Source organism: Phoenix dactylifera, chromosome 1 (genome assembly GCF_009389715.1).
Source record: "Phoenix dactylifera cultivar Barhee BC4 chromosome 1, palm_55x_up_171113_PBpolish2nd_filt_p, whole genome shotgun sequence".
Taxonomy (NCBI): Eukaryota; Viridiplantae; Streptophyta; class Magnoliopsida; order Arecales; family Arecaceae; genus Phoenix; species Phoenix dactylifera.
This window is the reverse complement of record NC_052392.1, coordinates 29,610,771-29,682,859: the sequence shown is the minus strand read 5'-3', so window position 1 is coordinate 29,682,859 and position 72,089 is coordinate 29,610,771. Positions and strand designations below refer to the sequence as shown.

At 41.9% G+C, this 72,089-nt stretch overlaps 2 protein-coding genes across 4 annotated transcripts in view; both read right to left on the bottom strand.

Moving 5' to 3' along the window:
* The window catches only part of LOC103709848 (putative clathrin assembly protein At5g35200), a 14,743-nt gene extending 7,165 nt beyond the window's left edge, over nucleotides 1-7,578 (bottom strand). For 2 of the 3 annotated variants that reach the window (XM_039131402.1, XM_039131405.1), the window contains exons 1-4: nucleotides 7,399-7,578; nucleotides 4,917-5,057; nucleotides 4,747-4,816; nucleotides 4,381-4,478 (exon numbers count right to left, since the gene is read on the bottom strand). In XM_039131402.1, coding sequence (XP_038987330.1) covers nucleotides 4,381-4,478; nucleotides 4,747-4,816; nucleotides 4,917-5,018 — 270 coding nt within the window. In that variant the 5' untranslated portion in view covers nucleotides 5,019-5,057; nucleotides 7,399-7,578. The remainder of the gene's footprint in view (nucleotides 1-4,380; nucleotides 4,479-4,746; nucleotides 4,817-4,916; nucleotides 5,058-7,398) is intronic. The other variant, XM_039131415.1, reaches the window with a different exon arrangement.
* A 17,100-nt stretch (nucleotides 7,579-24,678) lies between these two features.
* On the bottom strand, nucleotides 24,679-41,764 carry LOC103707182 (AFG1-like ATPase). The gene is given in 16 exon segments (XM_039129898.1): nucleotides 24,679-25,015; nucleotides 25,331-25,524; nucleotides 28,760-28,848; nucleotides 28,983-29,073; nucleotides 29,158-29,184; nucleotides 29,186-29,287; nucleotides 29,391-29,447; nucleotides 29,542-29,634; nucleotides 29,777-29,842; nucleotides 29,952-30,038; nucleotides 30,196-30,265; nucleotides 31,310-31,323; nucleotides 31,325-31,432; nucleotides 31,582-31,683; nucleotides 31,783-31,861; nucleotides 41,598-41,764. Coding segments are annotated over 16 exon segments (1,452 nt in total). The 3' UTR covers nucleotides 24,679-24,909.
* Nucleotides 41,765-72,089: the final 30,325 nt, after the last annotated feature.

Sequence of the window (72,089 nt, the reverse complement as noted above, 5' to 3'; positions counted from 1 at the left end):
GGATTAAAAAAAAGAATATGTGGAAAGTTATTGCTTCCTGTTCCACTTTAGCTATATTCCTGCAAATGTTGTAGATAATACATATTACTGGTATGTTGTCAGCTCCATCCAGAGAGCCGGTCAAGATGTAGATCTTCATGGACCAAAGGACATATATAATGAGATGCTTAATAGTAACAACAAGCTAGAGAGATGGATAATCTCCTACAAGAGAGTGGGATACCAATGGTGTGACTTTGAAGTGTGAAGGTTAGACAGGACCCGCAGGCAAAGTATCATTAATTTCTTGACATATTGTGATAAGAAGATATTTTTTCATATGTTAGTTGATGCTTCTAACTAGGTGAGCGGCGTCCAGTATATCCTTAGCTTGATGAAGCAAATAATTGATCAAATAGGGGAGTAGCATGTCGTATAGGTGGTTATGGATAATGGACCATGGTACAAGACTGACGAGGATATTTTGATGATCAGGAGATCCCATATTTTTAATACTTCATGTGCTGCCCACTACATAGACTTGATGCTTATGGATATTGACAAGATTCAGAGGGTGAAGCAAATGGTAGAGAAAGCCTAGGCCATCACAAAATTCATATATAACCACACATGGGTTTTGTCTTTGATGAGGATGTACACCAAGGGTGAGATACTAAGGCTAGCAGTCACCCATTTTGCCACACACTATATTGCATTCAATAACCTTATCGAAAAAAAGGCAGATGTGCGTCAGATGTTTGCGAGTGCCAAGTGGTGGAGAATAGATATGCCCTTAATGGCATGAAGGCAGTCGCATGGAGCGTTTAGTGACAAGCCAATAAATCTGAAAGCAAGCCGAGAGAATAGTTCAGACAATTGCACCAGTATATCAAGTGCTCCATGCTATGGATAGTGAGAGATATCCTCAGACAAACCTCTTATATCATTTGATGATGGTTATCAATGCTGAGATCAAGCAGGCAGATCCTAAGCATGTTGAAGAATACACTGACATCATTGACAAAGTTAGCAGGCAGATCCTAAGCATGCGGAAGAATACACTGACATCATTGACAAAGGTGGGATTACTAGATGGATAGGGAGTTGCATCAAGCAGGTAATCCAAGAGCAACCCTCAATGCTTCTTTATCCTTATAAAATAAATTCCAAATGCCATATCATGTTTGTTAATTAAATAAGTTACATGTCTTAGTAGCTTACCACCTTAACCCAAATTTCTAGTACAATGTCTCCAGAATGGACATGCATGAGGAATCGTTGACCATCCTACGCAAGGTCATTTATAAGATGGGGCCCGATTTAATAATTGCTGGGAGATGTTTGGAGGAGGTTTTAATGGGATAGGGGATCAATACTTTATCAATTCAAGAAGATCATTGACATCATATGTCTCGTGTGTTTCATAAACTAAAGCTTTTAGAGAGGTCGTCCATAGTTTTAGTGAGATGGCAACTATGGCAAGCAAAGACAATATAAATCCATGTAGTTTTGGACACCGACTATAACTGAAATAATATTGTATAATAAATAATGCAATTTACTTGATTGTATTTGCAACTGAATAGTAATTCCACTTTGGGTTGTTATCGAAAAATCTCAAGAGGTTAGTGATTCAAATCTTCTCACAAGCATTCTCTAGTGGTTGCAAGTGCAGCTAGTCAACCTTTGTGCTAATTCATAGAAACAGAGGAACTGCTTGATGTAAAATTGATTGAATGATTTGGTATACATGCATTATAATCTAAAGCTAAGATTGAAGAACATCCAAGAGGGGATGGAGTTGAAAACCAATTTCACCATGACTTTGTATATGATAATGAGAATCCGATGATTAGTTGGCTTGAGGACTAGCAACCAAAGCTTGATGAGCCAGGATCATCTCCTCGACTACCTAGTTTCATAGCAAGAGAGGTTAGGATGGATGCAGAATAATGGGCAGAGCAATACATGCCACACTCACAGCTAGCTGAGCAACCACAGAGATCCAGGGGAGTCGCTGATCATCGGAGGCTTTAAATTCGGGACATCCACCATCCACCACGAGATATGACAGAGAGATACTAAGAAGAGGTCACCATACTACTAGTCCAGCTATGGAGGTAGGGACAACAAAGATGATAGGCCGAGTCAAGCCACCTGGTAGAGCCAGACAGGCAAAGACATCTAGTAAAAAAAAGCAGTTTCTTAGAGCAGCAAGAAAAGAAAAGGAAAGAGTGCTGCAGATTCTTTGAAAAAAAGTGAATACCGATTCACTCAAATTCTAACACTAATAATCCCTTAGATAGCCTACTGCCTAGATCATCTTGCAATACGACCGATGATAATAATGACAGTTCGAGCGATGATGAATTTGGTGACCTAAGAGATAGCAGTGGACAATGCAAGTGTGCATACAACTTATAGCCCTATGGTTTTAATCGATTGACCAACGAGTCACAATTTACTTATGCCATATAGGATACAAACCACAGCACACAACCTAGAGGTTCGAAATACATCACTGCTATAGATGATATAGCACGTGGAGTAAAGTTCCTAGACATATCTAGATCTGAATTGTATACCGAATCCTATTTCATGCAACTAAAATATAACCCATATGGATATCTCACATCTGAGACATTGTATTCAAGCAGCTAATGCCCTCCACAGTCTCAACTATATTATGGGTAAAAATTATTACCTCAATGTTACCTCAGATGGAATGACCGGTATAGTATCGGACATCGGATCAATATCACGCTGGCTATCCAAAAGGCTCAGATTATCGGATGCAGGGGTGAGCACAGTATCTTAGTTGGAGTCAAATCCCATGTCCTGACTATGATCAGGATCCTAATATCTACAAGCAATATAAACACTCCATAAGGAGCTAGATATCAGTACGTATTTTGTAGCTCAAATCAATTTGATATATATATATATATATATATATATATATATATATATATTCAAGTTCAAAAATATGCATTAAGTATGTTAATGATATTATAATTGCATTTATTAATTGATCATACGGTCTATCAAGATTCGGGACCAATACGATATAAAATAACATCAAAATAGCATTGAAATCATAATTCAAATAACAACAAAAATAAAAATAATCCCACAAAACAAAAATTAAAAACAAAAAATAAAGAAAATGGGTATATCGATACCAAAATCGGTATACTTGAGTGTTTCGAGCATCAGTATGGTATGAACAGGTACCATACCCTACCAGTCATCAATCAGTACGGCACCTGGTACCGATTCACTGGACCTTGCTCAATAGGGATTCCATCAAGAACAACCACTTTTCCTATTTTCACCTATTTCAAATACTCCGATTCTACATGTATACTTAATATTTCTTTCATTAATGAAACTAGTTAGGCATCCTAAATCGTCTACATGACTTTCATTAAGTAGCTTATCAAAAAAACTTCTCCATCTTTCTTGGATCTTGTCCTCCTTAACCAAAACTTTTTAGTCTTCATCTTTGATGTATTAAACCTGAGTCAAATCTCTAGTTTTCCTTTCTTTTGATCTTGCAATTTTGTATGCATCTTTCTACCCATCCTTAGTTTCCAATATGTGATATAACCATTCATACACATTAAGTCTAGCCTCTCATACCGCCTTTTGAACTTTCTTCTTAGCCACCTTATAACTTTCTTACACTTCTCTATACCTATATTTAGGTAGTCTTCGGTCTTAACCATCAACTGAACCTTCTCATTCTACCACCAAGTTTCCTTACCCAATGGCTCTTTTTCCTTTGAAGTCTAATGCAAAGCATGATCCAATTTGTCTACCTATGCAGATGACTCCAATCATCAAAGAGAAAGAATCGGTATCTTCTTTTAAGGAGATGAACCACATATTACATCTTCTCATACAGGTCCAATTTATGGCAGTCTGAATGTCACTATGCTAACTTTTGTAGTTTCAAACTGCTGAAAATACTTTTATCATTGATAACTCCTTAATTTTCCAATGAGAATTTATTAGCAAAAGAGGGTGAAAATTCGCTTGTACCCATCATGCATGCTGCCTTGCAATTTAATTTGATTTCCAGAACACACATTCACGCTTTCCTCTGTTGCTATAATTCACTTATTAAACTCATCAATAAAATACACACCTCTTAGCAACTCTTCTGGTCAGTATATGGGCCTTAATTCATTTCAAACCAGTTAAAAGGTTCATATGAACCATAATCCATCTCAAGTCATGCAAAATGAAGATCATAGCAAATTTTAGATGCGACATATAAAAGTTGCAGATGCCAAGGAGCTAAAAATTACATGGGAATTCATTTGGTATTCTGACACTGAATTCTTTTTAACAGCATGCATACAAAATTATTCAGCAAGATTACAAAACAAAACATACAGCCCAATTGGATGTTTTGGTGAGCCGTTTAGCTAGAGAATTGATGCAATATGCAACATCAGCACGAGGTCTCGAAGCCGATACAGCATCGAAAATAGCTGTAAAAAAAATGTGATACTCATCGTAAGCAGATTTAAGATAGTCTCAGAAGATATCAAACTTAAACGAAGAAGAAGGAGAAGTTGTTTTTCAACTGTTGAAATATTCACAATCAGAATAATTAGTTATACAAAAAAAAAACAGCATCAAGATAAATATTTTCCAACTGTTGAAATATTCACTACTCAGAATAACTAGTTATACAAAAAAAAAACTCTTGTAAGCAATATTGTGCAAAGAATGGGGGTGAAAAGAATTAGGACTAACTGCGCATATGTTTCTCCTTTGGCAACTGTTCCACATGGTTAGTGGCCTTGACAACTGCAATATCCAATTCCTGGTGAAAAGTGTATAAAATAGGTTATTGACTGATTAAAGACCATAATCTAGAAAGATACACATTGATAAACACTGACAAAATATGCAGAACTAACAACCTTGTAATCACTGTTTACTTTTGCCAATCCAACTGTTGTGGAGTCCTTCAATGCTCCGAGGGCTTTTCTTATGCTCTGCTGAGTGCTACCAATTCCAGCCATTATGCTACTCTAAGAGTGTTGGGTAAGTATATATTTTCCCTAAACACCGATCAAATTATTTAGTCACTAACCTGCAAAGAACATGTATTCCATCCAAACAAAATGGACTCGAGCATCCTACCAAGTAAGATGTGTATATTATGTATAGCGGAGGTTTGTCCATATGTTTCATTCTTGTAAGTAATGATTTCTCAGTAATGGTTATATTTTAAAATGTATCGGATTAAAGTTGGCAACTAAATGTAAAATCACATATGACAAAACATTTTATTAGGTAGTAGTTGTACAATGGGATAAAGTTTAGTTTGCACTAAAATATATTTGCATAGCATATAAAGAACATGCTGCTAAGTTGTCTCACACTTATTCAAGAAACTGTTCCTTACTAGTGATAATTGCAACTTTATATAATAATAGCTCCAATTGGCAAGCATATATAGCATATACAGATCATATTCAGCTATTTGGGGTCAGCTTTATGAAGCTTACATGCCACTGTTTCCAGCTCAAGTCATCTGAATGGGTGATCAAAAAGAATATGAAAAAAGAAGGTGGGAATTGCAAATACCTAGAAACAATATGCTCCCAGATATTTCAGCTAAAATATTAAACTTTTGAAACATTGAGACACAACTTCAAAAGTAAAATAGAAACCAATGTACATCAGATTGATAATGTGGGAACAAACAGGATTCCATGTTACAATTTTTCAGTGAAGAGGGTGGACAAAGCTCTCTCAGATTCAAAATCATGTAATAACAGAAAAAAGATAGTGGATATAATTTCAAACCAAAAAAGTCACAAGAGCAAAAAACAAGTTCCAGTCAAGTCCATCACAAAATAATAAGAAAATCCTTGAGCCCTAAAAAGATAGTTTGAACATGGAATCTACTATAAAAGATACAAACGAGGAGAGAAAATCGAGATACAAATTAAAATTTCACTATTCTCAATCTTAGCCGTTTTCAAACATAAATAACCAAATCTTAATGTATTGTAAATTTCTCAAACTCAATAGACAATCAAGGTATGATTATGCTGGATGTTTTCTCATTTATATCATAGTTGTAAGCTTTCTCATCCAAGGTTCACAATCTCGCTACCGGACCTGTACCGATATCTTGCTATTATAATATCAGTGGAGCCGGTATCGGTACGGTACAATACACCTGGTACTAGGCGATGTGCATCGGTATGACAAACCTTGTACACCTAAGAACACCGAATCTAACTTATACACTAAAAGATAATCATCACTAGACTTTGTTCCAACTTCTAGGAACAAATAACAGCAAAACTAGCTATACTATAAAATAGGGTGGCCTAGTATATAAGACTCCCACCACTATGGGGTCTGGAATGGGTCAGACGTATCCCGCATGAGGACAGGTAGTTTTTGTGTTTCGAACCCATAACACCCAACAAAACTAGCTGCACTAAATAGATAAAAAATATATGAACCTGAAATTAATCTCAAAACAAGTTTTTGCATTCATGAAATAGACAAATCTATATAGATCAATGCCTCCAAAAAGGTACCTGCATTGTTTTAATTAAATAGTGAATACTAACTCATATAAACTACTATTACTACTAGTATAGAAAAATGTTAGCAAGAAAAGCGTCTACTTGTATTTAAATCTAAAGATAGCCCCTGGATCAATTTTTTTTTATTTGCAGTACATTTTAGTTAAATATGTATATGGCATTTGATGTATGAAAGTTAAAAAACATCAAGAAGTTATTCTTAACATTTTTTACATAAATTCTCCAGCAAAGAAGCCAACTATCTTTTCTACAAGAATTTCTATTTTTTGAATCATGGGTTCATAATATATAAGACTCATCTGGTCTTATCAATTTTCATTTCATTCTTGATCCACTCAACTATAAGTAAAAAACATGAGGATTTGGGACAAATTAACCCCAAGAAAACAAAAATGCTACAAAAGCATTCGATCAATTCTCTTAAACAACTTACTCAAAAATACTTTCATCAAAGAGCAAAACCAATGCCCGACCAAATAAAAATTCTGCAATGCATGAATAAAAGAAAACAACTTGCCGCACCATCACTTCAAGAAAACAACTTTTGTCAGCTAATAAGAAGCAGACCATCCGCATTAACAATCACGAATAAAAGGGCAACTCAAAAAAGTTCATAACCATCGAAAGGTTCTTCACGAATCGAAATACCAAGAAATCTCAAGATAACAAGAAGATAGCAGACAAAGAATTCTACTAGTACAACCAAGAAATCATCAGAAGTTCCCAAACGAAGCATGCGAGATAGCTCAAACCAATCAAATTCAGATAAAACGTAGGTCTCCGAATCATTTGCATTTCGTACAAGAAACAAGAGGGTTAGGGTTTTACGCACCTCGAGAAAGAAAAAGAGCGGGACGCAGGAAACGGTCCTCCGCCGGGAGTTCGCTTTGGGGAATGGCGAGGTGAAAATCGAACGGAATGGGAGAGAAAGGAGCAGCGAAGGCCGGAAAGAATTCGTGGAGGGCGCCGAGGAGAAGATTCGTTAGGATTGGGGAATGGCGGTGGACAGAGAGCTCAGACGAATAATATCTCCAGTTCTCCACGTATCCCAGCTGGACGTCAATTAAAGCTTAACTCGCAACGGTCATGCCTCCCGACTGCGTATGCCTCAGCTGACCTATTCTTATGCGCGCGCTCGATCGTCGCCAGCGAGAAAATGGACGGTAGATCGGGAATGTCCGTATGCGGACCGTTGGATGTGATAACGTGGGGCACCTGGATGGGGGTACCGGAATAGGGATTTTATGCCGGAGACGTACTTATGGGTGAATGTAGTGAGATGCCGGTGCATCATCACACAAAAAAAAAAAAAAAAAAAAAAAAAAAAAAAAAAAATCCGCAGCTCAAATTAAAGCCATGAAATAAGTAGCAGGCAAATCAAAATTGGAACTAGCGCAATTCGCGAAGTTAGAAGCCTTTTGCACAATTTGCTGTTTTAATTACTTATCTCATTCGTATTGAGTAAGCTGACTAAGTGGGCTACTTAGTGCCCCACAGTAGATTAAAATTTGGGTGAAAAATTTGCCTTCCCCAATATCATGCTAAGAATAGCTAGGATATCTAGAAGAAAACCGGAGATAAGGGGCTTCCCCATTTGCTTCGAAAAAACTGCTTTTGTTGGGCAGTAAGCATTTGCAAGAATAGGATCCCTTATGCGGAGCAACCCATTATATATATTACCACCTATTTCTGTACAAAATTCGTTCTTGAATAAGAGAGGTTCTTGGGACCCCTTAGGGGTTCTAACCAAGGAGCACGAAGATCCCAAAAATGCACAGTTTCTCCTCCAAAGAATAGATCTACTTCACTTTGTTCTTATGAACAGAATTGTTACGTTATTTTCAATGGAACAGAATAAATATTAACTCTTTAAACCAATATATCTCTACCTTCTTGTGTGTATCGCTGCTTGATCCCTTCACCTTTTTTTAGGAGGAAATGATGGAGGGATTTAAGACGAATTTGCTACCCTTTTTTAACATTCTATCCTCAACCTAATTAGGATTTTGTGTTCAATTCTTGTACACAATTAGACGAGTTTTGAAAACATATGCATCCGTGTTCTGCGCACTTGCATGCCACTTAATTAGAAGAGACATCATGATCAAGGATCAAAAGAGAATAAACGTAAAAAATTGGCAATTAAATCAAGAGAGAGGTCACAAATTTTCTAATTTTTATTTCTCGAGAATACATGTGCATCACGATATATTGTGATTTATGAATGGCAGGATGAAACCCAATCTATCCTAATATTTGTCTTTGTTTTTTTTTGGTAAACTGGCGTCTCACTACATAGTATGAGTACGCCTCGAACAGTCACAGTGCAAAACACAGGCTAAGCCTTGCAGAATGGATAGTGCCCTCCCATAAAAAGGCTCCAATATGATGTGCTACAAAGGAGGTGGCCCAGTCAGCCGCACTGTTCGCCTCTCGAAGTATATGTGTGATCCCAAATGAGTCGAGATCCTCGAGAAGGTGGCAAATTTGTCTAAATTTTTAAAGATGCATGTCTCGGTCACAAAACTTTTGGTTGCTAGATAAAAAGGTGTAACTATTAAAATAAATATAGGTATTTTATAACGTTGTTAACAACTAGTAAGGCACTTAAGCTCAAAAGAAATTTAATTATACAACTTGCCATTTCTTTTTTCTTGTATGCCATCAAACCTTCTTACATGGTGAGTTTTAAAGCTCTCAAATTAGTCCATAACTCATTTAACCTCAGTAATGGATGCTACGAGGTTTAAACTTGATACCGAGAAAGCCTTTCATAGCTAGTGCATCCCATGATGAAAAAGGATTAGTGCCATTTAGGATGTGCATGATGGATCTCTCATGTAAAACACCAATTTCTTTATAGCACACGGCTCTGAAATTTTTCCTTCGTATTGGGTTTGGCCGCTAAGTATTTTCCATTTAACATTGAAAATTAAAGCTCTGCATGATATAGGAATCAAGTTCTAACTCTGGAGAGGATGCATTATGCCGAATCCCCAGCTGTAATCCTTTGCATAGAGATTTTGTCTCGGCATCCAAATCATCTCTATCAAGAATCGATTCTGAGTATGCAAACTATATGTATCTCCAGAGCAAATGCCACCAATTCTAGCTTCAAAAGATTCTATATTAAAAAATGATTAAAAAGTGAAAGCTGAACATATATTTCTAGGAAGGAGGAAAAAAAAAACAATTAGAAGGAAGTGTTTCATACTTAGTAGGGATACAAATGAGTCGAGTTGGAGCGGATCATGAGTGATTCCGACCCAATCCGATTTCTTGTTCGGGATCTAATGTTGGACCTAGACCCAGCCCAATAGAAGATTGGATCAGATTGGATCTACGGCTACAAATTTTAACCCAATGGGTCTTTCGGATCAGGTCGAGTCTATCTATAACCCAGTCCCAATCCAAAAAATTTGAGTCTAGAATGGGGCTGATTCGGGTCTGAATTTCTGCTCTCTCTTCAAACTACTCCCTATTCTCTAAACTAACAGTAGAACCTCAAGATGACTTGCCATCCTTTAAACTTTTCCAATTCTTCTAACTTGACTTCAACTCCTATATAATTAATTCATGTTTGAACCAGAAATCATGTTTCTATAGAAATAAGCGTATATAAAAAATACTGCATGGACTTTGTTCACATAAATCAACAATTTCTCTTTGCATCCACAATGGCTTATCCCCCTCAAGGACAGCAAAATAAGTCCACTGGGCGCTGGTTTTCCAGGCAACCAAGAGGAGAAACATGGCAAGCATGCGTCTCTGCTATCCTCCAACAAATTAACCAGAAAAAACAGATGTTATAAGAACATCTAGAACCAGGTATGGATGACGATCTCATCCCTATTTTCTTCTCCAAAATGAGATGGACTTGACAAAAGAAAAAATCAAGAAAAAGAGTTTACACATAGCGAGGACTGTGAATGGGCAATCTAGATGTGCCATTAACACCTACAGGGCCTCCAAAGTTTTCAGAAACTAATTGTCTGAGGCCATAGGACGCATAGGACTAATGTTTTTTTTTTGTATATATAAAAAACGAACGCCCCGACTATGGCGCCCGCCTTCCCTGCGGCCGAGGAGATCCTGTGGCACATTGATCGCAGCCTCGCCTGGAAGATCTCGGCCAGCACGATAAAGATGGTGCTATTGGCCTGAAAAGGTTGTATTCAAACTTATAGTATATCAAATTAACCAAGATGGCAGGAAAAAAAAAATAGAGTAAAGTCTAATTACACAAATGGGTCCTTGGCTCAAATAGTTTTCCGGGTTCGAATCCGATCGTAAGGTTGGAAATTCAATATTGTCCAAATTTTAAATAAATCAAGTCGAGTCAAAATTCAAGAAACCCAAACTCAGCCTTGAAAATAGAATGTGTCCAATTTTAGAACCCAATCCGACTTCATGGGTCCTTTAAAACAGGTCAGATTGGATTCAAGCGAGTCGGGTTGGGACCCATTTGCAGCCTTAATCCTTGCAGCTCTATCATCATGACCTTAGATCACATAGCCACTACTTTCCCACATTTTGGCAAGGCTCCATATCATTAAAAAATTTTGCATGCAACACCAAAGTTGTTAATATAACAAACTTATAATTTTGATAAAGTTGCCGTCGTACTCAGTCAGGGTTATTATCGTACTCAAAAGTCTATTATAGTTGAACTTATGTATATATCCAATACATACTATTATAAGCAAGTAATTTCATATATAATTCAAAATTACAGAGATTTAACCCTCTCCTCCTCTTGTATTTTCCTTCTCTTCTTACAGGTTAATGTAGACAGGCATATTTTTATCCTAAAGCTTGCAGGCAATCATGGTCCTCCTATCGGAAATAACCAGAGCATGCCATTTTGATGAAAAAGACTCCATATGCTCGCAAAAGGGAAGGATGTTAATGTCTCTAGATGGTGGGGGGCACCCACAGTAAGTGGCCATGTCACAATTGGTGGTGGCCTGTAGGCTTTTCCTTGGCATATTGGCATGTCTGAACGCTCTCCAGAGTCGCATCAACACCAAGAGCTCGTTTGGTTCCCGGAAAAAGAATGGGAAAAAATATGGTCAACGAAAAGTAATGAGATGTATCTTGTTTGGTTGAAGTTTTCAAATGAGAGAAACGAAAAAGTTGTATTCTCATGAGAATATGATTCCCACATTTCATAAGAAAGTCTTTCCCATAAGAAACATAAGAAAGTTACTTTCCCATGAGCCAAAAATCACTCTATTTTCATTTTTTCCCAAAAACGCCCTTCAGAATTAAAAAGGCATTAAAGACCTAATTTTTATTAAAGGTATAATAGAAATTATACATAACTTCTTTAGGAAAGTGGATGGTCAACCAAACATAAGCACTCTGAAAATCTGTCACTTTTCAATAATTAACCAAACATGCCAAAAGTACTTTTCCAGACATCCTCTTTCTAGAAATCTACTTTTCAGGAATCATATTTCTAAGAAGAAAATGCTTCCCGTGAACCAAACGAGCCCCAAATGACAATCTTTTCTCATGGACGAGGTTTGAGACAATCCTACATGTCACGGCGTCGTATCTTTGATATGAAATGTGTTTGTCTCCACCATCCAACGAGAATATTTCTTGGCAACGAATGCCAACCCTTCTAGCCACAGAAATGCAGTCCAGCTGCCACTCATACAGCATATGCTTGGACTGAAAACCAATGGCTAATAATTTTTTGAATTGTTGGGGAAAACCCAAATCGCACCAGTCCGGAGGCGCTCGCCTAGGGAGCGCCGACCAGAGAGCGCCCGACCCGGAAGGCGCCCGATCAGGGGGCCCCAACCTCGCAACACGGAAAAACCCAGGTGGCGCCCGACCAGAAAGACTCCCTACCAGGAAGCGTCCGACCAGGAGACGCCGACTAGAACGCGCCGACCTCGCGACGCTCGAGTCAAAGGCACCCCACTGAGCAACTGGCTCGGCTCGGCACCTGGCCAGGTGCCGAACCCTAAAGATGCCTTGTCTAAATATGCCTTGTCTAAATATTCGACCCCAGCCTAACCCCTTAGAGAGAATCTGACAATCAGATATCCGACTCCACCGTACTCTGCTACCGTCGTCAAGCCATTAAGGCACGTAACCTCCGCAGGCCTCTGGCACACCCGATCATTAATGCGTGTGATCCCTGCGGGCCTCCAGTGCACTCAACCATTAATGAACACGGCTCAAGATGATCTCTGGATCGCTGGACCATCAAAGCGTATGGCTCTCCCTGATCACCGGTTCACTCAGCAATTAATGCACTTGCTATCTACGAACCCCAAGCCCACCACGGCCGGCGGTTGAACCACTCCAACAGGTCCGATCAACCATGACAATTCGCTGGCTCCGGTCTGATCCGGCCTCGTTCTCCACAACGCCATTAATGAGCATGATCGTGCCCAATTATCACGAAGAAAACAATTTCCCCTGTCACCTCCCAGGTAATATAATATCCTTCTATAAAAGGGAACCAGGGGGAAAGGGGACAGACAAGAACAAACATTCTCCTCTTTTATTCCACTCATATACTAGCCCACTCTGACTTAAGCATCGGAGGGCCGGTGGCCGGGGTCTCCAGGAGGACGCCACCAGCTGACGCGCCGCCGCCCACCGTTCCAGCAGCGGAGCTCCTCCCCTCTCAGCCGACGGTCGCCCCTGGGTCCAATTTCCAGCAACAGTTGACGCTAGAGGAAGGGCCCGAGTCGCGGCCATGAAACTGAGAAGTAAGGGAGCTTCTAATGCCTCTCGACGTCCTCCACCCAGTCCCGGACACTCCGTCCAGAACTCGCCACCTCCGGCCGAGTCAACTCCCCAAGTTCGGCCGGAGCAGTTTGATGCCCTGGTGCAACAAGTCCAGACCTTGGCCACCGCTGTCCAAAGCTTGCAACCCAGGGGCATCCCGACGGCACCGCTCCCTCCAGCCCCAGTTCAGCCGGTGCCTCCTGCAAGCGGATTCCCCCTCCGAGGTCAGGACTCTCAAGTTCAGGCCTCCCTCTGGAGAGAGCACCCGGTGAGAGGTCCTGGTGGCTGGCCACAACCATCAGAGGCCGAGTCGGTCCCAGGGCAACCTGCACCGGAGCGGACCGCCGCGGCGATCCCCCAGAATGATGAACTCGACAAGAAGGTCGAGAAGCTGGAGCGCCAGATTCAGGCACTCCATGGAAGGAGGTCGGGACGCGATGGTGACTTTGAGTTCACCACGAAGTCCCCCTTCTCCCAACAGATTGAAGATGAGCCGGTCCCGCCAAGATTCAAGATGCCTCAGGTGGAGCCTTACAACGGTAGGACTGACCCCCTTGATCACCTGGAAAGCTATCGGGCCCTAATGGCCCTGCAGGGAGCCTCGGAGGCCATGCTGTGCAAAGCCTTCCCAGCAACACTCCGAGGACCAGCCCGACTTTGGTTTACCGGCCTGAAGCCAAGCACTATTTCCTCCTTCGAGCAGCTTGGCAGACAGTTCGCCAGCAACTTTGCTGCCAGCCAACCCCAGCGACGGACCTCGGACTCCCTCCTTGATATAAATTAAAAGAAGGGAGAGTCCCTTAGGGAATATTTGGACCGATTTACCGCCGCGACATGGGAAGTCCGGGAGCTTGACCAGTCAATTGCCATGTCAGCACTAAAGACTGGAGCCCGGTCTTACAGGTTCCTCTTCTCCATTGAGAAGAACTTTCCTGCGGACCTCACTGAAATGCTGGTTCGGGCGCGGAAGTACGCAAAAGCCGAGGAAGCTGTTGCCATTAGACGGAGCGGGGCCAAGCAGGCTCCCAAGAAGCAGAAAAGACGCCACGAGGAGCGTGGGCCACCCTAGAAGCCCGTCCCCGCGCCGGGCCAAGAATTCGCCCCGTCTGAAGAGTCCACCCCGATTACGGGGACCACCTCAGCAGAGGTCACCGCTCCGCCCGAGGTTTCCACCACGGGCCCGCATACCCGAAGGGAGGTATGAAAACTACACTCCCCTTACTGCTCCTCGGGCCGAAATCCTCATGGAGATTGAGGGCCGGGATTATTTCCGGCCCCCGCCCCCGAGACGAGATCCCGGAGCACGGCGCGATCTCCGGAAGTACTGCCGTTTCCACAGGGATCATGGCCATGATACGGAGGACTGCTTCCAGCTCCGGGACGAGATCGAAGCACTCATTCGCCGAGGGGTGCTCGATCGGTTTGTACGAGGCTGGTGTGAAGAGAAAAGGCCAGTGGAAAGAGCCGCACAGCCTGAAGATCCAAATACCAACAGGCCCATCGCCGGCACCATCAACACCATCCGAGGCGGGGCCTCGGTCCGAGAAGCTCCAGGGGGAGGGATCTCCTCGAAGCGCCTACGCACCTCGGAAGCCATCTCATTCTCAGATGAAGACTTGGAGGGAGTCGAAGCTCCCCACGATGATGTTGTAGTCATCTCTATGGTTATGAATAGATTTGATGTAAAATGCATCTTAATTGATAATGGAAGCTCGGCGAATGTTTTGTATTTTGACGCCTATTGTAGAATGGGGATGACAGAAAAGCAACTACGGAGGATGAATGCCTCGTTGGTCGGATTCACTGGAGACTCGGTCCCAGTAGAGGGCGAGGTTGATCTTCTGGTCACGGTCGGGCTCGCCCCCCGAGAAAGTACCGTGAGGATGGGCTTCCTTGTGATACGCCTGCCCTCGGCTTATAACGCCATTCTTGGAAGACCAGGGCTCAACGCTCTTCGAGCCGTGGTCTCAACTCGCCACCTGCTTATGCGATTCCCCACCAGCCAAGGAGTTGGCGAAGTCCGTGGGGACCAGGCGGTAGCGAGACGATGCTACATGGCGACCCATGAGGCGAAGCGACCGGCCGAGGTATCGGTCCCAACAACAGACCAGCTTTCGGCTGAAACCCTGGAGGCACGGGTCGGCCCTTAAAAGAATCGGGTAGAGCCTGGTGAGCTACTAATCCAAGTTTCTCTGCACGAAAACTTTTCCGAGCTAACCGTGCAGGTCAGTTCCGGCATCAATGATCGTGAAAGGGATCGCCTCGTCAACTTCTTGCGGAACAACATGGACGTTTTCGCCTGGTCGCCCACGGATATGCCGGGGATAGATCCGGAGGTCATGGTCCACCGACTCCAAGTAAAGCCGACCTGCAAGCCCGTGCGACAAAAGAAGCGAGGTGCCGCTCCTGAACGACAACGAGCAGCAGCCGAGGAAGTTGATAAACTTCTCAAGGCTGGCTTCATCCGGGAGATATCCTATCCAGAGTGGCTCGCCAATGTGGTCCTCGTTAAAAAGGCTAGCGGGAAATGGCGCATGTGCGTGGACTACACCGACTTGAATAAGGTCTGCCCAAAGGACAGCTTCCCACTCTCCAGCATCGACCAGCTCGTGGACTCCACCTCGGAACACGAGCTGTTGGCATTCATTGACGCCTTCTCCGGATACAACCAGATCCGGATGGCGCCAGAAGATGAAGAAAAGACGGCTTTCATCACCGACGGGGGTACCTATTGTTACAAAGTAATGCCATTCGGCTTAAAGAATGCTGGAGCAACTTATCAGAAGCTGGTCAGCCGGATCTTCAAAGACCAAATAGGCCGAAACATGGAGGTCTATGTTGATGACATGTTGGTGAAAAGCAAAGTGGCGCAAGATCATGTGACCGACCTCAGTGAAGCATTCTCCACACTCCGAAGGTACCAAATGAAGCTCAACCCGGCCAAATGTGCATTCGGAGTCACCTCAGGCAAATTCCTTGGCTTCGTAATTACGCAGCGGGGAATTGAGGCCAATCCTGAAAAGATCCGAGCGCTCCAAGAGATGACGCCCCCGAGGACAGTCAAGGAGGTACAACGGCTCACGGGCCGAGTCGCGGCCCTCGGGAGATTCGTCTCCCGATCGGCCGAGCGCTGCCTTCCATTTTTTGCGGCTCTTAAGAAGCCAAAGGACTTTCTATGGTAGGCCGAGTACCAGCAATCTTTCGAAGAGCTCAAGCACCTTCTTGCTTCCCCTCCCCTGCTCACAAAGCCTCAACAGGGTGAACTCCTCTACCTTTACTTAGCTGTTTCCCCTGTAGCAGTGAGCTCGGTCCTGGTTCGGGAGGAGAGCAAGCTCCAAAAACCAGTATATTACACTAGCCGAGTCTTGAGGGATGCTGAGACCCGATACTCCAAGCTGGAGAAGACTGTTTATGCCTTAGTCATCTCAGCTCGGAGGCTCCGGCCCTATTTTCAAGCCCACACGATGGTCGTGCTGACCGACCAGCCAATAAAGCAGATCCTGCAAAGATCAGACCGTGCGGGCCGAATTACTAAGTGGGCCGTCGAGCTCGGGGAGTTCGACCTCAAGTACCGACCCAGACCGGCGATCAAAGCGCAGGCACTCGCTGACTTTATAGTCGAGTGCACTGTACCGGACGAGGCCGAGCCCGAACCTGAGCCCGCGCCAATAGAGCAGACCCCGAGCTCGGCATGGGCTCTGCATGTTGATGGTTCTTCAAACTCGGGGGGTAGCGGAGCGGGTCTCATCCTTACCAGCCCGGATGGCGTGGTTGCCGAACAAGCTCTACGCCTCGAGTTTTCCGCTTCCAACAATATGGCAGAATACGAAGCACTCATCGCCGGGCTCAAGTTAGCCAAAGAGCTAGGAGTGAAGGACCTGAGGGCCTTCAGCGATTCTCAGCTCGTCGTAAACCAAGTCCTGGGTGACGTCGAAGCCAGGGACCCCACAATGCAGGGATATCTCTGGAAGGTACGGGACCTCACCTCGACCCTGAATTCTTTCCGCATCCAACATGTTGCCAGGTCAGAGAACCTTAGAGCAGACCAGCTGTCAAAGCTGGCGTCCTCTTGCATGAGCGAGCTTCCCAAAGCGGCGGCGCTGGAGTATCTCCAAAAACCCAGCACGGAGGAGCTTGAGCAGGCCCTTTGTACTGAGTTCGAGCCAAGCTGGATGGACGAGCTTGTCAGCTATCTGCGAGACGAAGTCCTCCCCAGTGATGAACGTGAAGCTCGCCGAGTGAAGCGTTCCGCCGTCTGGTACATATTACACGAGGGAAAGCTTTATCGAAGATCTTTTACCTCCCCCCTCCTCAGGTGTCTCCGCCCGACAGAGGCGGATTATGCAATGCGTGAAGTCCATGAAGGAATTTGTGAAAATCATCTGGGGGGACGAGCACTGGCGCATAAGATTTTGCGCCAAGGATACTACTGGCCGACACTCCAGAAGGATGCCTTGGACTTCGTCCGAAGATGCGACCGATGCCAGAGAAACGCCAATGTCCAACGCCGACCCTCGGCTCCGTTAACCTCCATCAGCTCCCCTTGGCCTTTTGCCCAGTGGGGGATCGACATCTTGGGACCATTCCCTCTGGCGACCGGGCAAAGGAAATTCCTAGTCGTCTCCATCGACTATTTTACCAAGTGGGTGGAAGCCGAGCCACTCGCCCGGATCACCGAGCAGAAGATGCGGAATTTTGTCTGGAAGTCAATAATCTGCAGATTCGGACTCCCCTGCATCCTCATATCAGACAACGACCGCCAGTTCGACAACCTTCGCTTTAGAAAATTCTGCTCCGAGCTTGGCATCGACCACCGCTTCACCTCGGTCGCGCACTCTCAGACGAACGGAGAAACCGAGGTAACAAATCGTACTATTTTGCAAGGGCTCAAAGGCAGGCTCGACAAATCCAAAGGACAGTGGGTCGAGGACCTATACAATGTCCTGTGGGCTTACCGGACCACGTTCCGTGTCCCCACCGGCGAAACTCCTTTCAATTTAACATATGAAATGGAGGCCGTCATCCCGTTTGGAGATCGGACTCCCTTTTCCGAGGGTAGAGCACTATGACGCCAGCTCCAACTCCTCACAGCTCAGAAATGACCTGGACCTAATCGAGGAGACAAGGGAGGCCGCCCGAGTTCGCATGGCGAGGTACCAGCAAAAAACAGCGCAGTACTACAACGCCAGAGTCAAAGTTAAATCCTTCAAAGCAGGGGACCTCGTCCTTAGAAGAGCTGAGGCCTCCCGACCGACCGAGCAAGGGAAGCTGGCTCCGAACTGGAAGGGATCTTACCGAGTCACACGTGTCCAGCGGCCCGGAGCGTACAAGTTGGAGTCTCTCGATGGGACCCCCATTCCACGAAGCTGGAGTTCCGAAAATCTCCGCGTGTACTACCAGTAGAACCCCAAGGGGTTCCCCATTTTAATCATAAATCTCACTTTTTCTACAACAGCTTATGTGCAATTGTTCAAATGTGCCAATTCTCCTAATGATTGTCCCATGACTCCCAGACTTGGCCCAGCTCGTCAATCAGCATTGAGCGAAGCCGGGCGCCTTAACGAAACCCTGGAGCGTCGACATCGAGCTCGGCTCGATCTCCATCAAACGTCGAGCTCGGCTCGATCTCCACCAAACATCGAGCTCGGCTCAATCTCCATCAAATACCTCGACTACGGTCAGGATGCCCCGATATTTCGGGATGATGGAGCACCTTCGTGGTCTCCCCGAAAATGTTTGTGATTCAACAGTTCGAGATGCAGTCCACCATCGAGCTCGGCTCGATCTCCATCAAACATCGAGATCGGCTCGATCTCCATCAAACATCGAGCTCGGCTCGATCTCCATCTGTTCGTGATCAGCAAAACGTTCGTGATTGGCAATAAATATCTCTGATGGCAGCTGGTTTCTTCTATTATGCCGGCGTCCCCAGAGAACGGACTCCGAGCAAAAGAGCGTCCTCAAGATCGCCGAGCAAAGCTGACGACCTCGGCGTAAGACGCTCATGGTACGAGGTACCCCTTTTGATCAATGTCTTACATTATTTCATTTCATTCCTGATTAAGCGCCTGAATGAAACCCCGACCAGCGTCGAGGTACCTGGCCGTGCCAATCGTTGCCTGGCCTCGCCCGTCCCGCATGCACTGCTCGACGGCAAGCTATAGCCTAGTTTATACCGGCAGCTCGATGAATTCCCATCCCGAGCTTCGGGATATTGGACTTGTCGGAAGAGGTTCGACAATCCGCCTCGGCAACCTAAGGTCCGAGTTCGGAGTCCGAATAAAATTCGAGTTGGGTTAGTGACCTTTGGTCCTAGGGCTCGGCCGAATTCTGAGCTAAGCTCGAGAAGGCTTGCCGAGCCTAAGCGCATCTTTTCGGACCTAAGCACCGCGACATCGCTGGTCGAAGGTCCGAGCAACGGAAACTTGGACCTGAGCTCGGACTGGACAAATATGCCGAACCTAAACATAGGTCTAACTACATAGCGGACGAAATTGGGGCTGCAGAGCCCAAGTCCTTGGAACCTAAAGCGGATCCGATTGAAGAAACCTAGGTCTACCGAAAATCGAAACATAAACCAATTGCAAGTTAAGAAAAGATATTCATTTAGAGGAGCCTGAAGGCTAAGTACAAAGTTTAGGCTCAGCCTTATAACAATATGAAGGCCATCCCAATTTACAAAAATGAAGAATATGAAAAACCTAAGGCTCGACCCTATTGTCTTCGGCAACTTCGGGGACGGCTGGTTCCTCCGCGACCGAGGTCTCTACCTGACCGTCCTCAGCGACCTCGGGAACAGCCTCGGGCGCCCCAACCGGGCCCTCCTCGATGGCCTCGTCGACCGCCGGTGCTTCCGCCTCTGATTCTTCGACCCCTGCTCCAGGTTGAAGCAGATTAAGGTCGAAATCGGGGAGAAGTCGCCGCAATTGATTGCGGAAGTCCTTGAAGCCCTGGATAAGCCCGTTCACGCCCTCTTCCTCCAACAGGTCGCGAAACTCTTCCGATTTACGGAAGAGCTTGACGGCATCCTGGGCCTGCTCCCGAGCCTCCTTTTCCCGAGCCTCGTGATACCTGGCCTTCCGCTCCAGATTTTTTATTTCCCGTTCGCGAGCGACGAGCAAGGATTGCACGTCGAGCAAACAGGCCTCGAGCTCCTGGGCCTTAAGGTGAGCCTCCCCCACCTCCTGCTCGCGGATAGCGAGCGTCGACTCGGCCTCGGCCAGACGAGCCTCCACGGCGCGCACTTCGGATCTAGCCAGTGCATGTGCGCCCTTCTCCTCTTCAAGCTCGGCGGTCAGAGCCCGAATCTCGTCCTCGGCCGCCCCCATCCTCGTCTGGAGCTCCTGTCGCTCGGCCTCGGACACCAGACGCCTCGCCTCGGCCTCCTCGTGCCCTCGCTGATGCCTTCGGGCTCGCTTCCGATAATCCTGAATTATGTGCATCAGCATCTCGGTCTCGTGCAGATGCTGTAAAAGAGGGACGTGAGAAACGAATTCAATTTAAAATAAACTTGCACAAATATAGAGGTTAACTTACCCGGATGGCAGAGCAGAGGGCTGAGTCCATGAAGGCGCCATAGTTCATGGACCGGATCTTGGCCTGGTCGGCCGGGAGCAGCGCGACCCGAAGAACCTCGCGCGCTGTCTGGGGATTATCGAGGGCTGAATCGCCCTCGAAAACCGCCCAACCGGGAGCGTAGGGCACCCTCTCCCGGGGACCCGACGAGCCCGGAAGACTGGGCTCTGCTGGCCTTGGCGGAGGCGGCCCCGCGGCTCCCTGGCTGCTCCCCGGCTCGGGACTAGGGAACTGGGGTCGGACAGGCGGCCGATCTGATTGCCGCAAAATTGGAGCGGGGTGCGCAAGCGCCAAACCCGCCGCAGAACCTACCCCTCCTTGGTCGGCGCTTGGGGCTTCCTGCCGACCAAAAATTTGTGAAATCGGCGCCGGGCACGGGAGCGCCACTGTAGCTCCACCAGAGCTCGCGCCCCTAGAACCTGGGCCCTCCCCCCGACCAGCCTCGGAGTGCTCGGTACTGGGAGCGCCCCTCTCGGCGACCACGGCGGCCGAGACCTTCGCCTTCTTCTTTGGCTCGGGTGGTTCCCCCGCAAGCTCGGCCGCCCTCTTCTGGAAACGGGCGTACAGGACTTCACTCTTGGTCACCATCTTTGCGATATCTGCAAGGACGAGCAGGATTAGAACGCAGAATGGTCGACAGAAAAAAGAGAAGGGGACTTTCTATCATTATCCTTACCCTGAGGACGCGCCGAGCTCAGACCAACATTCACTAAAGCGTCCTCACTTATGAGGCCACTTAGCAGAATACCGTCCCCAAGGCTGCGAACGGCGTCGAGGATCCCCTGCTCGCGCGTAGAAAGCTTGAGGACTTTGTTGGCGGTCCTGAGTCGACTCTGCCTCCACCTAGGGTCAAACCCCCATGTCCGCTCGGAGCCCAGAAAGAAGAATTTCTTCTTCCAGTCATGAATGGACGATGGGGCGCCCTGGAAGAGTAGCCGACCCGCCCGAAGGGCGACGTAGAGCCACTCTCCATCTCCCGGGTTCGACTTCAACATAAAAAGTCGCCAGAAAATGTTCACGGAGGTCGGAATCCCGTACGCCAAACACAGCGACAGGAAACCGATGATCGTCCTCCAGGCGTTCGGAGCAAGTTGCGCCGGGACCAACTGGTACTCCGTAAGCAACTCGTTCACGAACCCGTGAAAGGGAAACCGTAGGCCGGCCCAGAGTGCCTCCAGGTACACTCCGATCCGGCCTACCGGAGGATTCGTTACTCGATCCCCCAATCTGGCGGGCTCCAAACGGAACCCTCGTCGAGGAAAAAACCACTCCTCGACCATCTCGACCTCCAACTCACTCATGGTGGACTCGACGTCGCTCGGACCGAGACCCATTAGGAAAAAGAGGAAAGGATTCCGGGAGGATGAAAAAAAGGGGGACCTGTGAAGTTCGCCGGAGATTGGTAACTTCGGACTGAGAAGCTGAAGGAAGAAGACAATAAGAAGGTAGCTGGAGGCCAGGCGGGGGTTTATATAGATTCCTCCAACGGCCCAGATCAGCAAGAAAAAATGCTGCTCCCCGTTCAGATCATGACGCGTGTTGGCTCGAGAGCCGGAGCGCCGCATTAAATGCAAGTTGGCGCTTCGAACGCAGAAGCGCCTCGTCGGATCGTGTGGCCCTATCATGAGCCCACGACGCGAAGACGCTTCGAGAAAGGCACCCTAATAATGAGACGTTTCGGGAAAGAAGAGACGCCGCCCATTAAAAGCGCCTTGAAGCGCGCGATAATTCGAAATTTCCCTAACTCATGATGGCCCAACTAAAACTACTTCCCGCGCTTGAGCTGGTGGCCAGCTTGAGCTCGGAAGTCGGGGGGTAGTGTTGGGGAAAACCCAAGTCGCACCAGTCCGGAGGCGCTCGCCTAGGGAGCGCCGACCAGAGAGCGCCAACCAGAGGGCGCCCGACCCGGAAGGCGCCCGATCAGGGGGCCCCAACCTCGCAACACGGGAAAACCCAGGTGGCGCCCGACCAGAAAGGCTCCCGACCAGGAAGCGTCAGACCAGGAGATGCCGACTAGAACGCGCCGACCTCGCGACGCTCGAGTCAAAGGCACCCCACTGAGCAACTGGCTTGGCTCGGCACCTGGCCAGGTGCCGAGCCCTAAAGATGCCTTGTCTAAATATTCGACCCCAGCCTAACCCCTTAGAGAGAATCTGACAACCAGATATCCGACTCCACTGTACTCTGCTACCGTCGTCAAGCCATTAAGGCACGTAACCTCCGCAGGCCTCTGGCACACCCGATCATTAATGTGTGTGATCCCTGCGGGCCTCCAGTGCACTCAACCATTAATGAACACGGCTCAAGATGATCTCCGGATCGCTGGACCATCAAAGCGTATGGCTCTCCCTGATCACCGGTTCACTCAGCAATTAATGCACTTGCTATCTACGAACCCCAAGCCCACTACGGCCGGTGGTTGAACCACTCCAACAGGTCCGATCAACCATGACAATTCGCTGGCTCCGGTCTGATCCGGCCTCGTTCTCCACAACGCCATTAATGAGCATGATCGTGCCCAATTATCACGAAGAAAACAATTTCCCCTGTCACCTCCCAGGTAATATAATATCCTTCTATAAAAGGGAACCGGGGGGAAAGGGGACAGACAAGAACAAACATTCTCCTCTTTTATTCCACTCATATACTAGCCCCCTCTGACTTAAGCATCGGAGGGCCGGCGCCGGAGACCCCGGCCACCGGCTTCTTGCAGGACTCTCCAGGAGGACGCCACCAGCTGACGCGCCGCCGCCCACCGTTCCAGCAGCGGAGCTCCTCCCCTCTCAGCCGACGGTCGTCCCCGGGTCCAATTTCCAGCAACAGGAATTGTTTACAATGTTATGCTTGCTTGTTAGAAGCAGGAAAGAAGATGAAATCTCTATATATTGTATTCCTCTTTACAAAAATATAGGCATTAATATAGTCTAATAATGTAGCTAGAAAGGAAAGATGGAGTAAATACCGGTTATATTTGGACTAGTACAATAACAATGCTAACACACCAGTACTAGGAAAAGGTGCAATTGTGCAGGGACTACAACCTTTTTGGGACTTTCACAGGGTTTGAATCATGAAGTTCCTCAGAATTTCAGAATGTAGGTTGAAGTGTTTTAAGTTGTTGGATTTTCTACATGAATATCTTTCTAAAAATTTAAATTTGCATGAATACTCTCTTAAAATTTATATTTATTTTTGTACCCTCATAAAACACTGTTTTTGCATAAATACTCATAATATAACGATTCTTTGAATATCATTAATAAAAATCATATTTATTTTAATTAAAAATAAAATAAAATTTTGAAATTATTTTTTGGTCCTCCATCGTAATCGTTTTAGATATTTCTTGTTGCACATCTATCCATTGAGGGTATTGTAGCCATATTTGAAATCGTTAATTTTTTAACGGCATTAGATGGTGTGGGTATACATGCAAAAATAAGGATAAAAAAAGAGTAGAATAGCAAAACAAGTGTTTTATGAAGATATACATACAAATATCAATTTTGAGTGAATATTTATATAAAATTTGACATTTAAAAAAATAGTCATGCAAAAAATTCTAAATTGTCCGTCTGTAGCAAAACTAAAAGAAGCAAATCAAGCATTTCACCATCACTGAACAATGGTAGATCAAAATTATATCAAATAAACTTTGACACCTAACAGTTTATGAGGGGCTTGAAAGGAATTCATTCACTTAACAAAGGTTGGTTTTTGGAAGGGTTAAAGGCACAGGGTGATCCAAGCTTGAAGAATGGAAGCTTTTCCTACAATTTGAACGTGACCAAATAGAAAAATTTCTTATGGCAATAAATGTTTTCTTTATTCATAGAAATGACGTGCGGTATTAACCCCCTCCCAACTCTGAAAAAAATAGATTTTTCGGGGTGTACAGATTAGGCCTCTGCTGACCTGAGGCCCATGGTGCATTATTGATTTAAAATTCTCCTGAACTGACTGGGGTGGCCTCGTCTTATAAGAACATTATAAATAATTAAGTTAGAGCAAGTTGTCATGCTTGCAAGGCTTCGCCCTTCTCATCTACATTCTGAGAGGCCTTGTTCTGCAAGTTGGCCTCATGCTGTTCCAAATACTCCTTGCTGTTCATCTCTGTTAATCTACAAGACAACAGTAGCAATGAATAATTTGGAGCCCATTTTAAGAAAAAGGGTAAATAACATTACAATTTTTTCTTATATGGAAAAACAAAAATGCATTGTAAAACCTGAGAGAATATAAAAGGGAATGGAACAAAAATGGACAACCCCTTCAACATTTGCTACTTGCTTCATAACTATTAGATTTTTTAAATTTTGTTAGTCAAATGCAGAATGTTCGAGCTGATCACCAAATCTTTGTATCCAAAATTTGGATTAATTTTCTTTTCTTTAGCAGGTCTGCATAGTCAGATATATAAGATGGTTGAGCCATACCTACTAATTGTGCGGTCCTTAGCAAATCCAAGTTCATTGTCCACACAAAGATCAATATCATCCCTTTTCTGCGACCTAGAAGAAGTTCTTGGAGATATCTTTTGGGCATCAGCCACAGTCGCAATTTTTTCAAATAATTCAACTGGAGATGCCTCGGCTGTACATAACAATCTAGCCCTGTTCTCATACATCACCTGTAAAAAAGCACAAGAATATCATATTAAAGTTGTTTCCCCAGCAAAATATTGCATGCAAAAGGCCTGTATTAATGATGAACAGCTGAAAACAAGCATTACTGTCTAGATGAATATCACACTTTTATTAAACTTGGTTTCAATCGAATTGCACAAGACAAGAACAGTAAGGATTTTCAACAGCAACTGACGCCATCATATTGGTGAATATTTTAAGAATATTATGAAATGGGTGAAATAATACAATACAGTCAACATTGCCTGGTCTACATGACATCCACATAAACCAAATAAAATATCAATCCAAAATGCAGAATATGCAGGTTAAATTTCCAGTTTGTAGTATGTCAAATATCAATCCCACATCCTCATGGTTGCAAGTAGTTTTGTCATTTAACCTACCAGTTAAAACCCAACAAGAAGAGCTAACAAATCCATTTAACAGATGAACAATCAGCTTCTTAACTTCATAATCAAAATAGCATATATACTAGAAAATGCAAAAAGCAATACTACCCAGGGCTTAGTCCAGCAGTTTGGCAACCTCCATGCATGGAAGTCCAGGTTTAAGTTCAGTGAAGTGCGTCACGGTTTCTCAGTTGTCTGGTTGAAGGATTTAGTGGTTGAAACGTGGGCAAAAGATGGATTTGACAACAGACTCTGCCTGAATACAGGATCAAGGAAATGATGGAGCTAAAAATGAAGAAAGGCATCATTGAGGAGAGGATGAAGCTCAAGACAAAGCGATGGAGACCATAATTCCGATCTAGTAACATGAACGTATCTTCTTGTGTCCTTCTAACCCACACAACTTCGATTTTTATCACATATGAAGATTTTAAGACACCAAAAATAATTATCCTCCCTAATAATCTCCATCTAGGCAAAAATGCTTCCTCCACCTTAGAGTACATGCCTAGATGATTTCCAAACAAACTTATGAGCTTCATCACATCTTCCAAACATGCTCAACTTCCATATTGTAAATATCACCATATACTTGCGTCAGCATGCAACATTCCTAATATTTAGTAGATGACCTTTTAGCATTGTGTGATGCACAACATACACTTTTTGAACCTATAAATCCTTCAAATTCATTGTTTGGTGCCTGAGGTTTCCCTAGCCATAAAACCCCTGCATTCAAGATGCCGTTAGTCTTCACCACCAACAAAGATGACAGAATCTCCTATGTTTCGTTATAACAAAGCATCCTAATTCTAGCTTTCATACTAATATGATGTGGATTTTATGCCTTCGACTGAAAATTTCACATTTCCCAAAAGAAATGCAAATAATTGAATATGTACAAGGAAAAGAGAAAAGCAAATAGCAACATGCAAAGGCATCTCTCTTTATGCACTCGCCAAGGATTCAAGTCCAAGCATTTACGCACTAAAAAAAAAAAATCAGCAAAAGAAATTTGATGAAAAATCATAAGTGGAATCAAATGCTAGGGCTGTCAACGGGCCGAGCTGCTCGGGCTTGGCTCAGGCTCGGCTCGGTAAAAGCCCGGCTCGAGCTCGGCTCGTTAGTCAAACGAGCTCGAGCCCGAGCCCAAAATGAGCCCCGTTTAAATTTGAGCCCAAACCCGAGCTCGAGCTCGAGCAGCTCACGAGCCCAAACGAGCCTAAATGAGGGCTATCTATGTTAACACATTTGCCAAAATATCCCTTATGAAATACCAAACTACCCTCCCAAATCCCAAGGAGAATATGGGCGACCAGTCCGAGATGGGAACAGTTGACGCGGAGGACCTTCCCAAGGCCCGTTTAAATCCTTTCTTCTCGAGTTCTCGGTTTCTCCAGAACCTTCCCAAGAATCCCAACCCCTCCTTTCTTCTCGCCTCTCGGTTTCTTCTCCGTTCTCCTCGCCGGCTTGCCCCCAAGCCCACCTTTCGGTTTCTTCTCCGTTCTCAAAAGCCGATGCCCCCCTCCCCTCCAAGAAGCTCCGCCGCCTCCTCCTCTCGGTTCGCCTCTTGGTTTCTTCTCCGAGAAGCTCCGCCGCCTCCTCCTCTCCTTTCTGGCCTTCTCCGCCCCCGATGCCGCTGCCCCCGGCGGGGGAGGCAACAAGCACCGAGGCTTCCCCCAGATTTCACTCCCTCCCCCGCGGCCGTGCCGGCGGCCGCGCCCGTGCCGGCGGTGCTCGCGGCCGCCCCCTTCTTTCTTCTCTTCTTCTTCTTTTCTTTTCTTTCTTTCCTTCGTTCTTCTCTCCTCCGACGAACGATGGGGATGGGGACGGGGCGGGCCCGGGCAAACGAGCCTTACGAGCCCGAGCCCAATACAAGGCTCAGTACCGAGCCCGAGCCCGAGCCCAAGCCTGATATTTTATAGAACGAGCCGAGCCGAGCCCGCGGAGGCTCGGCTCGTTAACAGCCCTATCAAATGCCAATATTTACCCACTCCTTTTGAAGAAATTACCTTCAGATTTTATTTGATTAGAATAATATATACTTGAGTAACCATGATAACTGGCTTAAAAAATTATTTCACATTATAGAAATCAATCAAACATAAGTAATCCTGTCATGCCTAACAATGAATTGTTTGCTGAAAAAGAAGATTATAAGCATCCAATGTTCTTGAGGGAAGAGAAATGATTGAATCAAATAAGAAACCAATCATCTCAGAAAGTCTCTAATCCCAAAAAATTATTTAAACATTTCTTGCCAGAAAAGATACAAAGATATCTTGAAAGGATCATTTTAGGGGAAAAATCCTAGTATTTTTGTTTTTATTTAGACTTTCATCAAAAAGAATTTGACACATATATTAGTCGATTATGGCTTTAAAATCATTATAAGACATTGAAACTATTTTAACTAGCAGGGAATTTATTTAATGAGCATGAAACTAAAACCAATGAACTATTTCAGAAATATATAACAGACAAGGTTGCACATAGGGTGTCATAAGCACAATGCAAGAATTCATCCATCAGGCAGAACAATAGAGCAGTTCTAGAGATTAAATATTATGAGTTCAACAGGACAGCAATTGATCCATTGGGGGATTTAAATACCACAAATTCGATGGATAAGTCAAATCATCAAGCCTTAACTCCTGGGGATAGTTCATCACTTCATCTACTTGTACATACAAAAAAAATGTGTTGATAATTGAGATAAAGATGGAGAGAGAGAGACTTTAGAAGATCGTATAGATTCAACATGTAAAATACTAGCTTTATAATGCACAATCGCCAAACTTCAAAGGAAGATCGTATCAAGACGCACATCAACTAAGGTGACAAACCGATAAGCTGCAGTCCGGTTATGGAGCGCGAACTTTGGCACTCCTTCCAATGCCAGTGTATGAAATTTTTCTGCATAGTGATGATGCTATTCATTAGAACAAATGGCAGCTCATGTTAACTTAAAGAAACAGAACACCAAATATGGCTTCTAAAGAAATATGATTTCTTTTAATTTATGTGCAAAATGGATTAAGACAACTCACTAAACAATCCAAAATAATCAGCTGCCCCCAAAGGTCTGTCACAAAGATCTTCAAAGGGAAAATATGCACATCCATTAGCTCCCAGTGGGACCTGAAAAGAAAAGCTCAAATTTATTGCCTTTGTCCTGCAATGCAATAGGAAGACCTAAATTATTATGAACTTAAAGGAAAAGACCTGCAATTGTCTTCCCATAACAACTTCCCACAACTTGTGGGCCAGGTATTTCCTGCCCGATTAACTCATAGAACTTCTGTTTAAGAAGTTCAGAGTACACCTTTCCAACAAAATAAAAACCCTCCCCAGCCTGCATCGAGATAAGAAAATTTGTTAGGCAAAGGCATAAATGTAAGCATTGAAATGAACTGCAAGCACGCTACAGATATAAGAGGGAAAAGATGTAAATTTACCGAACCCAATTTTCTATAATCTGTTGAAGAGCCAATTTCATGCACTACACACCTTTCCTGCATTAGCAGTTACCCAGATTCATCAGCAGACCTTTCAAACCAATGGCAGACAAAATTCTAAAAAGGGATAAATTAGATCCAAATATTGCACCTTCAAGGTTTCAATGAAGGGCAAAAATAGATCCCTCTGTAAACCACCTTCATAAAGCTGATCTGGAGCACGATTTGAAGTAGAAACAAGAACCTAAAATACAATGTGCCCCACACAGAAAATAGAAAAGAGCAAGAAGACAAGGTCAACATAAGTTTTAAGCATTAAATTGAAAAATATACTGTGAAGAGATAGAAAACTGCCAATTTTGAAACTAAAAAGGCCAGCTACATACAACGCCTTTGGCGAACAAATGCCGAAAAAGACGATTCAGTATCAAAGCATCAGCAACATCAGTCACCTATAATTACATGTTCCCAATCATTAGAGCAAGAAAGCAACATTACAAAAACCCAAAATCATACAATGTACACAGAAATAAGGACCTACCCCTGTATTTTTTTACGTACCATGAATTCATCAAGACATAATAGAATTGACTCATCTGATATCTCTCCTGCAACAACTTCAAGTGGATCTGCTACCCCATTATGCATCTGCAAAAATACATTATTACAGGCCAGGAATGTAGAAGTGCATTAGGGAAAACTAATAAGCAGTGAAAAAGATTCAACTAATAATATCTGGAGGAAAAAATGCACATTCACAGCCTTAATCAATGATCACTAAAGGGTATCTTAAAGCTGAAGATACCTGTAGGCGACTATGTACACTCAGCATGAAATCATGAAAATGGATTCTTTTCTTCCTCCAGTTACATGGCCTGCCCCAAGAACAAGATCATTTTAAACAAAACGATCTAAGAAGCAAAAAGGAACCAGAAATAGTGATTAAAAAAAAAAAGAAATTAGTGCTATTACTGCTATGGTATCTTGCAATTTACATGGCACTTAGATACATTGGTGCCAGCTTTCCTATCATAAAAGACTATTAAAGGACTTGATTAAATGAGTATATGTTTGGAATCTTACAGAATGTATTTCGTAACATAAATTTCAGAAGTTAAATCGAAGCTGCATATTTCACAACCATAAATCTGGAGGTTTCTTACAAGCTCTCTGCCAACATTATAGCATCTACTCTTTCAATCATGGGTAACTATCCCATGGATATGTTGAAGCATGCACAGGAATGGCAAGAAGGACAAGAAATGCAGGACCCCAAGTAAACAATCACTAAAATGAGCTCACTCTTATTCAGCCTAAAAACTAATAAAGGAAAGATCTGGTTACCAAACAAATGAAATTAAAAGAAAAACTCTGATGGATGTGATTTCTCTTGGTTCCTGAAATTCAGAACTTTCTATGCTCTTTGCAATCAAATTATCCTTAACCTCATAGCACACATGTATTTGGAAACAGCACTTATACAAGAACTCAGTATTTTGTCATGTCTTCAAGTTAAAATATAAACTTGCCATTAGAATTCAATACAAAAAAAAAAAGATTTCAAATCAAGAAATCAATGCAATGATGAATAATAAGTCTACGCACATATTTAAAATGTGAAAGACCTGAAGGATGTGGCTTTTCTAAATAAATATTCCAAGCATGCACTAGAATACCACCAACTACTTGATGATACAATTGAACTAAGATAAAATCTTTAAGATCACCAATTACATGGCCCAGAAAGAAAAAGAGAACACCAATAAACATTATCTTACTGTGATCTTAGTAATGTTCAAAAGTATTTTTTTTTCTTCATAAATAGTCTCTCTAAAGCTTCATTGATTCAGAACACTAAGACATGAATGTTAAAATGGGTACCCCGAAATACCTAATATGCATCTCCATTTTAAACTTACAATTGATCATAAAAACAAATCCATAAGCATCGTCTTTCCAGTGCCTACTCCTCCGTAAAGGTAAAGGCCTTTGACTGGTGAATATGAAGACTGGGGAATGAGACGTGACATAACCACCTCCTCCTGAAAAACAATGATATAGAACAATGACTACAAATCTTGGATGATGGATAGAAAGAGAAAAAAATCAATTGTTCAGGCAATAAATACATCTGCAAAATTGGGATGTACTCTAGGAAATACCAATAAGCTTTCTTGCATGCATAAATTACCTCCCGTTTTTCTCAGGATGCTTTGTATCTATCCAACTGACAGCTACCTTCATGCTCAATCAGCTGTTCATAAAGTCTTTGCAGCATTCTAAGGGTGCCTACCTGAAATCATAATTTAGGAAATCAAAATGGGAGGATGACCTGGAGCATAAATAACCAAAAACACAACAAAAAGCATCAGTTAATCTTAATATTTAACACCTGGCAACTGTCGCCATCAACTAGCTCCCCTGATGTCGTTCTCCTTTCATACTCCAGCAGAGGACCAGCTCTCCAACATCTGTAGCAGATAACACCGACAGCAACAACAATGACAATGTCAAAACAGATGGATCCCATTAGTGAGCCAAAATCAAAAATAGGATGCAATAATCAGAGCATGCAATTCCTACTAGTCCAAGGATCAAGTACATAAATGAAGCTGAAAAACTCAAACTGCTTAAAACTATTACACACAGTGCACCAGGAAAGGTTGTGCTCTCATCCGAATTCCCAAAGGTAAATGCTTCTTCCAACATGATAAATTTACAATAAAGAGAGAGGGTGTTAGAAGAAAACCTCCAGTTGCTTCATTTGCTACAGTGGTCGACAGAGCCCGCAGGAGGACCAAAGACTGGTTCAAATATCTACCGATTTCTTTATCGCAAGAAGGTTTGATCAAAGAAAAAGCAGCTGGATTACACCAAATCGGAACTTTCTCATTTTCTCCCAAACCATTCAACGAAAGCACTCCTCCACGAAGCTGAGATAAATACCGAACTTGTCGAAGAGATCGCGGCTAATGCTCTCATCTTCACCAACAGCAAATGTATCAATCAGAAGCTAACCTACCTAAAACACCCAACAAAAGGAAAAAAAAGGTAAGAAAATTACCAATCAAGCACCTAAAACACCCAACTAGAAAGAAAAAATTTCACCTTTTTGGACAAAGGCCAGGATGCGATCAGATAAAAGCATACAAAGACCGATGCGAGCATTGAATAAAAACATCAAAACTAAGAAGTTATTATAGAAAAGATGCAGATAATTTCGGAATTAAATCATAAAACAATTTTTTACCCGCAAAAAACAAATCCAAGAAATTCAGAACTTTTACATAAAATTCAAGTCAAGGAAAGAAAAAAGACAGCCGTTTTACAATCACCGGTTCCAACATAACCTCGATCCCGCCCATTCGATCCAAAACTCAGAATTTCCCACAAAATATTCGAAATTAACAGACTCCGACACAGCTCCAAAAAACAAAAAGAAAGCAAAAAAAAAAAAGTCAGGTTGCTCTCGATCATTAAATTGAACAAAATAAAAGCAACAAAAAGGAGGAATATGCCACCGGAATCAAGAGAAATCGAGTCAACCAATCTCCAGCGGCTCGAAAAAGACCCCACCAATTAACCCAAACGGAATCGAAGGATCCTCCGACCCCCCTCCACCGATTCTAGACACCAGCAACACCCCAATCCTAACCCTAAATTCTAGCCGACGATTTTCAGAACACCAATGGAGTTCTCCGACTCCAGCGGAGGCAACCGGCTTTTTATCCGCAGGCACGCCATTAATTGGCTTCCTCCTTTTTTTAGCTTCCAACTCTCCGTCTCCGACTTAAAAACCGGAACAGGATGTCCTTTTATCAGCAGAACGGAGTGGGGGCCACCTCGCACTACACCTGGCGCGGGATGGGCCCCACAGTTAGACGTCGCGAGGGTTGTGGGGGAGCCGCCTACGGCTCCGTTCGTTTACGCAGGCCGAGGTGAACGCGATGCCGCACAGAGACCATCATACGGTTGGAATGAGTTTTCTTTTTTTTTATGGGGTCCCAAACTTTTGGGATTTGCACGCGCCAGTTGGCGCGGCTTTCGAGCGACGCGTGACGCATACGTGCCTTAGTGGTGCGGCCGGTTTCCTTGCGCGTGGGAATTCCGTTGCCGGGTTTTATTACGTGGCGAGATTTGATTCGTTGAGATTCTGGTCGGATAGTCTGCGCGGAGACTGGGTCGGGTCTGGCTCGGAGTACGGTCCAGGCAAAGAGGCCTCTTTAGGCTCTTTAGGCTCGGAATACTGATAAATCTGTGGTGGTCCATAGAGGGCGAATGAATTTGGGCCCTGTTTGGGTCACTGAAATTTATTTTTTGATCAAAATATTTTTTATAAAAATACTTTTTAAAAATATAATATCAAAAAAATGGTTTAAGTATACTTGATTAATCATAAAAAGATAGATATATTTCAAAGTGGCTTGTATTTGAACGAGCACCTATTTTACTGAAAAAAATTATGAAATATTTATTATATTCATTAAAAAAGATATCTTGATGGTTTAAAATATTTTTTTAAAAAATTTTAATTTTTAATGATGAAAAAATAGTTTTTTCATATTTTTATGATTTTTTTTCATAAAATTTTATTTTTATGATCTTTTGAAAACTCAAATTAAATAAAAAATTATTTTTTATTGACTATATTTTGCCTTTTTATTTTTCTGCTAACCAAACGGTCCTCCGATAGGAGTTGATGGGAATAGGCAAGTAGAGGTGATTTGAGCCCTACCTTGGACCTCTTGTTGTGTGTGGCCGATATGCTTGTGGGTTGCTCTTTCAAAAAAAATTGTTTGTGGACTTGTGACTCATGCCATCCTTTGTCTGTTAAACTATTCAATCATTTATTCCAGTGACCAAGCTTCTCACTTTCTATATTTTAGAGTGGGTTCCAGATCCTGTTCTCCGTATGGGCCAGGATGATGATTAAGAAATTCTTGCTCACTGGAAAAATCTGTTCCAAATTCATTGAACAGGAAGTTCTCTATGAATTTGCATGACTAATTTCCCCCTTCTATTATAAATAAAAACTAATAATTAAATAATTTTCATTCAAAAAATCCTAAGATTCATATATGTTAATTTAATCGATCAAATAATTTATTGCAACTCTCTTTGTCTTGAATTATAATTCAATATTTGTGTCGAAATTTGGATGTGCGTATAATTCATAATATATCTAACAAATTGTGTCTTAAAGCACCTTGATACGATTTAAATATTTGACACTTTCAAACATAAGAAAGAAACAATAGACCACAGTTCAATATAAACATGTAAGCATAGCATATAAAGGTTCAAAGTGAATAGTTAATATATCTACCATGTATGTTTTACTATTACACTAATCGGTTGAAAAAAAAAACTTTATGATGCCCCAATTCATGGACACATATGGAAAGTTGGTATAATATTAAAGTTTGTCATGACAACCAATTCCAACCTTGAGCAATGAGTGGACAAGAGAGCACATGTCAATATTATGAATTGGCTTTTGAAATTTATGCCTTGGCCAAGCTCTTTTGACTGCTCCAATCTAAGATTGCCATCCAGAAAAGAAGGAAGTGGATAAGATCAAGAATTTAAACAGAAGTCACCATCAGAAAAAGCTTACAATTCATCATGCTATCTAAAGCAAACCAGAGCAGCATTGGATGGACACCAACATTTTAGATACGGTCCCCTCCTTAAGCAACATTAGCCTACAATTAAAGGTTGCAAATAGGCTAGGTTAACCCATAACCCGACCCGATCCAATCTGACCCGTTTTGGAGGACTCGTGGAGCTAGGTTGGGTTCTAAAATTAGATCCATTTTATCGGGTCAGAGTTTACTGAATTAAGACCCGACCCAATTCGATCTAAACCATTTTAAAATTTGGATAATTTTAAATTTTTAATCCTGTGACCCGACCCGACCCGACTTGAATTCTATAAAATTGTTTAGGCCCGCGGGCTGCAGCCCGTAAGGGTGCAAAACACAAGTTCTGAAGGCATGGATGGGTTGACCCGAACCAGATTCAACTGGATCCGAATGATCCGTTAGGTCAAAAATTGGTAGCTATAGACCCGACACGACCCGATTCAATCTATTTGCACCTCTACCTACAATGCCCGTCAAAATTTCCTCATCAAATTATGGTATAGAAGAAGACCATGCTGTCTGAATCTTATCATCAATATTGGCATTATGGTTAACCAGATACCAAAATTTAGGGTTTCATGCTTGCAAAACTCAATTGATCAGGATTAGACAAATCATGGAACACTCATCAAAATTGTTCGGAGCAAGAGAACGATAAGGGCAGCACATGAATCGTCTTTTCCCGTGTATAAGTTGAGAGCATGCGAGTCCACCATATGCACTTGACTCAAAAAGTCAAAAGCAACCTTTTATATTATTTGTTATCACAAATACTCAAATTACTATACCTTAAAACTGATTAAGATTAATATATTATTACTTTCTTGCACATATTAGATACTATTATATAAATTTATGAACGACGAACAGATGTGAGAGATTTTATGCACAAAACAAAATATGGGGGACTATCTCTTCCCTCCCCATGGAGAAGTCCAATGTGTTTGGCTCATGCTAAGCCATTCGTAGATCCAATTGCTCTAACATCTACTTTCTAGAATGAGTGTGCATTGCTAAGAAAAACAAAATTAATATCCAAGATCTATCCAGCAAATAACCAACGTGGGATTAAACACACGCCCATGACGGATCCTCACATATTTTCACCGTTCAAGCCCTGACGTCCTCGTCAGGTTAAGGGTTCAAATCTATTCAATCTAATTACAAACACCACGATCGGTCTATGGTCAGCTCCAATAGATCCGTGCTGCAGTATCCCCCAGCTCACATAGGTTATGGCTAGATCCACTCTGATACTATTTGTAACAATCCCAAGACCTCATCCAAAAATGGCGAGCTAGAAGAGATTATTTGGATTTTTTGATCCTGTATAAGTACCCAAGATCTAACCCAGTGAATAACCGATGTGGGACTAAACATACGTCAGTACGGACCCTCACATGTTGAATACTTAAAAAAAATCCTACTTTTTTTTATAAAAAAGTATATTCATAGGTGGCAACAGGTTCAAATCGGACTTCTCAACTATACCATTCCTCGATATCCTCTAATCCTCTTCCACTTTGATGCTCATCAACCAATCTAAATTTAAAATATATAATCGTGCCAATCACGTGTGTAATTTGAATCCAAATTATAATTTATGTAAATAAGTTAATATTTCATCCTGGGATGAAACAAATCCGGTCTTCACCCTGGTATGCATCGTGGATGTGCCCGAGAAGTGGGCCCCGCCTTTGTCGCGATTAAATGATAAAAAAAAACTAAAAATGCTGTCCACTGTATGTCGGTTATACCATAGGATACGGAGACGAGGTGCACACCTAACATGCACCTGCGTTGCACGTGCTGCAGAACCACGAGTTTCGTCGGAGTTTTTGTCCATGAAGGCATGAGCTTTGATTCCATGGGACCCACTGGGGCATTATCAGTTAAGATTTCCCAGCCGCGACGTAGAAATTTTGACTCTTTTATATGGACCCTCGAGGAGTGTGCGTCTTCTCTGGATGTTCTAGTCTAGGGTGAAGGCACCAGATTGTTCTGGTAGTCCGAGTCTTAATCGCGAGTTCAGAATTTAGGTAATATGTGTTTCACCATGGTCATTTTTTATGGTTAAAATGGAATGTACGTCCACCTAAGCTGGATTTAGTGGCAGTAGTTTGGGAGTACTACTTTATCGCGTTGATTGGAGAACGAAACAAGAGAAAGACCCACTGCTTTGGAATCTACTTTTTTTTTTCTTTCTAATCTTTGTTCTTTTATGAATTCTACAGGTATGTTTAGCTTTGATTGGCTTATGATTTCACTTGATTAAGAGAACAAATATGTGGGTGGCTTGGCATTTACTCTCTTATTGTAAGTTCAACCCCGTGACTTGCAGAACATGTAACATATAAAATGTAATAACATTATAATATACAAACCATATTGCAATTAGATAAATTACAGGGAATATGATTATAATATGCAGCTTGAGTACAACTAAGAAAGGCCAACTAGGAAATATACTGGGGAAATGACTAATTTAAATCTGAAGTAGAATAATTGATCCACAAGGATCATCCAATCTGCTATTAACCATTCTGATCATTATGGATGGATCTCGATAAAGTTTGAAAACCAAATCTACTATATTTGAAGCTGAATAATGCGTCAAACTTATGAAGATTTTAACTTAGTTACATAATATTTGATTTAGAAGTATTTTTTTGAATCAAGTAACTTTATAAAACATAATACTAATCTCCAAAGATTCGCCGCACTTAGCGATTAGAGATAAATTCTATCGTTTATGTCTTAAAACGGGTTGTCAAAAAAAAAACTTTTTAGGAAAATAGTTAACTAGACATATATCTCGATCTAGAAAGAATTAAATAAAGTGCCTCAAAACAAAATCAAGTAGAAGTCAAAACCTACTTTTTGTATAATTTTAAATTTTATAATTATTTTTATTAGTCATGTCTTTCTTGCAAAAATTGTAATTTCTATTAACTAGAAGAAGAAGAATTCGACCTAAATGGACCTCGTTAGTATAAATAAAGAACTTTTGTAACTTATTTTTTTTAATATCATTAATAAAATTAAGAGGTGATACATACTTACTTTGCTAATTTTCTTATTAGAAATAAGATATTTCGAGTTGAGTAGCTTAAAAAAAAATTATTTTTCTCTAGTCGGAATCATAAACAAAGATTACTAGCTCTCAACTTGATTCTATAAGATCATTTGGGCAAGACAATTCATCCCGTGAAAGAATTAGTATGCCTAGTCATGGAGTGTAACCATTTTGCGGTTAAAATATTGTCGAATATAACTGAAATTAAAACCAGTATAATTTAGGATAGAATATATATTTTCTTTTGCAAGTACTGTAGTTTGAAAAATAATGAAAAATGTATAAGCATGTACTGAACTGAAAAAAGACTAGAGTTTTGCTACAATAGAATGTATTTGATGCATGTATTCTGTACAGGTATATGGATGTATCTCTTATTGTTATACATTAAATCAATGACCATCAAGTGAAATATACGATGCCAATCACAAATTATTACTTCATAGTGTCCTGTAATTAGATGATGAATATAACAAACAAATTTTTAAAGTAAAAAACATCTTGAAGTAGTTCCTCTCGTGCAGAAAAAAAAAGCTAGTTCTGCATGTCATAATTTCTTTAATTCATTAAACGTAAATTTGAGTTTGTAACTTTTATCTTTCCCATATAAAGTTAGTAGTGTTGTTTATGCCAATCGACACTTATTGATTATATTAAAGGCAAGTTGAAGGCCTAATTCACAAACTGCATGAAGTGACTAGAAAATCATTGGAGAAGAATGGTGGAATCTGTACTATCTACTTTCCTCTTGCCATGTTGAGGTGCTTTGGCATGTATTAATCAAATGGGACTCGGTGTTGAAAATTTCCAAAAGGATGCTTGAAGCGGACAATCTTAATTTTATGGCAATATAATACTAATCTTAATTCTATTTTATTAATCTTGATTTGTTGGCTAATATTTGGTGCGACAATCATAGTGCCTGACCATAGCTGATCAACGATGTAATTCTTCTCCTTCTACTTCGTCTTACTCTTCTTTTTTTTGGGTACGATGAGATGCGGTTCTTCACATAGTAATTCAGGTTCGCGACATTGCAGCGCCTTGTGTTTTTGAGTTTACATCGAGCATATGTTATCTAACACAGCTACAATGCTTTTCTACATCTTAGGTCAGGAGAAAAGATATTATGCATAGCGTAACATGCCATTATATGCACCTTAATATTATGGCTGTCCATGTTACATGTAATGGTAACCAAGAGGTTATATTTTGTGGATTATTATTTTACCTATTGTTTTATTGATATTATTTCTTTATTTTTTTTTGGGCCTTTTCTTCTCTTTTCATTTTTTTGATTAAAGATTTTTTGGAGTGTAGATTTTACATTTTATTTTCCAAGATCTTAAAACTGTAACACCTGGTTAAAATTGAACAGCCGAAGCAACACTAAAGCTTAGGCCGAATAGAACTTAGAGGTCCAAAGCCCTGCTCCAGAGGCCTGAATTGCCTTCCACGTAGGCCCATCTTGAAACAACACTTCCAAAGACATCTATTAGAAGCTGTGGCATCTATTAATACGTGTATTGTGTCTGGATAAAATGAATGCATAAATGGATTAAACATTTAACCTAGTTCACACTAATGAAGCTGTGGACTTTATTAATGCACCAACATCTATGAGAAGGATCCCAAGACAATAGGCTATATCCTTTCTCTAAAACCGCCCAACCCCTAAATCATGGTATAGAATTTGGACCCAAATTTTTGATGCAGTTAACAATAAACCTTACCCAGTTAGGTAAAACTAGGATTTAGAGTTTATGAATATAGCTAATTTAATTAGACTTGGGTCTATTAGGAAAGGAAAAAAAAAAAAATTATTTAATAAAGCCTTATATATTCTCAGACAGGGTTGTTCTACTTCAGTACTCCCATGTGGGAGTCCCTGCCATTGTAATTCACTAGTGTTAATGTACGGCAGGATTTAAATTGAATAACAAAAAAAAAAAGTAAGAAGGTCGAGATAAGCAAAAGCTACAGTTGTATGATCATATGATGCGTTAGATGATCCACAAAATATCAATAAGTTTGTTTGAGTATCTTAGATACAAAAGTTATTTCTTGTTGCAAAAAATGGAATTAAAATTAATATTTTTTTTTTATGCATAAACAATTTTAGAATGATATTAGAGGTTAAAAAAAAAATGAATACGTCGCAGTTAGCTCCTACATACCTAATAATAACGATGACGATGATAATAACATCTATGACATACATGCTCAACTCTGGGGATGGAGACTCCAATTTTATTATGATATCATGTTCTTTGTAATTCAACCAAAATTATTTCTAAGTAATGGAATCTAAATGATTGCAGCATGAAAGAGTCTCCCACGTTTTCTCTAAGATTTTTTTTAAAAAAAAAAACAAAGGATAAAAATTTACTGGGCCTTACTTTCAGATCCAATCTCATATTGCTCAGGGGAAATCAGGCCCATTTCACTTCGCAAGGGAGACCAACAGGGGCCTTGCTGAAGCACCTCCATGCACAAATAGAGTAAGTTTTAGCAGAATTTGACGTGACCAATACTTTGCAGGCTAAAACCAGCCCAAGGTGTTGGCTGAGAGGGAGAGAGATGGAGCTTGGAGGTGATTGGCCAAGCTGCCACCCCCTCCTTGGTGAAATCCGAGCCACGCTGCCGTCCTTGGTGAAATCCGAGAGGAGAAGTTTTGGATAGAGAGAGAGGGGAAAGGGGTAGAAGAAGAGAGAGAGAGGTTTCCGGTGGTTATCAACAACCGGTCGCCACTCAGGAGAGAGAAACAAGTAGAGCAAGAGAAAGAGAGGGTGTGGGCGGCGTCGACGGTGCCGATGATGGTGGTTGCCAGTGGTGAAGGAGGACGTACATGGGAGGGGAGAACAAATAGATATAATAAAATTTTGAGAAAATAAATAGTCAAAAAAATCTTACAAATTCTTTGTTTATTAATACATAGATAAAGAGTAAAATATAATAAATATCTTTTGAAATAAGTCTGGATCTGAAACTTGTAAGAACCTATACAAACGTATGTTTAGTTCCATATTGCTCATTCATTGGATAGATCTTGAGTACTTATATAGAATCAATGAACTTATTTAATAGGCGTAATTGATCACTGGTACATTTATTGACCGGTCTTAACATTTAATCTCTGTTGACTGGTTGTTTAACAATCAGTCCAGCCATATTTCAATACTTTATTATGAGACAAAAAATGCCCTCAAAGAATATTTTAATTCCTATTGCTTTATCTTCCATTCCCACCGGAGAAGAGAAAAAAAAGGGTTGGGCCCGCACGGCCGGCGCCGGCCACGGCCTGACCCTCCCGAGCCTCCTATCGCGGCCGCGCCGTCGGAAATACCCCACCCCAGCAGCCTTCCGAGCCCCCTCGCTTTCCTGCGGCGCCGAGAATACCCCGCCCTTGCCCCACGGTGGGGAGGCGTCGAAGAAGAGGAAGAAGGGCTGCCGTGGCGTCTGCAGCTGTCGCCGGCCACGACCTACCCTTCTCTCGTGTCCGCCGTGGCCCAACCCCTTTCCGGCGCTGCGGCCTCGCGGGAGGAGAAGATTCTCCGCGGGCCATCTACGGCTGCCGCGGCTGCTGCAGGCGCCGCGGCCGGCTGGCGGCGGTGGCTTGGCCCCTTCTCGTGGGCCCCCTCCATGTCCGCCATGGCCCGGTCCTCTTCCGACGCCGGCAACGTTGCGGGAGGAGAAGAAAGAAGAAGAAGGGAAAAAGAGAAGAAAAAAAAAAGAAAAAGAAAAGAAAGAAGAAGAAAAGGAAAAAAATAGAAAATAGAAAAGAAGAAAAAAAAAGAAAGAAAGGGAAATAAATAAATAAATACATGCATATATATATATATATATATATTATATATATATATATATAAATGAACTAAAGGAAGAAAAAAAGGAAAGAAGGAAAGAAAAAAGAAGAGAAGGAAGAAAAAGAAGAAAAGAAAAAAAAGAAGAAAAAGGAAAGAAAAAGGAAGAAAAGGAAAGAAAAAGAAGAAAAAGGAAAGAAAAAGAAGAGAAGGAAAGAAAAAGAAGAAAAAAAAAGAAAAAGGAAAGAAAAAGAAGAAAAAGAAAAAAAAAGAAGAAAAAGGAAAGAAAAAGGAGAAAAAGAAAGAAAAAGGAAAGAAAAAGGAAGGAAAAAAAAAAGAAAAAAGGAAGAAAAAGAAAAAAAAGAAAAGAAAAAAAAGGAGAAGAAAAAGCAAAGAAAAAGAAGAGAAGGAAAGAAAAAGAAGAAAAGGAAAGGAAAGAAAAGGAAGAGAAAGAAAGAAAAAGAAGAACAAAAAAGAAGAAAAAGGAAGAAAAAGGAAGAAAAAGAAAGAAAAAGAAGAAAAAGGAAAGAAAAGAAAAAAAGAAAAGAAAAAAAAGGAGAAGAAAAAGGAAAGAAAAAGAAGAGAAGGAAAGAAAAAGAAGAAACGAAAGAAGAAAAAAAGAAAATAATGAGTAAGTGGTAGTTAGGGTTAGTAAAGTTTGGTACACAGGTAATATAGTATAGCACACATTTAAGTAAGCTTGGCATACAATTAATCAATGTTTTAACACTTAATATAGTCTGGCACAGTTTTCTATTTTGTGCACACAGTTTACTATTCCCTGCACATAGATATAGTTTTTGAGGATGATAGTGTTATTTTGATGATTAACAAGCAATTATCTAGAGTATGTTATAAGTTAAATTGATACTTCATTTATAAGACTATTACTCTCAGAATATTTGTATAAATTGATATAGATACATTTCATTGTTTATTTGAATGAATCTAACCTTGAGATGCAGCAAAGTGTGGATTGAGTCGACCCAAAGGATGATTGGGTCGACCCCAGCACATCAAGAAATCATTTGGCACACTTCTGCATAAATGGCATAGATGAACAGTGAGTTGGGTCGACCCAAGGAAAGCATGAGTCGACCCAAACATCAAGATCCTCAAAACAAGACAGAACAATGGTTCTCTGGATTCACTGAGAGGGTCGACCCAAGAAGTAGTTGAGTCGACCCAAGCTTGAGTCGACCCCAAACCCTGAGAGGGTCGACCCAAAGGCAAGACAGAAAAGAAGACAGAAAATGGTTCTCTGGAATTACTGAGAGGGTCGACCCAAGAAGAAGTTGAGTCGACCCAAGTGAACTTTGAGTCGACCCAAAAGAATGGTTGGGTCGACCCAAGGGAAGGAAGGCTGAATTTCAAGTTTCTGTGTTTTCTGAGAGAATCGACCCAAGGAATGTTTGAGTCGACCCAAGGACAGGTTGAGCCGACCCCAAACACGGGCTGAAGCATAACGGCTAGTTCTGCAGATGTACTTTTTATCCTTCCCAAAGTCAGTAACAGCTAGTTTTTTGAATTCTAACGCATTGGGGCTTGTTCAATGGATGTAGGAGACTATTTAAAGTGGCACTATTCATCAGATAGAACAACCTTTTTGAAAGCAATATCAAAGAGTACACAAGAAAACAAAAGTGCCCTAATCTTCTTCATCCAAGTGCTTCATTCAAGAATCAAAAAAGGGGTTCAGCAGATTCAAAGAGTCATCAAGAGCTCCATCCTCCCTTGTAGAGTGAAGCATCCTTGACAAAGAAGAGAGAAGCCACTTCAAAGCGATAAATATTTTCTATACTCTTCTTTGTAGTTTATATTGTTTCATTTGCTCATTTAGGAGTTTAAATCTTCTTTCTTTATTTGTTAAACAACTTGTAAAGGTTGGTTGGTGAGCCCGGAAAACCAACGGAGTAGGTTGATTGGTGAACCCGGAAAACCAATTGTAAAGGTTCGTTGGTGAGCCCGTAAAACCAACAAAGGTTTTTGGTGAACCCGGAAAACCAAAGTGTAAAGGTTCGTTGGTGAGCCCGTAAAACCAACAAAGGTTTTTGGATTGTGAGCCCGGAAAACAATCCAACTGTAATCCGCGAGATTATAGTGAATTCCCAAGGGGTCGCTTGGGGAGTGGACGTAGGTGCTAAGGAGAGCACCGAACCACTATACTTTGTGTTGTTTGTGTTGTGATTTGCTTTAGCTTACTAACCATCCATTTGACTTGAGTAAGATAGTTTAAATTTAAAAGAAACCAATTCACCCTCCCTCTTGGCTTGTCACCTTGGGCAACAAGTGGTATCAGAGCGAGGTGCTCTAATAGTACTCATTGATCTCACAATCAAGAGTTAAAGATCATGACAACCCAAGTGGGATGTTCTATGAGTGAGGGGCAATCCACAAATAGACCACCTCTATTTAATGGCACAAACTACACATATTGGAAAGCTAGAATGAGGATATTCATTCAAGCTTCAGACTATGAACTATGGCAAATCATCACTAGAGGACCTCACACACCCACACTTAACATAGAGGGCACTATCATACCCAAACCAGAAATGGATTGGAATGAAAGTGATAGAAGATTAGCACAGTTAAATGCAAAAGCCATAAATATACTTTACTGCTCATTAGATGTAAATGAATTTAATAGAATATCTACTTGCACTACTGCCAAAGAAATTTGGGACAGACTTGAGGTCACACATGAAGGGACCAATCAAGTTAAGGAGTCAAAGATAAACATATTAGTACACAAGTATGAATTATTTAAAATGGAATCTACTGAGTCCATAACTGATATGTTTACTCGTTTTACTGATATTATAAAATGGGCTTAAGAGTTTAGGAAAGTCTTACTCTAACTCTGATTTGGTGCGAAAAATTCTCAGGTCTCTATCAAGGAATTGGGAGGCCAAGGTAACTGCTATTCAAGAAGCAAAGGACCTCAACACACTGCAGTTAGAGGAGCTTCTAGGATCACTCATGACCCATGAGTTGACAATGAGGCAAAATTCAGAAGATGAGGTCAAGAGAAGAAAGCCCATTGCCCTAAAGACTACCACCCCTAAACAACTAACTGAATCAGAAGATTCAGATGATGATGAAGAAATCGATGAAGAAGGGATGGCTGTGCTTGGGAGAAAATTCAGAAAATTTATGAGAGGTAAGAATAGGTTCCATAAAAAGAAACCCTTCCTTAAAGGTAACTCAAGCAAAGAAAAGGGTAAGGACAAAGAAAAGGAAAAAGAAACTCCCATTTGCTATGAGTGTAACAAACCCGGGCATTATAAGATAGATTGCCCAGATTTGAAGTGGATGGCAAGAAAGTTGAAAAAGAAGAATTTCATGGCTGAATGGAGTGAAAGTGAGGAATCAAGTTCGGAGGAGGAAGATCATCAAGAGACGGCCCAAATGTGTCATATGGCCAATGACGATGAGGTCTGTCTTACAGCTGATAAAGTGGAAAAACGATGGTATCTAGATAGCGGCTGTTCAAGACACATGACCGGTGACGTAGATCAATTTGTCACCTTGGAATCAAAGAAAGGTGGAGTAGTAACCTATGGAGACAATGGTAAAGGGGATATCATTGGAAAGGGTAAAATTTTCATTGCTCCATCTATTTTTATAGAAAATGTCTTATTAGTTAAGGGTTTGAAACATAACCTTCTTAGTATAAGTCAATTTTGTGATAAAGGGTTTAAAGTTACATTTGAAGCATCTGTATGCATAATCACTAATCCTAAAGATAATAGCATTGTACTTGTAGGGCAAAGGCAAAGAAATATTTACTTAGTAGATCTTCATGAGTTAGGCAGGAAAAATGGTTTATGCTTAATTACTAATAAAAAAAAAAAATGAAACTAGTTGGCTTTGGCATCGAAGATTAGGACATGCTAGTATGGAATTAATATCAAAACTAGTTAAGAAGGAATTAATAAAAGATGTGCCAAAATTGATCTTTGAAAAGGACAAAATATGTGGACCATGTTCATTGGGAAAACAAACTAAATCATCTTTCAAATCGAAGAATGTAGTATCAACAACTAGACCATTTGAACTCATACACATGGATTTATTTGGACCTACTAGAACTGCAAGTCTAGGAGGGAAGAAATATGGACTAGTTATTGTTGATGATTTTTCAAGGTATACATGGGTTTCATTTTTGGCACATAAGAATGAAGCATTTTCAGAATTTCTGAAACTATATAATAATATCATAAATGAAAAGAAACTCACCTTAGTAGCAATTCGAAGTGATCATGGTACGGAATTTGAAAATCAATACTTTGAAGAATTTTGCACTAAAAATGGAGTATCACATCAATTTTCAGCACCTAGAACGCCTCAACAAAATGGGGTTGTTGAAAGGAAAAATAGGACATTGGCAGAAATGGCACGCACAATGTTGTGTGAGTCAAATCTTCCAAAGTACTTTTGAGCTGAAGCTATAAACACTGCTTGCCATATTCTAAATCGAGTTTTAATACGACTGTTGGCGGAGGCCTGAGGGGCCGAGTCAACGTTGGCGGAGGCCTGGAGGGCCGAGTCAGTCCCGCCGCCTGCCAACGTGGATGCGCTGGAGGAGTAGGGTGGGTTATACCACTAGGGGGTCCCTGAACCCACTGGCGAGGCCCTGTCGGAGTCCGGAGTTGGGCGAGGCTTGGTCGGAGTCGACTCGTGGCGCTATGGGCCCCTGCGCTAGTTTAAGGAAATAAAGTTGCGCCTTCACTAACACCTGCGGGTTTTGGTATAATGGTAGCGCTTGATCCTGACAATTGGTATCAGAGCCATAGGTCTCGAGTTCGAAACCCAGGCATCACGTTGGGGGGGGGATTGTTGGCGGAGGCCTGAGGGGCCATGTGGAGTGATTGATTAAAACCCTATTTGATTTTGATGAGATCAAAGCAATTGAGTATATTTCTTGTTTACTAATGAATTCAATTAAGTGTTTCAGTGAAAATCTTGTCTAAGTGTCTCAAGATTTGGTTCATAATTTTTGGATAAGTTAAGAAGTCAGCTTGAACCAAAGTCTGAGACTCGAGTCGACTCCAGAGTATCACGAGTCGACTCCAAGCGTATCAAGTTCACTGGCACGGGCTCGAGTCGACTCCAGATCAGTACGAGTCGACTCCGACTGAGAACAGACAGAAGAACAGAAAGCTTCAACTCAGAACCTGTCAACGAGTCGACTCCCAAAGTGCGCGAGTCGACTCCGATGTTCACCGAGTCGACTCCAGGATAGTAAGAGTCGACTCTCAGAGGAACACAAGAAAAAGACAGAGAGCAATTTTTGGACTCTGAGATTCGAGTCGACTCCCGCAATATGCGAGTCGACTCCAAGACTCCGCGACCATCAACAGATAGAAGACCAAGTTACTGCCTCTGAGATTCAAGTCGACTCCCAGACAGCTCGAGTCGACTCCAAGACAGCTTCACATCAAAAAGGCAGAAGACCAAGTTTCGGAAACTGAGAGCCGAGTCGACTCCGAGGAAGTTCGAGTCGACTCCAAGACTGGACGAGCCAAAAGACAGAGAATCGGGAGTTCGGGCTCTGAGATTCGAGTCGACTCCCAGGACAGTCGAGTCGACTCGAGTGGATCAAATTCAAAATTGAATCCACGGACTTCAGTGGATGAGCCGACTCCGAAATTGCCAAGTCAGCTCCAGAAGTTGGCGAGTCGACTCCAGGTCAAGACGAGTCGACTCCCAGTCGTGAAGGCAACTTTAATTCAAATTTGGAACAGTTGCCGAGTCGACTCCGGAAAAGCTTGAGTCGACTCCCGCTACAGCCGAGTTGACTCCTGATCGCGCGAGTCGACTCTAACCCACCAACGGACACATTGTCAGGCTGCGCAGAGTGTGCAGAACGGGCAGAAAAAGCTCTCTAACGGCTAGTTTCCGTGGGGGTTGGTTTAAATAGCCACAGAAGACTGTAGCAAGGCAGGGAAGAACCATTCCACTCCAACTAATCAAGCATTCAAGCTTTGCAACGTGTTCTTCAACGAAAAAGAGGAAGATCTGCATTTACTGCATCCACCTACATCTTCCCAACAATTAAAGCCTTCTCCTCCTGCATTCAAGTCGACTACTCACTCAAGAGGAGACCAGAAGTTTAAGAAGCCATTCCTCTTCTCCAACCTAAAAGCGTTTGAGGCTTCTTAACTTCATTTATTGTTCATATTGTCTTTTATCTGCTTTTGAGAAGCTGTATTTTTCTGTTTCTTCTTTTTATTTACACATTGTATTTGCTTGGTTCAATCGGGGGATTGAATCAAGGGGATTGAGGTTGGTTGGTGAGCCGAGTGTAAAACCAACGTGTGTAAGGGTTCGATTGTGATTCCGAGAAAATAATCGGGGTGGTTCTAGTTGGTGAGCCTGGAAAAATCGACCGAGTTCGTTGTGAGCTCGTAAAACAACAAGTTTGGTTGTGAGCTTGGAAAACAACCGGCTGTAATCCAAGGGGGTTATAGTGAATTCCCAAGTGAGACTTGGGGAGTGGACGTAGGAGCAAGGGTTAGCTCCGAACCACTATAAAACTTGGTGTTTGTGATTGCGTGTCTCTATTCTTCTTCCTTTCATATCACTCACAGCACATAGTAATTAATTAAATAACTTACATTATTTTTAATTACTTATCCACATCGTTTTAAATACCCAAATTATTTTAAAACCCAATTCACCCCCCCTCTTGGGTTGTCTATCTGGGCAACAGGCCGAGTCAACGTTGGCGGAGGCCTGGAGGGCCGAGTCAGTCCCACCGCCTGCCAACGTGGATGCGCTGGAGGAGTAGGGTGGGTTATACCACTAGGGGGTCCCTAAACCCACTGGCGAAGCCCTGTCTTCTGTTGACCCCCTAATGGATTTTGATGAATACAAAACACTAGAGTATAATTCCATTTATCTTAACAATTTAATTGAGGATTTCATGTATTTTATTAAGAATATTGTTAAGAAATGTCTAGGCAAGTTCCCATGATTTTTTAAGGACTTATTGAAGAATTTTTGAGATGAAAGAAAAAGTTCAGGGACAGCTGAGACGTCTCCGGGTTGTCTCAGAGACGTCTCTGGCACAAACAGGAAGAACTGGCACGTCTGGAGACGTCCCCGGCACCTGCCGAGTCGTCCCCGCGATAGCGGAGTCGACTCTCTCAGTAACGGAGTCGACTCTCTCAGTGGCGGCAGAAAGGCAGTTTTCAAGAGATATGCGCGAGACGTCCCCACCGTACGCGGAGTCGTCCCCGCAAGTAAAAAGCAGACTTCCCGAGTCGTCCCCGAGGTAGCGGAGTCGGCTCTCTCAGGGTTTTCCAGAGGATGTCATTTTCGGTGATAAGGCAGCGGAGACGTCCCTCTGAAAGAGCGGAGTCGACTCTCTCAGAGAATTCCAGAAGACATGTTTTTCGGAGTTATAACAGCGGAGTCGTCCCCATGCAAAAAGTGCAAACAAGCCGAGACGTCCCCGTAAAGTACAGAGACGACCCTCTCAGAAAAACAGAAAAATAAGGATTCAAACGATACAATTTCAGAGTCGTCCCCGTAAAGTGCCGAGTCGACCCCAAACAAAGTGAAAAGTAAATTTATACAGCCGAGACGTCTCGCGTTGAAGCGGAGACGTCTCCGGAGCGCCTGGGACGCGACTGACAACTTTTGCAGGTTTGGTTTGAATTTCAAATCTCTTTTACTTTATCTCTAACGGCTATATTTGCTTTTTGGGCTATAAAAGGGACCTCTTAAGTGCTTCTCAACAACTCTTCACCAACCCAAAGCTAGATCATTTAAGAGAGAAGCAAGAGAGAGAAGTTCAAGGGAGTGAGTGCATTCAAGTGAAGAAATCAAGTGCTTTCAAGCTTCCCAAGTGATTTCAAGCTCAACCACTCTCTTCCGCTCGGGACTCAAAGCTCATACTCAAGCTTACGCGATCCACATCGGAAGAATCATCATTTCCCACGCTTCCAACGGCAAAAGGATTCTTCCGGGTTCTATTGTTTATCATTGTCATATTTGCTTATTTAGAGCTTTTCAATCCTTTGTAAAACCTTTCATTGTGGTGCTTGTTCCAGTTAAGGGACTTGGAACAAGGGAAAGGCGTCCCAAGCCTAAGTGAAATTGGGGGTTATAGGGTTTGTTGTTAGCCCGGTGTAAAACAACGAGTTGGGTAGTGAACTCGCAAAACTACCGTACTGTAATCGTGGATTATAGTGGAAATTCCCAAAGGTGCTTTGGGGAGTGGATGTAGGAGCAGTGGAGGCTCCGAACCACTATAAAAGCTTGTGTTTGCGATTGTTTGTCTTCATAGCTTTATTTTAGCTTTAGCTCATACATTTGTGTGTTTTATTTTTTAATTAGATAAAAGTTTTAAAACACCCAATTCACCCCCCTCTTGGGTGACCATCTCTGGGCAACAAGTGGTATCAGAGCAGGTGCTCTGTGTATTTCTTGAAAGACCTAACCGTCTTAGCCAAAGATCTAGATGGCAACCCCCTTTAACAATGTTCCTGCTGAGGGGCAAGCAACCAATAGACCTCCACTCTTCAATGGGACAAATTATACCTATTGGAAGACTAGAATGAGAATCTTCATTCAAGCACAAGACTATGCCTTGTGGAGGGTTATAGTCAAGGGACCACAAGAACCATCACACATGGTTAATGGCATTCAAGTTCCCAAACCAGAGGTGGATTGGGATGAGAATGATGATAGGATGGCTCAACTCAATTCAAGAGCCATGAACTCATTATTTTGTGCTCTAGATGTAAATGAGTTTAATAGAGTCTCCACATGTAGTTCCGCTAAGGAAATATGGGATAGGCTTGAAGTTACCCACGAGGGTACAAATCAAGTCAAAGAGTCCAAAGTGAACATTCTAGTTCACAAATATGAGTTGTTTAAGATGGAACCCAATGAAACCATCACATGCATGTTTACACGCTTTACCGATATAATTAATGGTCTAAAGAGTTTGGGTAAATCTTATACTAATCCGGAACTTGTAAGTAAAATACTCAGGTCTTTGCCGAAAGCATGGGAAGCAAAGGTCACGGCGATCGTAGAAGCCAAAGACCTCAACACCTTGGGGCTAGAACAACTTTTGGGCTCATTGATGACGCATGAGCTCACGATGAAGCAACATGAAGATGATTTGCCAAAGAAGAAGACAATTGCACTCAAGGCTACTTCGAGTATGTGTGAAGAAGAAAGTAGTGAGAGTGAGGAAGAAAGTGAGGACGAGGACTTGGGTTTGATAGTTAGGAAGTTTAAAAAATTCATGAGGAAAAAGAAACCCTTTCCAAGGAAAAAGTTTGGAGGGAGAAATGATTGGGAAAAAGAAAAAGAAAAAGAAAGAGACCCAATCATATGCTACGATTGCAAGAGACCGGGACACATTCGTTCCGAATGCCCTCAACAAAAGAAGTTTTTTGGAAAGAAGAAGAAGAAGGCATTGAAGGCAACATGGGATGATAGTGACACATCATCCTCCGAGGAAGAGAAGGAAGAGACCGCCAATTTGTGCTTCATGGCATTCGAAGACGACGAGGTATGTCAAAACTCAACTATAAATTTTACTTTAGAAGAATTGTATGAAGCTTTTCAAGAACTTATGGGTGATTGTAGTATGTTAGGAGCAAAGAATAAAGAGTTAAAAGCCTCCAATCAAAAACTGAAAGAAGATATTGAAAACCTATTGATTGAGAAGAAGAGCGTTAAAAATATTAACACCATTGACCTAGAAAATAGAAACTTAAAACTTAGCATTGAAAATAAAACGGGAAAAACACTAATTAAGGAATTAAATCTAAAAGTAAAATCTCTACTCGATAATAATACCTCACTTGCACAAAATGTTGAATCCCTTAAAACGGATAAGGAAGAACTAGTTAAAGAAAATTTAAATCTTAAGAATGAGGTACATAAATACAAACCAATTGTTGAAAAATTCACACAAAGCTCTGAAAAATTAAATCTTATTCTTTCAAATCAAAGAGCTGTTTTTAATAAAGCCGGATTAGGATATAAAACTAACAAACAACAAAAGTATCTAAAGAATTTCTTTGTAAAAGCAAAAGATGTAAAAACTGAAAAACCTACATGCTTTCATTGCGGAAAGAATGGACATAAAGCCTACTCTTGTATTCAAAGAAAGATCCAAACTAACAAGAGTACATTGGTGAAAGCTAAAAACATAACTAAAGTATGGGTGCCTAAGGGAACCAACTACACTAACCACGAAGGACCCAAGAAAACTTGGGTACCTAAGAGCTTCACATGATCATTTTGCAGGTATGCCTTGCAGCCGGGAATAAAAGGAGAATGTGGTATCTTGATAGTGGTTGCTCAAGGCATATGACCGGTGACAAGAGTCTCTTCGTCACTTTGAAATCAAAAGAAGGAGGAGTAGTCACATTTGGAGACAATGCTAAAGGTCAAATCATTGGTGTTGGTAAAATCTCCATTTCACCCTCCTCTTTTATTGACAATGTATTGTTAGTTAATGGACTAAAACATAATCTCTTAAGTATAAGTCAATTTTGTGACAAGGGATTTAAAGTGTCATTTGAATCATCACTATGCATAATTAGTAGTCCAATTGACAATGAGATCATACTCACAGGACATAGGCATGGAAATGTTTACATGGTTGATCTTGATGATCTCACCATGAAGGATGGCCAATGTCTTGTAGCCATGAGTCCCAAAGTCAATGAGACTAGTTGGTTATGGCATCGTAGGTTAGGACATGCTAGCATGGATTTAATTTCTAAATTGATTACAAAAGATCTAGTCAAATGACTACCAAAGATAGATTTTGAAAAGAACAAAATTTGTGCTGCATGTCAATTAGGGAAACAAACGAGAAGCTCTTTCAAGTCTAAAAACATAGTCTCAACAACAAAACCCTTAGAACTAATCCACATGGATTTGTTTGGACCCACTAGAACTGCTAGTCTAGGGGGTAAGAAATTTGGTCTTGTAATTGTTGATGATTTTTCACGTTTTACATGGGTTTCATTTCTTGCACATAAAGATGAGTCCTTTTCCGCTTTTATCAAGTTTCATAATAGAGTTTCGAATGAACTCAATCTTAAACTAAAAGCAATTAGGAGTGATCATGGTACCGAGTTTGAAAATCAGCACTTTGAAAAGTTTTGTGACGAAAATGGTATCAATCACAATTTCTCGGCACCTAGGACACCCCAACAAAATGGGGTGGTAGAAAGGAAGAATCGCACACTAGCAGATATGGCTCGTACCATGTTGTGCGAATCGGATCTACCAAAATATTTTTGGGCTGAAGCAATAAATACTGCATGTCACATTTTAAACCGTGCATTAGTTAGATCCATCTTGAAGAAAACACCTTATGAGTTAATAAAAGGTAAGAAACCAAATATAAGCTATTTTCATGTTTTCGGTTGTCGATGCTTTATTTTAAATAATGGAAAGGACAATCTAAGCAAATTTAGTGCTAAATCATATGAGGGGATCTTCTTAGGTTATTCCTCATCTAGTAGAGCATACAGGGTCTTCAACAAGAGAACTCTTGTTGTTGAAGAATCCATTCATGTTGTTTTTGATGAAGCTAACGGAGATTCTTCTAGAAAAGAAGAAGATGGTGATGCAGGTATACTTGAAGACCGAATGAAGGAATTCTCCATACAAGACAAACAACATGAGGATGAGATCAAAGAAGATACAATTCAGCAAGATGAAGAAGATCAACCTCCATCAAGAAATCAAGATTTTCCTAAGGAATGGAGGTATGCACATGGTCATTCAAGGGATCTAATCCTTGGTGATCCTTCGCAAGGGGTAAGGACAAGATCCTCTCTAAGAAATACCAGTAATTATCTTGCTTTCGTTTCACAAATAGAACCTAAATCACTAGAAGAAGCCGAAAAAGATGATAATTGGATGAATGCTATGCAAGAGGAATTAAACCAATTTGAAAGAAATGAAGTTTGGACTCTAATGAAAAGACCCCCTAATGTTACAATTATAGGCACCAAGTGGGTGTATAGAAATAAACTAGATGAAGATGGAATAGTCATAAGAAACAAAGCTAGACTAGTTGCCAAAGGTTATAATCAGGAGGAAAGAATAGACTTTGATGAAACTTTTGCTCCTGTTGCTAGATTAGAAGCTATTAGACTACTTTTGGCATATGCATGCTTCATGGATTTTAAACTCTATCAAATGGATGTAAAAAGTGCATTTTTAAATGGTTATATAATGGAGGAAGTTTATGTAGGACAACCTCCAGGCTTTGAAAACCACTTACATCCAGATTACGTTTATAAATTGCATAAAGCATTGTATGGACTTAAGCAAGCTCCTAGGGCATGGTATGAAAGATTAAGTAATTTTCTAATTGAAAATAAATTTAAGAGAGGAAATGTAGACAAAACCCTCTTCATTAAAAGAAAAGGAAATGACTTATTGCTTGTGCAAATTTATGTGGATGATATAATTTTTGGTGCTACTAACGATAGTCTTTGTCAAGAGTTTGCCAAGCTTATGCAGGGAGAATTTGAAATGAGCATGATGGGTGAGCTCAACTTCTTCCTTGGGCTACAAATAAAACAATCAGAGGAAGGCATCTTCATCAGTCAGTCCAAATACATCAAGGAAATGTTGGAAAAATTCAAGATGAAGGATGCAAAGGAAATCAGCACACCCATGGGCTCAAGTTGCAAGCTTGACAAAGATGAAAAAGGTAAAAATATAGACTGCAAATTGTACAGAGGTATGATAGGCTCATTACTTTACCTTACTGCTAGTAGACCAGATATATTATTCAGTGTTTGTATGTGTGCTAGATACCAAGCATGTCCTAAGGAATCACACTTGCAAGCTGTTAAAAGAATTTTTAGATATCTGGTAGGGACATCTAATGTAGGCTTATGGTATTCTAAACAATCTGACATAAATTTAATTGCTTATTCCGATGCTGATTTTGCCGGGTGCAAACTCGACAGAAAAAGCACAAGTGGCACATGTCAATTCTTAGGTGCTAATTTGGTTTCCTGGTTTAGCAAGAAACAAAATTCAGTTGCCTTGTCCACAGCTGAAGCTGAGTACATTGCAGCTGGAAGCTGTTGTGCCCAAGTTCTTTGGATTAAGCAACAACTTGAAGACTTCGGTATCAAAATGGATAATATACCAATTAAATATGATAATACAAGTGCAATTAATTTAACAAAAAATCCTGTCCAACACTCTAAGTCAAAGCATATAGAGATTAGGCATCATTTTATTAGGGATCATGTGCTGAAAAATGATGTGATGATTGAATATGTATGTACTGAAAATCAATTGGCCGATATCTTTACAAAGCCCCTTTGTAAAGATAGATTCAACTTCTTAAGGAATGCTTTGAGCTTGTATGATCCTAGCAAATAAATTGAACTTGTATTGCATTGCTTTGCTACTCAAACTAGTAATCCACCTCAAGGTAAACATAAGTGAAAGCATGAATTCATCTAAGCTAAATGACGAACTGTTTGACTTTCCGGAGGATGGTTACCCTCCCTTGGACTCTTCATGGAGATATTTTCAGAGCCTATTTCATAGGTATTCGAAATTTGGTCAAACATTTCTCATTTCAATATTAATAATTCAAAAATCATTATCAAATTATTATAGGATGTATTATTAAGGGGGAGGATCACAAACAAATTCACTCTGTGTTTATCAAAAGAAATCATGTTGATTAGGGTGATTAAATAAAAAAATTGGAAAAAGATAGAATTCAGTCTGAAATTTTTCAGTGCCGGAGACGTCTCTGGCAAATCGCAGAGACGTCCCCCCAGGCGAGACGTCTCGCCTTAGTCGCGGAGACGTCTCGGGGACCGAACGAGGGTTTTTAAAATAGATCGAAACAGCTCGAGCCGACCCGAGCTTTCCCTTTCATCCCCGACAAAAACAAAAACCCTAGCCTCCATTTTTCTCCAACACAAACCCTAGCCTCTTTCTCCTCATTTCCCTAGGATTTCCATTCAATGGCACCCAAAAGAGCTAGGAGGACTGGTGGGAGGCGTCCTAGGGCAGCGGCCGACGGTGAGGAACGGAGGGAAGAACCTTCCGCGCCGTCTCCTCCGGTTGCTCCGCCGACCACAACCATTTCCTGTGCAAATCGCACAGTGACAACCGGGAGGTACATAGATTTTCATTTTCTAGATAATGAGGGGTTCTCTATTGGAGAGAGACTCCGAGCCCAAGGGTGGGAGCACCTTTGTACCCTCAATACCTCGACCTACCCCGGCCTTGTTAGAGAAATGTTTAGTAATATGGCTTTAGGGGACTTAGGGTACACTGCATATGTCCGGGGGACATTAGTAGAAATTAATGAGGACATCTTATCCACTGTTTTGCAAATCCCTAAGGACGGTGAGGCTCCAACCTCACATCCCCAAAGGGAAATAGCCCTAAACTTACTTTTAGGACGAGAGGACTGCGGCCCTCTTGATGTAGTGAACTCACAAGACCTAAATGCTGAGATGAGATTACTTTTAAGTATTGTCAACCGGGTCTTGTTTCCTAAAACCGGTCGCTTCGATTTTGTTTTGGAGCGAGATTTAGTTATCATGCACCATATCCTACTAGGGATTCCTCTAAACCTCCCTAGACTCATGTTAAACTACATTGCTCTATGTCATAGGTATTCTAGGTTTAGTATACCCTATGGCATGATATTTACCCTAGTATTTAAATACTTTAATGTTCACATTCCCGAAAATGAACCTGCAAAACCCTTGAGAAACACCGACTACTATAATGAGGGCACAATGCGAAGAATGGAGTTTCAAAAGGTAGATGGGTCTTGGGTCAAGGTACCAAAAAGAAAAGCTCAAACCCTAGAGCCTGAGATCCCACATCAGGAGTCTGACCACCACTCTCCTCCACCCAGCCACATGGATTTTCCTGATATACCCTCCAGCTCAGCTGGACCTTCCACATCTATGCCACCACCTCCTCCAGTCAGTGGGCCCTCCTTCCTATCAGAAGACTAGATGCGTACCTTAGCATCTGTCATTTGCCAGCAGATGAGGGAGGAAATGAGATCCATGATCTCTACTGAGTTGGCCCCCATCAGAGCTTCACATGAAGGGCTTCTACAAGAGCTGAAGGAAATTAGAGCTCAAATTGAAGCTACAACGCAAGAAATAGTTGGTGTGGGTGCCACCCAAACAATCAGATCAATTGAGCTCAAGGACAGCTTGAAGACCATTTCAAAGAATCTTAAAGAGTTGACAAGCCCAGGAGGAAATGTGGGCACCTTGGTTGCCCAACTTAGAGGAAGAATTGAAATGGCAACCATAGAATTTGAAGCACTCGTGGCAGCCTTCCATAAGTCACAGGGAGATCAGTTCAAGACCCTAATGGATTCAATCAATGCATTTATAGATGCAGCTTGTAGGGCTTATGAGCAACGTCGCCGATAGGGGACTTTTTGTAGACATCTAGGGATCTTCTTTTTGTATACCCTAGGCTATTTTGAAACACTTTTTGTAGTAGAAATCAATACTTGTAATGATTTTTTCTTTTAACTATGTACTGACTTCAAAGGTTTACAATGATACATGAATACAATTTCTTTTGAAACCTTGTGTATGTGCTACTGTGTATGTGATTCTGTGACTGTGTATGTGTTTCTTGTGATGTGCCATAAAAATCTCATAACATACCTTAAGTATTCAAATTCAACACAACTTATCCATGCATATGACACAGGGGGAGCACATCTTGTGATAACTATGTTAAACAAAAAGAGGAGTCTGAAATGAATTCCAAAACAAAGGGGGAGTGATATGAATGACTAAAATTCTTTAATAGAAATAACTTGGACAGGGGGAGCACAACTTGAATCTCCTTGAGTAGTTCATAGAAGGATAATTTGTCCCCTTCATTGTTGATGACAAATAGGGGGAGTAGATATATAGAAGGGGGAGTAGAACCAAGAGTAGAACCAATATGGATATTGGATACATTGGAATGCAAAATACGAAATTCATACTCCAAAGTTGAATTAGAAAAGATAAAATTGAAAAATATTGGCTTTTAGATAATTGCCCTTCTAGAAAAGAAAGGGGGAGTCAAAAAGAACTTAGCTTTCAAATTTTAACTTAATTCAAATTCAGTTGATATGCTAAAATTGCTTAAGAGCTATAAAGATCAATCTTATGCATAATGATAGAACTGAAAATTGACTATTTTGAATTATGCACACTGTATCTAGCTCTAATCAAAACATTATGCTTGTACATCTGATCAAATACTGTGTATATGTTTAAAATTCGAATTTTGCATATACTCAGTGTTTTGTCATCATCAAAAAGGGGGAGATTGTTGACCCCCTAATGGATTTTGATGAATACAAAACACTAGAGTATAATTTCATTTATCTTAACAATTTAATTGAGGATTTCATGTATTTTATTAAGAATATTGTTAAGAAATGTCTAGGCAAGTTCCCATGATTTTTTAAGGACTTATTGAAGAATTTTTGAGATGAAAGAAAAAGTTCAGGGATAGCCGAGACGTCTCCGGGTTGTCTCAGAGACGTCTCTGGCACAAACAGGAAGAACTGGCACGTCTGGAGACGTCCCCGGCACCTGCCGAGTCGTCCCCGCGATAGCGGAGTCGACTCTCTCAGTAGCGGAGTCGACTCTCTCAGTGGCGGCAGAAAGGCAGTTTTCAAGAGATATGCGCGAGACGTCCCCACCGTACGCGGAGTCGTCCCCGCAAGTAAAAAGCAGACTTTCCGAGTCGTCCCCGAGGTAGCGGAGTCGGCTCTCTCAGGGTTTTTCAGAGGATGTCATTTTCGGTGATAAGGCAGCGGAGACGTCCCCTGAAAGAGCGGAGTCGACTCTCTCAGAGAATTCCAGAAGACATGTTTTTCGGAGTTATAACAGCGGAGTCGTCCCCAAGGCAGCGGAGTCGTTCCCATGCAAAAAGTGCAAACAAGCCGAGACGTCCCCGTAAAGTACAGAGACGACCCTCTCAGAAAAACAGAAAAACAAGGATTCAAACGATACAATTCCAGAGTCGTCCCCGTAAAGTGCCGAGTCGACCCCAAACAAAGTGAAAAGTAAATTTATACAGCCGAGACGTCTCGCGTTGAAGCTGAGACGTCTCCGGAGCGCCTGGGACGCGACTGACAACTTTTGCAGGTTTGGTTTGAATTTCAAATCTCTTTTGCTTTATCTCTAACAGCTATATTTGCTTTTTGGGCTATAAAAGGGACCTCTTAAGTGCTTCTCAACAACTCTTCACCAACCCAAAGCTAGATCATTTAAGAGAGAAGCAAGAGAGAGAAGTTCAAGGGAGTGAGTGCATTCAAGTGAAGAAATCAAGTGCTTTCAAGCTTCCCAAGTGATTTCAAGCTCAACCACTCTCTTCCGCTCGGGACTCAAAGCTCATACTCAAGCTTACGCGATCCACATCGGAAGAATCATCATTTTCCACGCTTCCAACGGCAAAAGGATTCTTCCGGGTTCTATTGTTTATCATTGTCATATTTGCTTATTTAGAGCTTTTCAATCCTTTGTAAAACCTTTCATTGTGGTGCTTGTTCCAGTTAAGGGACTTGGAACAAGGAAAAGGCGTCCCAAGCCTAAGTGAAATTGGGGGTTATAGGGTTTGTTGTTAGCCCGGTGTAAAATAACGAGTTGGGTAGTGAACTCGCAAAACTACCGTACTGTAATCGTGGATTATAGTGGAAATTTCCAAAGGTGCTTTGGGGAGTGGATGTAGGAGCAGTGGAGGCTCCAAACCACTATAAAAGCTTGTGTTTGTGATTGTTTGTCTTCATAGCTTTATTTTAGCTTTAGCTCATACATTTGTGTGTTTTATTTTTTAATTAGACAAAAGTTTTAAAACACCCAATTCACCCCCCCTCTTGGGTGACCATCTCTGGGCAACAACGACCTATAACCAAGAAAACTCCTTATGAACTCTGGAAGAATAAGAAACCAACTGCTAAATATCTTAAAGTTTTTGGATGTAGATGTTTCATCTTAAACAATGGCAAGGAGGATCTAAGTAAATTTGATGCCAAGTCAGATGAAGGTATCTTCTTAGGATACTCCACATCTAGCAGGGCATACAGAGTATTCAATAAAAGAACCTTAATAGTGGAAGAGTCAGTCAATATTATATTTGATGAGTCTGATAGTGAGTCTGCTAGGAAAGAAAATATTGTTGATGATGATACAGGAATTATCGACTTTGAAAAGTTGAATATTGATGACGTGCCAAATCAAGATAAGGGAGATGATAGCGTGCCACCACAATCCCAAAACTTGCCAAAGGAATGGAGGTATGCATATGGACATCCTAAAGACTTAATCATTGGTGATCCATCTCAAGGGGTAAGAACTCGATCATCTCTTAGGAATTTAAATGATTATCTTGCTTTCGTTTCACAATTAGAACCTAAGACTTATGAAGAAGCTGAAAAAGATACTAACTGGATAAATGCCATGCAAGAAGAATTAAATCAATTCAAAAGAAGTAATGTATGGACATTAACTGAAAGACCAAAGCATAATTCAGTAATTGGAACAAAATGGATATTTAGAAATAAATTAGATGAAAATGGATTAGTTATAAGAAATAAGGCTAGACTTGTAGCTAAGGGATACAATCAAGAAGAAGGAATAGATTTTGATGAGACATTTGCTCCTGTAGCTAGATTAGAGGCTATTAGATTACTTCTAGCATTTGCATATTTCATGGATTTCAAATTATATCAAATGGATGTGAAGAGTGCATTCTTAAATGGTTTTATTGAGGAGGAGGTATATATAGAACAACCTCCAGGTTTTGAGAATCATGAATTGCCAAATCATGTCTTTAAACTACATAAGGCATTATATGGATTAAAGCAAGCACCTAGGGCTTGGTATGATCGACTAAGCAAATTTCTGCTTAATAATGACTTTAGTAGAGGAAATGTAGATAAAACTCTATTTCTCAAAAGAAAGGACAAAAATCTATTAGTGGTACAAATATATGTAGATGACATAATCTTTGGTGCCACAAATGATACTCTTTGCAAAGAATTTGCTGATTTAATGCATGGAGAATTTGAAATGAGTTTGATGGGAGAACTAAGCTTCTTTCTAGGATTACAAATCAAACAAACTAAAGAAGGCATTTTCATTCATCAAACTAAGTATACAAAGGAAATACTAAAGAAGTTTGGGAATGAAAATCATAAGGGAGTAGGCACTCCAATGAATCCCACTAGCAAGCTAGACAAGGATGAAAAAGGGAAGAGTATTGATATCAAGCTCTATAGAGGACTAATTGGATCCTTGCTCTATCTTACTGCTAGTAGACCCGACATTGTATTTAGTGTAGGAATATGTGCTAGATACCAATCGGATCCTAAGGAGTCACATTTAAGTGCTGTTAAGAGAATCCTTAGATATTTAAGAGGAACTACCAATATAGGGCTATGGTACTCAAGGGACTCCTGTCTAAATTTGCTTGCGTATTCAGATGCTGATTTTGCCGGATGCAAATTAGATAGGAAGAGCACAAGTGGCACATGTCAATTCTTAGGAAATAACTTAGTATCATGGTTTAGCAAAAAGCAGATTCAGTGGCACTGTCCACAGCTGAAGCTGAATATATAGCTGCTGGTAGTTGTTGTGCTCAAGTATTATGGCTTAAGCAACAACTAGAGGACTATGGAGTTAAACTAGATAATATTCCTATTAAGTGTGATAATACTAGTGCCATCAATCTTACTAAAAATCCAGTTCAGCACTCTAAAGCCAAACACATAGAAATAAGGTACCATTTTATTAGGGATCATGTGCAAAATGGAAATATATGTATTGAGCATATATGCACTGAAAAACAATTAGCCGACATATTTACGAAACCATTGAGTAAAGATAGATTCTGCATGCTAAGGAGGGAATTAGGCATATGTGATCCTTTTTATTGAAGAAATATAAAAAGGGAGCTAGTAGTCTCATGATACATTCTTCTAATTTCTAAAATCCCATGAAACATGAGTTAAATTTGTTATCTAGAGATTCCTTACTCATGTATCATTGTCCCATAAAGAGTTTATAAGGATTGGAAGCAAGAAAAATTCTTAGAAGCAAAAAGGAAGAGAAAAGAAAAAATTCTGCACTTGGGTCGACCCAACCCTGAATAGGGTCGACCCAATGTTGAGTCGACCCAAGAAAAATCTTGAGTCGACCCAACGTCGGGACCTCACTGTTAAAAGGGGACCCGAGAGCATTGTTAGGGCACTGTTTGCCCTTGTCCTCTTCTGAATACTCTAATCCCCACTCTCCAAACTCCTCCAAACTCCTCCAAACAGTAGATTACCTTGAGATCTTAGAGAAATGGGACCCAAAAGAGCCGTAGCCAAGAGATCCGGAAGAGTCACACGGATCCAACGGGAGGAAAGGCAACCTACGGAGCCATCTACCGTGTCTCCACGACGTGAGGCACGTGCGGAGGCCCCTCCTCCTCCTTCCCCCTCAGTGATACTTGCAAGATTTGCGGGGAGACCGGTTACAACGGGGAGAAGGATCCATTCCGAGTTCTTTGATCAAGAAGGGTTTCGGTTGAGGGAATGGATCCAAAGGCAAGGTTGGGAGTATCTTTGCTCCCTAGACGTGATGATCTACCCCGGATTGGTTCAGGAGTTCTATGCCTTCCTCAAAACTGGTATGGGAGGGCTTGTTTCGGAAGTTCGAGGGGTTCGAGTTCGAGTTTCCGAGGAGAGCTTGAGTGAGCTACTTCATCTACCCTGCGTAGGAGCCACTCCGGAAAAGAGCTCTACAGTTGATCATGGAAAATGAGAACTTCGACTTTTCCGCGAAGGTAATAGCTAGTTCTCTTACTGCTGAAATGAGATTACTGCTCAGTATAATAAATAGAATCTTATTTCCAAAGACCGGGAGATTCGATCTCATCACAGAGCGAGATCGCAGTGATGGAGTGTATGATTCAGGGGATTCCCCTAAATCTTCCGGCCATGATACTGAGACAGATGAGGAAGGTGATGTGCAACTCCAGGGTATCACTACCTTATGGTATGATACTCACCTTGATTTTTCGACAGCACGGTTTAGCTCTCGAGGAGGAGGCATCCAAGAGTCTGCATCATACTGACACATACACTGCACGGACACTTATACGCATGGGATATAAGAAAGTGAACGGGCAGTGGATTCACACTGGAGCAGGCATTCAGGGTGAGGCACCAGAGGGAGATGCACCAGAGGATGAGGATGAGGAGCATATGGATCATCCTACTGCACCTTCAGAGGCTGGACCATCATCATCCGTTCCTCCGAGAGATACGGATGAGTTTTGGAGCAGGATGACTGAGCTCATGTCAGCTCAGGCGAGGACTATCACTGACGGGCTGACGAGCCGATTGGACGCCCGATTGGACGTCATGTCTGCTGAGATCAGTGATCTGAGGCAGCAGATAGGAGCACTCCGGAGAGAGAGAGAGACCCATGGACCATCTGTGCCACAGGCTGCTGAGTCAGAGATTTCGGCACAGAGTCATCCAGCTCGTCGTGCTCCACGCCAGACACAGTCTCACCAGGCTCGACCTCCCCTCGCCACGTACACTAGGAGGATGAGGACTAGATCCGAGCCGTTAGAGTCTCCCTAGGCTGATCTTAGCATCTATGTTTAGAGCCTAGGCTAGATATCTAGTTCTCGTATGTATTTTGCTTTTATCATGTATCTTTAAACTTTGATTCAGGAACATTGTATCTGTTTTTGTTTTTGGCATGAATGTATGAAAATGTTCCCATTTTGATCAATGAAATTTGAAGTTTGGTATTTATTGCATCTTTCCCATGTATCTTTTTGATGATAACAAAAAGGGGGAGAAGTAAAGAAAGAGTATTTATTTTAGAAGAAGTAAAGATCTTAGGGAAGAAGTAAAGATATTGTTTAGAGTAAATAAAGTAACAAAAAGGGGAGAACTAAAGATATCTTTAGAGTAAGTAAAGAAAGATTAATAAGAGCAAAAGTAAAGAAAGTTAAAGAAAGGAGAAGTAAAAAAAAAGAAATAAGAAGTTATGTAAAGAAAGAGAAATAAGAACTTATGCAAGAAAAGAGAAATAATTGGGCAAACAAATTGAAAATCATATAAGAAAGCTTATACATCCAAGGGGGAGCAATTTGTAACAATGAAAATCATCAAATCAAAAATTTCTATCAAATTTCAGAATTTGGCACATATAATTTCAGAATTTGGCACGCACCTCTCGCACTCCGATACATAACCTGAAACTCATATTTTATCTCTAATTTTTGAAGTTTCATCGTTAATGAATTATAAATGAAAGGGGGAGCAATTCAAAAAGTCAAATTGGCAACATTTAAATGAAATAGAGGGAGATTTTACTCTTATATATGAAAAGCTGAAATTCAGCAAGTTAAGCCCTTTTAAAAACTGATCTTAAAGACAAGTATCAATAGGCTCATACTCTTTATTTTGTAATCATCAAAAAGGGGGAGATTGAGGATGATAGTGTTATTTTGATGATTAACAAGCAATTATCTAGAGTATGTTATAAGTTAAATTGATACTTCATTTATAAGACTATTACTCTCAGGATATTTGTATAAATTGATATAAATACATTTCATTGTTTATTTGAATGAATCTAACCTTGAGATGCAGCAAAGTGTGGATTGAGTCGACCCAAAGGATGATTGGGTCGACCCCGGCACATCAAGAAATCATTTGGCACACTTCTGCATAAATGGCACAGATGAACAGTGAGTTGGGTCGACCCAAGGAAAGCATGAGTCGACCCAAACATCAAGATCCTCAAAACAAGACAGAACAATGGTTCTCTGGATTCACTGAGAGGGTCGACCCAAGAAGTAGTTGAGTCGACCCAAGCTTGAGTCGACCCAAACCCTGAGAGGGTCGACCCAAAGGCAAGACAGAAAAGAAGACAGAAAATGGTTCTCTGGAATTACTGAGAGGGTCGACCCAAGAAGAAGTTGAGTCGACCCAAGTGAACTTTGAGTCGACCCAAAGAATGGTTGGGTCGACCCAAGGGAAGGAAGGCTGAATTTCAAGTTTCTGTGTTTTCTGAGAGAGTCGACCCAAGGAATGTTTGAGTCGACCCAAGTGAAAGTTGGGTCGACCCAAGGACAGGTTGAGCCGACCCAAACACGGGCTGAAGCATAACGGCTAGTTCTGCAGATGTACTTTTTGTCCTTCCCAAAGTCAGTAACGGCTAGTTTTTGAATTCTAACCATTGGGGCTTGTTCAATGGATGTAGGAGACTATTTAAAGTGGCACTATTCATCAGATAGAACAACCTTTTGAAAGCAATATCAAAGAGTACACAAGAAAACAAAAGTGCCCTAATCTTCTTCATCCAAGTGCTTCATTCAAGAATCAAAGAAAGGGGTTGAGCAGATTCAAAGAGTCATCAAGAGCTCCATCCTCCCTTGTAGAGTGAAGTATCCTTGACAAAGAAGAGAGAAGCCACTTCAAAGCGATAAATATTTTCTATACTCTTTTTTGTAGTTTATATTGTTTCATTTGCTCATTTAGGAGTTTAAATCTTCTTTCTTTATTTGTTAAACAACTTGTAAAGGTTGGTTGGTGAGCCCGGAAAACCAACGGAGTAGGTTGATTGGTGAACCCGGAAAACCAATTGTAAAGGTTCGTTGGTGAGCTCGTAAAACCAACAAAGGTTTTTGGTGAATCCGGAAAACCAAAGTGTAAAGGTTCGTTGGTGAGCCCGTAAAACCAACAAAGGTTTTTGGATTGTGAGCCCGGAAAACAATCCAACTGTAATCCGCGAGATTATAGTGAATTCCCAAGGGGTCGTTTGGGGAGTGGACGTAGGTGCTAAGGAGAGCACCGAACCACTATACTTTGTATTGTTTGTGTTGTGATTTGCTTTAGCTTACTAACCATCCATTTGACTTGAGTAAGATAGTTTAAATTTAAAAGAAACCAATTCACCCCCCCCCCTCTTGGCTTGTCACCTTGGGCAACAGTTTTTGTACACATAGTTTAGTTAAGCTATCTGATTTTGGTAAAATATTTCGAATCAGTTACAACGATGTGGTAGGCACTTAATATAGGTTGCTCTTGTGAGCCAAGACTTATCCTAGCATGACGCATAGTCGATTAAGCTTGAAACACACTTAATTAACTAATACACACACTTAATTAACCCCGAAACACAATTTTCTGTTCTGTACATATAGTTTACCGTTACCTGCACACAGGTATGGTTTCTCTGCACACAGTTAAGTTAAACAATTTGATTTTTTAGAATATTTCGAATCAATTACAATGATGTGATAGACACTTTATATTGGTTTTTCTTGTGAGCCAAGACTTATCCTAGCATGGCGCATGGTCGATTAAGCTTGAAACACACTTAATTAACTAATACACACACTTAATTAATCCCAAAATACAATTTTCTGTTCTGTGCACACAGTTTACCGTTTCCTGCACACAGGTATGGTTTCTTTGCACACAGTTAAGTTAAACAATTTGATTTTTGTAGAATGTTTCGAATCAATTACAATGATGTAATAGACACTTTATAAAGGTTTTTCTTGTGAGCCAAGACTTATCCTAGCATGGCGCATAGTTGATTAAGCTTGAAACAAACTTAATTAACTAATACACACACTTAATTAATCCCAAAACACAATTTTCTGTTCTGTGCACACAGTTTACCGTTTCCTGCACACAGGTATGGTTTTTCTGCACACAGTTAAGTTAAACAATTTGATTTTTGTAGAATGTTTCGAATCAATTGCAATGATGTGATCGACACTTAATATAGGTTTTTCTTGTGAGCCAAGACTTATCCTAGCATAGCGCATAGTCGATTAAGCTTGAAACATACTTAATTAAAAGAGGAAGAAGAAGGCCACCCCACCCTTTCTTTTTCTCCCTTTTCTCTTGTGGCTGGAAGGAGGAATGAGGGGAGGAGAGGTTCCCACGAAATGCCCAAGAAAAGCATCCAAAATTCTGGCCGAAATCACCTCTCCCTTTTGAAATACACACACTTAATTAACCCCAAAACACAATTTTCTGTTCTGTGCACATAGTTTACCGTTTCCTGCACACAAGTATGGTTTCTCTGCACACAGTTAAATTAAACAATTTGATTTTTGTAGAATATTTCGAATCAATTACAATGATGTGGTAGACACTTAATATAGGTTGTTCTTGTGAGCCAAATCTTACCTTAGCATGGCGCATAGTCGATTAAACTTGAAACACACTTAACTAATGATAGTACATACTTAATTAACCTCGAAATACAGTTTTCTGTTCTGTGCACACAGTTTACTATTTCCTGCACATAGGTATGGTTTCTCTGCACACAGTTAAGTTCACAATGTTATATTATTTGTATACCAAGCTTACTAACCTAACTGTCGCTCACTCATTATTTTTTTTTTCTTCTTTTCTTTCTTTTTCTTTTCTTCTCTTCTTTTTCTTTTCTTCTCTTTTTTTTTCTTTTCTTTTTATTCTTTTTCTTTCCTTTTCTTTCTTTTTTTCTTTTCTTTTCTTGATATTGATAGATACAGTGGAGGAAAATACAAAAAAAAAAAGAAAAAGAAAAGAAAAAGAAGAAAAGAAAAAAAGAAGAAAAAGGAAAGAAAAAGAAGAAAAAGGAAAGAAAAAGAAGAAAAGAAAAGAAAAAGGAAGAAAAGGAAAGAAAATGAAGAGAAGGAAAGAAAAAGGAAGAAAAGAAAAGAAAAAGAAGAGAAGGAAAGAAAAAGAAGAAAAGAAAAGAAAAAGAAAAAAAAGGAAAGAAAAAAGAAGGCAATTAAGTATTCTATGTGCACAATTAAGTCTCCTTTGCACACAGACTTAATTGTATACAGAGAATACTTAACTGCGTACAGATAGCACTTAACCATGTGCATCACACCGTTAAGTATTTTCTGTACAGAATTAAATCTTTTCTGCACACAATTAAGTGTTCTTTGCATCACACAGTTAAGTATGTACAGAGAATATTTAACTGTGTGCATCACACAGTTAGGTGTTCTCTATACATAATTAAATCTTCTCTGCACATACTTAAATCTTCTTTGTACATAGTTAAGTGTTCTCTGCATCACACAATTAAGTGTGTGCAGAGAAGACTTAATTGTATATAGAGAATATTTAATTGTGTGCATCACACAGTTTGGTATTCTCTATACACAATTAAATCTTCTCTACACATATTTAAATTTTCTCTGCACATAGTTAAGTAGTGTTTTATACATCACACAGTTAAGTTAAATATTCTTTGTACACAATTAAGTCTTCTCTGCACACACACTTATATTTTCTCTGCACACAGTTAACTGTTCTATGCATCACACAGTTAAGTATTTTTTTCCTTTCCTTTTTCTTCTTCTTTTTTTTTCATTTTTTTTTCCTTTTCTTCTTTTTCTTTCCTTTTTTTTTCTTTTTCTTTCCTTCTCTTCTTTTTCTTTCTTTTTCTTTTTCTTTCCTTTTCTTTTTCTTTTTTCTTTTCTTTTTTTCCTTTTCTTCTTTTTCGTTCCTTTTTTTCTTTTTCTTTCCTTCTCTTCTTTTTCTTTCTTTTTCTTTTTCTTTCCTTTTTCTTCTTCTTTTTCTTTTCTTTTTTTCTTTTTTTCCCTTTTCTTCTTTTTTGTTCTTTTTTTCTTTTTCTTTCATTCTCTTCCCTTTCTTTCCTTTTCTTTTTCTTTCCTTCTCTGCACAGAGTTAAGTATTCTCTGCATCACACACTTAAGTATGTACAAAAAAGACTTAATTGTATACAGAGAATACTAAATTATGTGCATCATACAGTTAAGTATTCTCTGCACACAATTAAGTCTTCTCTACACACACTTAAATCTTCTTTTTCTTTCTTTTTCTTTTGTTTTTTCCTTTTTTCTTTTTTTCTTTCTTTTTTCTTTTTTTTCTACTTTCTCCTCTCGTGAGGCCGACAACGCTAAAAGGGGGCTGTGCCATGGTGGCAGTGGGAGGGGGCCCGGCCGCAGCCACTTTATTTATTTATTTATTATTTTATTACAATATATTATTTATTTATTTATTTATTTATTCGTTCATCACATATATATGTATTTATTTATTTATGGATTTATTTATTTATTTATTTTCCTTTTCTTTCTTTCTTTCTTTTTATTTTTTAATTTTCTTCTTTTTCTTTTCTTTTCTTCTTCTTTTTTTTCCTTTTCTTCTTTTTTTCTTTCTTCTCTTCTATTTTCTCCTCCCATGAGGTCGGTGGCGCCAGAAGGGGGCCAGGCTGTGGCGGCCGCGGGAGGGGTTCCAGCCGCAGTAGCTTTATTTATTTATAATTATTTTATTTCATTAAAATATATTATTTATTTATTTATTTATTTATTTATTCATTCATATATATATTGATGCATTTATTTATTTTTTTCTTTTTCTTTTCTTTCTTTTTTTCTTTTTTTCTTTTTTTCTTTTCTTTTCTTCTTTTTCTTTCCTTTTCTTCTTTTTTTTTCTTTTTCTTTTTTTCCTTCTCTTCTTCCCTTCTTCTTCTTTCTTCTTTCTTCTCCTCCCGCGAGCCGGTGGCGCCGGAAGGGGGGCCGAGCCGCGGCAGCCGCAGGAGGGGGCCGCGGGAGGCGGGGCTGCCGGCGGCGGCAGCCGCGGCTGGCAGCGGAGAACACCTCTCCTCCCGCTAGGCCGGCGGCTCCGGAAAGGGGCCGTGCTGTGGCGGACGTGGGAGGAGGGCGGGTTGCGGCCGGCGACGGCTGCAGAAGGGGGCTCATGAGGGGGCAGGGGCGGGGCCAATCCTAGAGGCGCGGCCGCGGGAGAGGGTTTGGGAGGGGGCGGGGCCGCAGGAGGAAGCTGGGGGGGGGCGAGCCGGGGCCGGCGGCGGCCGCAGGAAGGAGCTCGGGCGAGGGCGGGGTCGCGGGAGGGAGCTCGGGAGGAGGCGAGCCGGGGCCGGCGGCGGTCGCAGGAGGGAGCTCGGGCAGGGGCGGGCCATGGTCGGCGGAGGGGGGGTCTTTTTCTTTCTGGGAATGGGAGATGAGGAGGGCAGGGGCATTTTCGGCCTTTTAAAAAAAAATAAAAGGGGCTCAAGGACCGGGAGTTAAACTTGGTAAAGATATTTGACGAAAGATTTTAAGACCAGTCAACCGGGACTTTTTGTTATAGCGGGGTCTTTTGAAGGGTGGGGAATTAATTACCCCTTTAATAGGCGTAATTGATCACCGGTACATTTATTGACTGGTCTTTGACTTTTTGTTATAGCGGGGTGTGAGGCCCAATAGTCCCACATCGGAAAGACTCGTTCCAGAGCCTGGGCATATGAGGCGGGTGACTCCAAATCCTGCAGACGCGTTTTGGGTGGAAAACAAAACCGGGGAGGGGTGAAGGACGCTTGCGTGAAGCCCCAGAACCGGACAATATCTGGCAGGGGAGCCCCGTGTTCCCCCCTCATGTGGCCCCCACGTGGGCACTAGGTGCCTCACGTGCCTCGCAGAGGCGGGGGCGTGACATTTTGGTATCAGAGCCGAGGACGGCTCTTGTCCGATGGTGGGAAGGGTGTGAGGCCCAATAGTCCCACATCGGAAAGACTCGTTCCAGAGCCTGGGCATATGAGGCGGGTGACTCCAAATCCTGCAGACGCGTTTTGGGTGGAAAACAAAACCGGGGAGGGGTGAAGGACGCTTGCGTGAAGCACCAGAACCGGACAATATCTGGCAGGGGAGCCCCGTATTCCCCCCTCATGTGGCCCCCACGTGGGCACTAGGTGCCTCATGTACCACGCGGAGGCGGGGGCGTGACATTTGGTATCAGAGCCGAGGACGGCTCTTGTCCGATGGTGGGAACGGTGTGAGGCCCAATAGTCCCACATCGGAAAGACTCGTTCCAGGCCTGGGCATATGAGGCGGGTGTCTCCAAATCCTGCAGACGCGTTTTGGGTGGAAAACAAAACCGGGGAGGGGTGAAGGACGCTTGCGTGAAGCCCCAGAACCGGACAATATCTGGCAGGGGAGCCCCGTGTTCCCCCCTCATGTGGCCCCCACGTGGGCACTGGGTGCCTCACGTGCTCGCGCAGGCGGGGGCGTGACTTTTGGTATCAGAGCCGAGGACGGCTCTTGTCCGATGGTGGGAAGGGTGTGAGGCCCAATAGTCCCACATCGGAAAAGACTCGTTCCAGAGCCTGGGCATATGAGGCGGGTGACTCCAAATCCTGCAGACGCGTTTTGGGTGGAAAACAAAACCGGGGAGGGGTGAAGGACGCTTGCGTGAAGCCCCAGAACCAGACAATATCTGGCAGGGGAGCCCCGTGTTCCCCCCTCATGTGGCCCCCACGTGGGCACTAGGTGCCTCACGTGCCATGCAGAGGCGGGGGCGTGACGTGAGTTAATGTGAGACACGGGGCTGAAGTCGGCAGCCCTCGCCGACTTCAGCCCCGATTCATTTGGGGAAGGAGCCGGAACAGAGGATCGCGTGGGCGATCCTCTCCGGCTCCTCCGGAGGGGCAAACAAGGCAAGGGCGCCGCGAGATCCCCGCGGCGCCCCTCCTAGTCCATCCACGGCCGTGAATCGGCCGTGGATCTCGCTTGACATCGCGGCGGAGAACCGTTGCGATGGGGCTATAAAGCCCCATCTACTCCTTACCCTAGGGCATCCCGAGCTCCTCCTCCTCCTCTTCTTCCTTCCCTCCTCCTCTTCTCCGACCGGTGTACCCTCCCGACCAAGCGCCGCCCGGATCCCCCTCGCAGCCACCCCCTGTTCTGAGACCCATCTCCTTGGGTTCAAGCGTCGCCGCCGCCGCCTGACACCGGACCGAGCCTCCCCCGGCCGAGATCCGCCACTTCCGCCGACTGCCTGTAAGCCCTCTTCCGTTTGTGCTCTCCGATCTTAGCCGATGCATGCTTTCCTCCCTTTGTTTTGGCCCCAAACCGAGACCACTCTCGGTCTCTTCCTCGTCAGTCACCGCCGCAACCGCCGGCCGCCAGCGGCCGGCTGACCGTCGACCAAGAGGAGGCCGGAGGCCACCCGGGCTGGCCCTCTCCCTCTCTCTTCTGTCTCTCCTGCTTCCTCTGCCCGTGAGGGGGTTTGGGGAAGGAGGAGCCCATCACGGGCCAAATTGGGCCCGTTGGGCCCAGTCCACTGCAGGCCCAACTTGGGCCCAGTCCACTGCAGGCCCAACTTGGG